At 44.8% G+C, this 72,089-nt stretch overlaps 1 protein-coding gene across 4 annotated transcripts; it reads left to right on the forward strand.

Annotated features, from left to right (window-relative positions):
* Positions 1-19,070: 19,070 nt before the first annotated feature.
* PAQR5 (progestin and adipoQ receptor family member 5) lies at positions 19,071-46,803 on the forward strand. 4 transcript variants are annotated; one of them, XM_073653479.1, is made up of 10 exons: positions 19,072-19,243; positions 19,603-19,752; positions 20,289-20,400; positions 20,752-20,879; positions 22,914-23,119; positions 24,033-24,159; positions 28,761-28,805; positions 35,134-35,230; positions 38,105-38,249; positions 44,341-46,803. In XM_073653479.1, exons 3-10 carry the CDS (start codon positions 20,350-20,352, stop codon positions 44,580-44,582), a joined length of 1,041 nt encoding a protein of 346 aa, XP_073509580.1. In that variant the 5' UTR covers positions 19,072-19,243; positions 19,603-19,752; positions 20,289-20,349; the 3' UTR covers positions 44,583-46,803. The 4 variants fall into 4 exon arrangements, with proteins under 4 accessions (XP_073509581.1, XP_073509580.1, XP_073509579.1 ...); XM_073653480.1 differs by lacking the exon at positions 19,603-19,752 and having other exon boundaries at positions 19,071-19,243; XM_073653478.1 differs by lacking the exon at positions 19,072-19,243 and having other exon boundaries at positions 19,279-19,752.
* Positions 46,804-72,089: the final 25,286 nt, after the last annotated feature.

The following is a 72,089-nucleotide window of genomic DNA, read 5'->3' on the forward strand; positions in this document are numbered from 1 at the left end:
GATACCCAGTAGGTTACAGGACAGTCTCCCTGGCGACCGCTTATCCTAGGTGCAGTTCCTTGACTGACCTGAGGCGAAGAGGGCGCTAGCGAGTTGTGCTGTGTAGTGACGTTACGGTTTAGTGACGTTGAAGGGATAACACACTACCGTGTTCCCTGCGCTGGTTGCAGCTTCCTGGCACTACTTTCTCTAGGTGCAGTACCTTGACTGACCTGAGAGGTAAGGGGGCGCCAGAGAGCTGCACCCACCGGCCGGCTTTCATCACAGAAAGCATCATACTGTGTATAGGGGAGTTGTACATGGGGGGAGATTTGGGACATTATTAAATGTTAAGTGGGTTCTTATTGTTATAAGGGATTTCAGGTTATTGTGATTGTCAAAGGGGCATACAAAGGGCATTATTACTTTCTAGGGGGCAAAATGTGGGCACTGTTTTTTAGGGCACTTGCACACGGCATTACCTTATTCTAGAGGGTTAGAGGGCACACAGCACCTCACAGCAGGTGCAGTAATAGGGACACATATGGCAGAAGCAACTCACTATTGGGGTATCAGCAGGATGAGGAGTTTATGCAGGTCGGGAATAGATGGAAACGGATTAAACACCTGAACAAGGAATGTATAAGCGGGGCCCAATTGCAAAACTAGACAACCAACAGAAGATTAGACCCCTAAAATATAACTTTTATTCGAATATGCTAAAAAGGACTCAGTAGTCACCATAACAGCAAACACAAAAACAAGACAAAATGCCAGGGAACAGGGATAAGTCACACATCAGTCAGGAAGGATTACGGGCTCTATCTGTCCCTATTTTGTCCCTAAATTCTCTCCCTTCCTGACAGCGGAGGTTGGCACCCTAATTTTTGCTCCGTGGCGCCCCCGCTCAACGTCGGTGTCCCTAATATCCCTGGTAAATCTCTATCTTTATATTTAAAAAACCACAATCGTGAATAAAAGATAGAGAAAAGTGAACGTACAGATTAAGAAGCCGACAATTCATCATAGATATGCATTTAAGGAGACCCAAGTCTATATATTGCGACAATAATAATAGCCCTGGGAATGTTTTAGAAGGTAAAATTTGTCTCAAGATAGCTGGTTTATTACATTCATACACAAGCCAGCATATACTAAATAACCAAAGCTAATACAGCAGGTTCTGTTATACAGTTATATGAAAAAGTTTGGGCACCCCTATTAATCTTCAGCTTAATGTTTTATAAAAAATTGGTGTTTTTGCAACAGCTATTTCAGTTTGATATATGTAATAACTGTTGGACACAGTAATGTTTCTGCCTTGAAATGAGGTTTATTGTACTAACAGAAAATGTGCAATCTGCATTCAAACAAAATTTGACAGGTGCATAAGTATGGGCACCCTTATCATTTTCTTGTTTTAAATACTCCTACCTACTTTTTACTGACTTACTAAAGCACTTTTTTGGTTTTGTAACCTCATTGAGCTTTGAACTTCATAGCCAGGTGTATGCAATCATGAGAAAAGCTACTTAAAGTGGCCACTTGCAAGTTGTTCTCCTGTTTGAATCTCCTCTGAAGAGTGGCATCATGGGCTCCTCAATACAACTGTCAAATGATCTGAAAACAAAGATTATTCAACATAGTTGTTCAGGGGAAGGATACAAAAAGCTGTCTCAGAGATTTAACCTGTCAGTTTCCACTGTGAGGAACATAGTAAGGAAATGGAAGAACACAGGGAGAGTTCTTGTTAAGGCCAGAAGTGGCAAGCCAAGAAAAACATCAGAAAGGCAGAGAAGAAGAATGATAAGATCAGTCAAGGACAATCCTCAGACCACCTCCAGAGAGCTGCAGCATCAAGTTGCTGCAGATGGTGTCACTGTGCATCGGTCAACTATACAACGCACTTTGCACAAGGAGAAGCTGTATGGGAGAGTGATGCGAAAGAAGCCGTTTCTGCAAGCACGCCACAAACAGAGTCGTTTCAGGTATGCAAAAGCACATTTGGAGAAGCCAATTTCTTTTTGGAAGAAGGTCCTGTGGACTGATGAAACCAAGATTGAGTTGTATGGTCATAAAAAAAGGCATTATGCATGGCGGCAAAAAAACACAGCATTCCATGAAAAACTCTTGCTACCCACAGTAAAATTTGGTGGAGGTTCCATCATGCTTTGGGGCTGTGTGGCCAATGCCGGCACCAGAAATCTTGTTAAAGTTGAGGGACGTATGGATTCCACTCAGTATCAGCAGATTCTTGACAATAATGTTGAAGAAACAGTGACAAAGTTGAAGTTACGCAGGGGATGGATCTTTCAGTAAGACAATGATCCAAAACACCGCTCCAAATCTACTCAGGCATTCATGCAGAGGAACAATTACAATATTCTGGAATGGCCATCCCAGTCCCCAGACCTGAATATCATTGAACATCTGTGGGATCATTTGAAGAGGGCTGTCCATGCTCGACGACCATCAAACTTAACTGAACTGGAATTGTTTTGTAAAGAGGAATGGTCAAAAATACCTTCATCCAGGATCCAGGAAATCATTAAAAGCTACAGGAAGCGACTAGAGGCTGTTATTTTTGCAAAAGGAGGATCTACTAAATATTAATGTCACTTTTCTGGTGAGGTGCCCATACTTATGCACCTGTCAAATTTTGCTTGAATGCAGATTGCACATTTTCTGTTAGTACAATAAACCTCATTTCAAGGCACAAACATTACTGTGCCCAACAGTTATTACATATATCAAACTGAAATAGCTGTTGCAAAAACACCAATTTTTATAAAACATTAAGGTTAAGATTAATAGGGGTGCCCAAACTTTTTCATATGACTGTATATGAGACTAATCCCCAGAAGTAATGCCCACAGACCGGTATCACATGTGCATCCTGCTCTATGTCGTTCTAAGTTGTCAGAGCCAGAATGTGATAGAGACTGTAACACATACAAGCAAAACAAATGACCAATTCTAAATGCATTATAACAATCTCAATATCATTTAGTAAGGAATAGCATTTATCATTGGTAATGCATTATGTCACATCTCATAGATATCAAAGAAATAACACAAATCATTAGTGATTCCTAATATCCTATGTCAGAAAATACAGGGATTTAGCACTTATCATAGATAGTCCCTTATATCATGTCCCAAATGCAAAGACAGTATGATATCATATAAATAGACAGGGAGCAACACTTATCATTGATGATCCCTCATATCTCGTCCCTATGACGTTTTATGGGCTATAAATCCCTTATTCAGTGAATTATTGATCTCCGAGACTTAGAGACGTTAAAGTTGAGCATGAGTGATTTTTTTTTTCTCAAAATGTGTGTAATGCCTTATACCAAGTTCTCAAGTTATCTATTGATTTCTGTTGGTCTGACCAATGAGAGCCCCACCAAACCCAATAGGCTCTGCAGATCCCCATCTGATTGGAGCAGAAGCTGTGCCTGTGCACCTATGCTCCATTAATTCTCTATAATACTGCCAGAAATAGTTGTGCTCTTTATTTGGCTATCTTCAGTAATTCCATAGAAAATTAACACAGCACAGGTACACATGTTCAACCGTTCTCAGGATCATTGGAGGTCCTGAAGGTCAGACCCTCAGCAATCAGGAATTCATCCCATATCCTGAAGCATACTTTACAGAAAATAATAATTTGTGCTTATATTTTTGTAAGATGACACTTCTATTACAAGGCCATAATTAAAGGGGTTGTCCGGTCTTTTGCTAAAAGCCTGCAGTGACTATGTTATTGCAGACTTCTGAATCCTCACTGCCTACACACCACACAGTCAGGATTCTCTGCTGCCAGCAGGGAGAGCAGGTGCCCAAAAGTATTGAATTTGCATACTGTTTTGGCAAGATTCCAACTAGACATGTTCAACCTTGCTCAACACAGGTGAGTTAAGCAAGACTGAGTATGTCTAGTCGAAATGTGGCTGGAAATATGCAAATTGCATACTTATGGTCACGTGAACATCCATTCTCGCCTCAGAAACTTGAGAATCCTGACAGAATGTGGTGTGTACACTGTGATGATTCAGAAGGAAGCAGAAGACTGCAGTCACATAGAGAGCTAAGAGAGCTACAGAGCTAAGTAAAATTTATTTTTTATTTTTTTATTTCTCGTCTCCATTGCTGAGATATTAGCTTGTAACGTTTAGATTATAATTTGTTATAGTTCAGGTGGGCTTTACTAGAGATTTGACTGGGGGTGTGTACTTCTTCCCCTGCAGGAGGTTGACCAATCATAAGCAGGCAGCATCATGAAATGGAGTAAAGAACATGCCCTCCTCTTTTCACCGATCTCTGCAGCTACTGTATAGAGATACACCAGAACTAAGTTATGTATCATTACAAACATTTCCAGATCTCCTCTCACAGTGCTGGCAGCTCTCACCCTCTCCCACACTGACTGTCATGAGATGAGATCTAGTCGGGTTTGTAATGATACATAACTCAGCTTTGCTACAGGATAGCACTCTATTAACCTCTACGTGACCCTTATTCAGTTCAGAACCCCCAGCTGCAAACAGGTAATTAAAGTGGGTTATCTGATTGATCACAGACATGAATTCCAAGTACAGATTGTAGACGAATGTGGGAGGCGACAGATTTCTGGTCATTACATCCATATGTCACAGAACTACAAACAGACTGCTGTGAGTTCCATTGTTCCCCTTCCAAATTATGAATATCAGATTTTTTGGGAATAGCAAGGGTCCTACAGTTATCGCAGGCATAATTCTGGCGTCGTGACAAAGTGGCAAACATAATGAAATTACTTACATCACTGGGCAGTCTCCTCATCAAGTCCCAAATTGAAAACTGACAGATGGGCAACAATATATATGCCATTTTTCCTATCTATGGAAAGCTAAAATCAGAACAGGAAATATGCATTAATATCTCCCTCATTGGCCCTCCAGTGGCGAAGTTATCCTGAACTTTGGAGATGTTTTAATTTGTGGGACCTTAGCCAAATCCCATGATTGGCCCCCCATATGAGCTCACCGAAGAGACGTATGTGAGCATGGTATCCCTGAAGCCATACGCTATGCGTTACAGGTGTCCAATCAGCCTGGAGAAATAAATGATGGTGGTAGGTGGTTCCTTTTGGTATTGCTGAGTTGGCATTAACCGTACCAGGGTGTGTGCGTGTATATATATATATATATATATATATATATATATATATATATATATATACATATACACAGTACAGACCAAATGTTTCGACACACCTTCTCATTTAAAGATTTTTCTGTATTTTCATGACTATGAAAATAATACATTCACACTGAAGGCATCAAAACTATGAATTAACACATGTGGAATTATATACTTAACAAAAAAGTGTGAAACAGCTGAAAATATGTCTTATATTCTAGGTTCTTCAAAGTAGCCACCTTTTGCTTTGATGACTGCTTTGCACACTCTTGGCATTCTCTTGATGAGCTTCAAGAGGTAGTTACCGGAAATGGTTTTCACTTCACAGGTGTGCCCTGTCAGGTTTAATAAGTGGGATTTCTTGCCTTATAAATGGGGTTGGGACCATCAGTTGTGTTGTGCAGAAGTCTGGTGGATACACAGCTGATAGTCCTACTGAATAGACTGTTAGAATTTGTATTATAGCAAGAAAAAAGCAGCTAAGTAAGAAAAACGAGTGGCCATCATTACTTTAAGAAATGAAGGTCAGTCAGTCCGAAAAATTGGGAAAACTTTGAAAGTGTCCTCAAGTGCAGTTGCAAAAACCATCAAGCGCTACAAAGAAACTGGCTCACATGAGGACCGCCCCAGGAAAGGAAGACCAAGAGTCACCTCTGCTTCTGAGGATAAGTTTATCTGAGTCACCAGCCTCAGAAATCGCAGGTTAACAGCAGCTCAGATTAGAGACTAGGTCAATGCCACACAGAGTTCTACCAGCAGACACATCTCTTCAACAACTGTTAAGAGGAGACTTTGTGCAGCAGGCCTTCATGGTAAAATAGCTGCTAGGAAACCACTGCTAAGGACAGGCAACAAGCAGAAGAGACTTGTTTGGGCTAAAGAACACAAGGAATGGACATTAGACCAGTGGAAATCTGTGCTTTGGTCTGATGAGTCCAAATTTGAGATCTTTGGTTCCAACCACCGTGTCTTTGTGCGACGCAGAAAAGGTGAACGGATGGACTCTACATGCCTAGTTCCCACCGTGAAGCATGGAGGAGGAGGTGTGATGGTGTGGGGGTGCTTTGCTGGTGACACTGTTGGGTATTTATTCAAAACTGAAGGCATACTGAACCAGCATGGCTACCACAGCATCTTGCAGCGGCATGCTATTCCATCCGGTTTGCGTTTAGTTGGACCATCATTTATTTTTTAACAGGACAATGACCCCAAACACACCTCCAGGCTGTGTAAGGGCTATTTGACCAAGAAGGAGAGTGATGGGGTGCTACGCCAGATGACCTGGCCTCCACAGTCACCAGACCTGAACCCAATCGAGATGGTTTGGGGTGAGCTGGACCGCAGAGTGAAGGCAAAAGGGCCAACAAGTGCTAAGCATCTCTGGGAACTTCTTCATGATTGTTGGAAGACCATTTCCGGTGACTACCTCTTGAAGCTCATCAAGAGAATGCCAATAGTGTGCAAGGCAGTCATCAAAGCAAAAGGTGGCTACTTTGAAGAACCTAGAATATAAGACATATTTTCAGTTGTTTCACACTTTTTTGTTAAGTATATAATTCCACATGTGTTAATTCATAGTTTTGATGCCTTCAGTGTGAATGTACAATTTTCATAGTCATGAAAATACAGAAAAATCTTTAAATGAGAAGGTGTGTCTAAACTTTTGGTCTGTACTGTATATATATATTTATATATATCCACAAAGAGATTGGAGGCAGCACACAAACAGATGATGAAAAATTGTCTTTTAATAGCCCATGTCATTGGAGCAGATCTGTATCCTTCCAGTCAGGGCCGTGTACCCTTAGGCTGGAATCCTGGAGAATCCAAATCTGTGTCTCTCTGGATGAAGCCATGCTACCAAACTACTGTCCTGAATAGTCTCTCTGATCTTCTGATTCTCCGATTCTTCTTCTGTAAAGTCACCCTGCTACAGAGGCATATGTCCCTTAAATAGTTCATAATTGTCCTTTGAAGCACACATCCACATGTCAAGGAGGGAAGGTGCAGGGCTCATGTCTCATTGTTTGAGCATTTAATCAATTTACATAGTTGCTGATCTGGAGCCAGGATGTGTTGCATGTATTAGGTTTCTGACCAGGAAACCCCTACTTGCTTCCAGACATGGTATTACCTCTTTTAAGGGAAGCAACACCACTGTGGCAACCAGACCCTCTGGGGTGCCACATTCCCCCCTAGTTAATCTCAGTACTCCGGGACTGAACATATTTTTGCAAAATAACAGGTAACAAATAACAATAGCAATAACAAGGTACATAGAAATATTTACAAGTATTATAGTCATTGATAGGTCACAGCATGAACTGTAACCAGGTGTCCATTCCACTGAAAAAGGTGTAATTCTTGAGGGACCCGTCTAAAACCCTCCACGGAGGCCCTGGGGTGGCTGCAGGGCATTGATGATCCGGATGCTGGACCACGTCTTCAGCCACCTCCACGAGTTTTTGTTCTGTGGTCTGGCACAAGGGGGCACTTTAACAAGTGCAACTATTTACAGGGTAAGTTCTTGGTTACTCACTGTCCATAACCTAAAAAGTCCTTGGATCCCTTTCGGGTAACTGGAAAAACATGTTAAGTGCACACATAAAACATTTAAATACGTTTATACTGTACATGTTAAATTCTCCAACGAGCAGGGATCTGACCTCTGGTAATTCTGGTAGATCTACGTAGTTCACTACTTGTCACTGCTCTACCCTGGTCCCCTGTGTCTACCCCTGGTGTGGTGGGTTCAGTGTGACTAGTATTTTGAGGTGACACTGGTAGGTTGGGCAACTTCCTAAGGATTCTTTGGCTCACCATGGGTACAACAGGTTCGCTACTAGCAGAGGGTAGATTCTCCTGGTCTGCTGATGGGGAAACTTCTGCCTCCGGGGCCAACTGTTCTTCCAACTCTTCTGGGACTTCTGCAGCTTCCTGAGGGGCTGGTTGGAGAAAGGCAAGGACTGGCACAACAATTGCATTATTCACTTGTGTCCATGACCGGGGAAATTCTCCGAGTACCGTTTTGACCATTTCTTTCACTTCCTCTGTGGGTTGAGGGCTATCCTGGTCTTCTTTACGGTGTTGCAGTTGCTCGGGACATTTCTTCAAGTGGTCTCTTGAAACTGTTGCTGATGTTTCTCCTCCATCCTTACTAATGAGGCACACCTTGGTGTTATCATGACTCGAGGGTAGGATGGTGTATGGCTCTTCCTCCCTCTGGTCATCTAGTTTGTGGAGTCGCCTCTTTCTCTTAAGGACCTGTTCTCCAGGTGACAGGGGAACAGCAGGTGCGTGTTGATTGTAAGTCTTCTCTTGTCTTTGTCTTGCTTGGGACAGACTCCTTTCAACACTCTCTTGCACTTTACGGTATTGTAGTTGCCGCTCAGTATCCCAATCTGCATCCGGTGAGGCGGTCTCTGGTGTTAGCACTCCCATGTCCAGGTCGATGGGTAGCTTACCAGGCCTTGCTCTCATTAGGTAAGCAGGTGTGCAGTTGGTAGAGTTCACTGGAATGTGGTTATAGAGGTCCACCAGATCTGGCAACTTTTCTGGCCACAGACTGCGTTCTTCCAGGGGCAACATCTTCAACAGATCTATCACCACCTGGTTCATCTTCTCACACAACCTGTTGGTCTGGGGGTGATAAGGCGTTGTCCTGATTTTCTTGCAGCTGTACAGGTTGCAGAACTCCTGGAACACCTCCGCTTCGAAGGCTGGACCTTTGTCAGTTAGCACACGTTCTGGGTAACCATGCGGGCGGCAGAAGTGCTGCTGGAAAGCTCTGGCTGCTGTCTGAGCCGTCTGGTCCTTTACTGGCACTACTACCAGGAACCGGGAGTAGTGGTCTACGATGGTGAGGGAGTAGACATAGCCTGACCTACTTGGGGCTAGCTTCACGTGGTCCAAGGCTACCAGTTGGAGTGGCTGTTTGATGATGATGGGCTGCAGGGGAGCCCTCTGGCTGTCACGGTCTTTTCTTCTCAGGTTGCATGGTCCGCATTCTCGACACCACCTCTCGACTGCTTTCCTCATGCCAGCCCAATAGAACCGTTCACGTAGCAGGACTTCCAGCTTCTTCCATCCGAAGTGTCCTGCTCCATCGTGGTACGCTTCCAAGACCATCGACGCATCCCGCCTCGGGACTGCCACCTGCCAGACCAGTTCATGTGTCTGGGAGTTGATGGCTCTTCGACACAGCTTCCCTTCATAAATGAATAGTTTGCCCTTCTCCTTCCACAACTGTTTGGTCTCCTCTGGAGCATCTGGATCAGGGTACGAGTCAGCTCGTGTCAGCAACTCCTTGACTAGGCGGACAGCCGGGTCACTATCTTGTGTTTCTGCCCATCCATGGTGGGGCAATGGATTGAATGTGGCCTCTCTGTTGGCAGAGCACCTGTTCTTCACACAGTGGGAGCACTGGGTTACCCCATGACGGTGGAAAGCGGGGATCTCGATCTCCTCCAGTTCCTCCGGGTCTTCTCTCCCATCTGGCAACTTAGGCATCCTGGACAGCGCATCAGCGTTTGCATTCTTGCGCCCAGCCCGGTACTTGATGGTGAACTCATAATTAGACAATTGGGCCATCCATCTTTGTTCCAGGGCACCAAGTTTTGCAGTGTCTAGGTGTGTCAGCGGGTTGTAGGAGGGAGGAGGAGGCGAGATAATGCTTGAAGCGCTCTGTCACAGCCCAGACTACGGCGAGGAACTCCAGCTTGAAGGAGCTGTAGTTATCAGGGTTCCTTTCTGTGGGCCGAAGCTTCCTGCTGGCATAGGCAATTACTCTTTCTCTGCCTTGCTGTATCTGGGACAGCACCGCTCCTAGCCCCACGTTGCTCGCGTCCGTATGGAGTATGAAAGGTTGTCCATAGTCAGGGTAGGCCAGGATCTCGTCTCTCATGAGAGCCATCTTCAGCCTGCTGAAGGATTCATCTTCCAGCTTATCCCATTTGAATGGAGGCCTCGGGTTTTTGGCCTTCCTGGACTGGCCCACTAGGAGGTACTGCATGGGTGCCGCCATCTTGGTGAAGCCTTGGATAAATCTTCGGTAATAGCCCACCAACCCGAGTTGGCCAGTCCTTGATTACTGTGACCTTGTCAGGGTCTGGTCACCTTCAGCGTTTACCACATGACCTAGGTACTGTACCTTGGGCTTCAACAGGTGGCATTTTGACGGCTTCACCTTTAGGCCAAAACCAGCTAGGGCTTCAAACACCTCTGCCAGGTGCTTCAGGTGATCTTCATAGGACTTGGAGTATACTATGACGTCATCCAGGTACAACAGGACTGTCTCGAAGTTCTTATGTCCTAGACAGCACTCCATCAACCGCTGCAAGGTTCCTGGGGCATTGCAGAGCCCGAATGGCATGCAGTTGAACTCGCTGAGGCCCATCGGGGTTGTGAATGCGGTCTTTTCTTTATCCGCCTCTGCCACAGGAACCTGCCAATACCCAATTCTCTATCCAAAGTAGAGAAATAATTAGCAGATTTTAATGCAGCTAGTGACTCCTCAATCCTGGGTAGTGGGTATGCATCTTTGTGTGTGATGCGGTTAATTTGCCTGTAGTCCACACACATTATCATTGTGCCATCTTTTTTCCTTATGAGAACTAATGGAGCTGCCCAGGGGCTACAACTGTCTCTTATCACCCCAGCCTCCTTCATCTCTCGTAACATCCCTTTGGCATTTTGGTAGTGTGCAGGGGGTACGGGCCGGTACCGCTCTTTAATGGGTGGATGGTCTCCCGTGGGTGTTGAACCCCTTTCACCTGCCCGAAATCGAGCGGGTGTTTGCTGAAGACCCTTTCATACTCCTGTACCACCCGGTATACTCCATGTTTTTGGTGCTGAGGGGTGGAGTCAGTGCCCACATGCAGCTGCTGACACCAGTCCTCCATCTGTCCCTTGGAGCCATTATCCTCCGCCTGTTTGGATGGAGGTAAGGGTTCCACTGTTTTTATAGAATTGTTACTGACGGTGAATAATTTGGCAAGGGTAGCATACCGGGGCAAATGGACTTCTTTCTCCCCAATATTCAGGATGCGGACTGGCACTCTCCCATGGCGAACATCAACCACCCCCCGGGCTGTCAAGATGGTGGGCCTATTGTCAGAGTAGACGGGCTCTACCAGGGCCTGGTAATCTCTACCCCTGAGACCAATTGCTGCCCGGCACCATATCAGCATTTCACTTCTTGGGGGCATGGCAATGGGGAATGGGTCACTCATCCTGACACTGCCAATTTCACCACCAGACAGTTCTACCTGTTGTGGTCTCATCAGGGCTCTGATCTCTCTCTGCAGAACCCGCTGCTGACTGGAACTGGTGGTTTCCGCAACCTGCTGTAACAAGACAATAATTTCTGAAAGACAATTTTCAATGACATTAGTGCCTAAGGTTATCATGGGATGACTTTCTCGGCGATCAATGTCAACAATTATCATTCCATGCGCCGGCAATTCCACTTTGCCAACCTTTATGGTCACTTCTTTAAACCCCACCTGAGGCACGGGCTGACCATTGCTGGCATAAATGCTTAAATGTTCATCTGGACGGCGGGTAATGTCCGAATCAGTCCAGTATCGTTTGTAAAGAATGTAGGGGATAGTGGTCACCTGGGATCCAGTGTCCAGCAACGCGCTCATTGGGATGCCATCAAGCACGACAGGTAGGACCGGCCGTTCCCCCACATACTTGTCTCGCCAATTGTGTGGGCCTGGTGATCTTATGCCTGGGGGTTGGCCCTCTGCCCCAGGTTTTGCTCATTTAAATTACAGTACCTTGCATAATGTCCTGGCTTGTGACAGCTGCGGCAGATGGGTTGTCCGTCCTGTTCCTCCCTCTGGTGGGTGGAATCCTCCTCTGTTGTCACCACGGGACGTCCTCCGGACTGGAAGCCAGTTGGCTCTTCACTTTGGGGGACACCTGCAAGGACTGCACAGTTTTGGTTAGTGCAGCTACACTTTTAGTCAGCTCTTGGACCTGAAGGTGCAGGTCTGTAGATGGGTCATTGTCCAGAGTCTGTGCATCAGCTCCTACAGGCTCTGGGGAGAAGGGTGCCACCTCCTGGTGGTAGGTTATAGCTGGGCGCCGGTGAGATATGGCGCCTCCTGGTGTTGGTTCACGCAACACCCGGATGGCTCTGTCTTTAAATTGTGCAAAGTCCAGATCAGGGTTTTGCAGAGCCATTATGCGCAGCTGTGTCCGGTGAGCGCTGGACAGTAGACCCTCAATAAACTGCTCAGTTAACAGTCTGTTCTCATCATGCACACTGTCGGGGTCTACCAGTTTGATGGCCCTCAGCGCCTCCTGCAGGTTTAAAGCATAGTCCTGTACACTGTCCTGCGCCCATTGTTTGCACCCGTAAAACTTCATTTTTATCTCAGCTGTAGTGCGGGTGTCAAAGGTGTCCTTTAGGCGGGCCAGTATTTCTTTCACAGTCCCTTTGTCTCTGGCTGATCAGGACTTCACTTCTCTCTGGGCTGCACCAATCAACTGGCTTATGAGGATGCTCACTTTCTGCTCCTCGGACAGGGGATACACTTTAAATAAGCTGCTCAGTCTTTCTTTAAAGTCACTCAGGGTGTGTGAGTCTCCTGAGTACTGGGGCAACCACGCCGCCCCCGGTATATATGGCATGGAGAATGGCATTACCGTGGCAGCGGCCGCGCCTGCGGCTGAAGTTCCCTCCATATTGGGCGTCTTCTTCCCCCCTAGTGAACCGTGGCCTACCTTCTTTCACTTTTCTTCCGTAGGCCACAGTTCCGCAGGTGATGGTCTCCTTGTAGGACCTGGCGTCGCACGCGTCTGACGTCAGCGCTCGCTGGGGCTCCTTCCAGGACCTGGAGCTGCGTCAGTGCGTGAGGCGGGGCTTGAGCTACTCACGCTTCCAGCGGTTACGCCCCTCTTCCCGCGCGGCGACCCAAAAATGGCGGACAATGGCGGGAAACAGCGGCAATTGGCGGGAAAACTTCACCACGGTATGCGAAACACAGTTCGTGAAGGCGCACAGTACCCGGTGGCAACGGGCACGAAATCCTGCCGACTACGCCAAAGTTGACGCGCCCCCTGGGCCGTGGGGTACCCGGAGCCGGGCCGGTAGATGCTGGGGGTTGTAGTCACAGTGGCTGCGACCCGGTCCGTGACCCAGGTGGTCAATCCAAGGGTAGTATTTGTGTATAAGTGTTAATGTCTGACTACGCCACCTGTGGAGTGCGGCTAATGAGGCCGCCGCTGCAGAATAGTCCTCTGAAGCTGGTGGTTTGGCAGCAAGGGTGGTATAACTCCCCACAGGAAGAGTGTAGCTTCAGGGCAGCGTGTGTAGATGATGGTAGTTATGGTGCAGGTAGTCAGTAATCACACAGAGTCAACGTGGTAAAGTCCCAGGGTCTTTACTGATGGCACTTCAAACAAGCCTGGACTGGAGTACTGACTAGTAATAAGGGTCCGGTCGGTCTGGGAGCAAGCATAAAGTCCCTCTGGCCAGGTGGAGTTGTAGGCCTGCCGTTCTTACTATGCTCTTTGGCTATCCTGCTTATAGCTGTGTTGTAGCCCACGTCCCTGAGTGTAACGTGCTGTGCTCACCCGTATGGCTGGCAACTCGGGCCTTGTGGATTCCTCGCTCCTGCTTGGCGGTACTGGTCACATTGTGCTGCTGAGCCCCCGGGCTTAAGATGGGGCCAGGAGACCTGCAATCTCCTGCCCTGCGGTATCTGCTGCTGGGTTTGCAATCCCCACAGCCTCGGACTCCGGTGTCCCATCCTCTGTGTATACTGGCCAGGATGAGCTATCTCCAGCTCCAGTCCCTGGCTCCTTACTCCTTCGTGTCCACAACTCGACTCCTGACACTGAACTGCCCTAACCCCGCCTCCAGATCCAGTTATCAAGGGCAGGATCGTCCCCTTGCTGATCTGGAGCCAGGATGTGTTGCATGTATTAGGTTCCTGACCAGGAAACCCCTACTTGCTTCCAGACTTGGTATTACCTCTTTTAAGGGAAGCAACACCACTGTGGCAACCAGACCCTCTGGGGTGTCACACAATTAGCATAGTAACAAACATTATTGTTTCCAGACCAAGAGAAGTCAGCATTTAGGTTTATACAAATACTAGTATATCCGTCTTGACCCACCAAAGAAAAACACATACATTCAAAAGTCAACACAAACACAATCATGTATTTCTCTTGGCCTAACAAATCTAGATGTCTGGCTAATTAAGATTAGAAGCTGTGTTGTCACACGGCCATTCAGTGTATGGAAGCAAGGCCGCGCCAACTGTCCAGGAGTGTGCATAACGCATAGATACCCTCCGGTCCCGGGTCTGAAACCGGTGAATCCCTACAGCGCACTGTGTGGGTGCTGGGGGGGATTCATAAGTCTGCAGTCACATAAAGTCACATAAAGTGACCAGACAAACCCTTTAAGGTCTGTATAAAAGAGCAAGCAGAAATTTATAAATGTAAAAAAAATAAAACTTTGGACTCTGATACTTGGGTAGTCCTATATTAGGTTGGATGTCTCTTATTTCCTCAAGTGCTTTGACATTTTACAGGTATGCAATCATGTGTCAAAATAGAGATCCATTTTACTTTCAGCAGGGTTTTTTTGTATTTAAAAAAAAGGTTATAAATGTTTCCTTTATACTTTCTCACAGTTTTCATTATCTCCGTTTGCTAGCATTCAAAAGCGACCTTCATTGTTCGCTTCCAGAGGATAAATAAAGATCTGTTCTGTGCTGGTCATGTGATGGACACACGCTGGTGAAGCGCTCGGCACAGTACAGAGTTTTGTTGCACCCTTTAAGTCTTGGTGCATGTTGGAACCTGAAAAATCCATAAGATGACACCCATTTAAATACAATGAGTTAATTCTGTGAAAAAAAAAACTGTAAGAAATCTGCGATAGATATGGCATGATAAAGAGAAAAACCATGCGAACATCCAAAACAAATACACCACATGTAAATGTGACCGTTTGGGTGGGAATCAGCATGCCACGCCAGCAATCATGCGTTTATTCTTAATAAGATAGTAAAATATTTGGTAGAATTAGTGTTGCCAGGTAACTCGTCCACTACACAGTATTATGTCTGCTACAGATTCCTGCCTCGACATGTGCAGGACGTTTTCTAAGTCTTTTAAAGTGTTAATAAAAGTGTATTGTTCCCGTGAGCATGTTGGCTCACAATACTCGTATACATGAAACGCATTTTCTCAGTAAATACAGAATGGATGTTCCCCATGGTGGGTTGGAATGGGGGACAGGAGGTTCCTCAGGATGGGAAAAAGTATTTTTCTGGTTGCATCATAGTAAATAGGTTGTAGATCACTTGTATAACTTATAGTGGTAGACATGCAGGCTGCATCCATTGTGCTTGCTTATATAACAGGACGAATTAGTAGAAAGAAGATTAGCCTATGTTCACATGTGACATTTTTGTAGCGTTTTTTTTTGGGGGGGTGCATTTTTTTTTTGCAAAAACAATGCGTTTTACACTACCAGCAAAGTGAATGAGACTTCAAAAATCTCATGAACTCGCTGCGTTTTTGAGCTGCTCTGCGTTTTTTCTTTCTTTTTACTCCTTCTTAACATGTGAATTCTTTCAGCATTTTTGCATAATTTTTCACCCATTCAAATAAATGGATATAAAAATGCTGCAAAAATGCACCTATTATATGCAGCATTTTACCTTTTACCTGTCACCCCTTTTGTTTTTTGGGGGCAAAAAAATGCTGCAAAACCTCAACGTGTGAACATGCCCTTATTGTAGGATGTTTCCAGCTGTGGCAAACAATTACAGAAAAATATACCAATAACAATGCTTCTTGCAACAAATGCTAAAGATCTATATTCAGGATAACCAGGGATGAAAGAACTGGATCTTGAGAGGAAGCAGAGAATCTAATTGTCAGACAAAGGAAAAAGACCCCACCCATCCTAGGAATGAAGAGGCTGCAGTGCTAATATATGACTCTCATCTTCTGCTAAGGCGAGGGTCATAGGACCGTAAATTCTCTCATCCAAGAGAATTGAGTCGATTATGCTAATGGCACTCAGATCCAGCTCTGATCAGAATGTCAGGATAGTGTGATCCAATTCTCTCAGATGAGAGAATCAGAGCACATTGTGAGGAGAAGATGGAGAACAAAATTTCTCCATCTTCTACATTGTGTGAGTCTGCAGAAATCGGATGTCATCCGAGTGCAGTCCAATGATTTCCACACACCCATAGATTAGAATGGGCAAATTCTTGTCCGATTTACGCATCAAATCACAGCATACTGCGATTTTTTTCTCATGCCAAATCGGTACGTAACATTGGTACAAGTGCTATCCAATAAAAAATTGGATAGCACTCGTCTGATTAATACAATGGCGTAAGTGAGCTCTAATAGTGACATCAGGATATACACTATATGGAGTAGAGTAAAATATTGGGACACACTTCTTTTCATTCAGTCCATTTGACAGCTCAAAGAACGGCTGAATCTCACTATGGAGGGCGACAAAATGCAGCCACCGGGGAGACACCTCGGAACTCCGCATCAGGCGGCCCGATGTCATCCGCCTGGTGGCTGTTCACTGGGGAAAATGGTCCCCACCTATTCCCCTTACTCCCAGTGAATCTTACTGCTTCAGAATACCAAAAACATTTTTGGACATTTGTAGCTTCCAACTTTGTGGGAACAGTATTGGGAAATCCTTTTTCTGCTTCAGTATGGCTGTTCCTGGTTGGGGAAGTTTAGTGGGGAAGTATGTGACTGGCTGCACAAAGACCTGACCTCAACCCCAGCCAACACCTTTGCAATGAACTAGAATGAAGATTACGATCCAAGCCCTCTCCTACATCGGTGTCTGACCTCACTAATGCTTTTCTGGATGAAATGGCAATAATTCCCTCAGACACCAGTAAAATCTTGTTGAAAACCTTCCCAGAGGAGTAGATGCTGTTATAACTGCAAAGTGACAGACTCCCTATTAATGCAAATGGATATAGATTGGGATGTCATATAAGCTCCCATGGGTGTAATGTGTAGGGGTCCCAATCCTCTTGCTCATTTACACCGCGTGCAGAATTATTAGGCAAATGAGTATTTTGATCACATGATACTTTTTATACATGTTGTCCTACTCCAAGCTGCATAAGCTTGAGAGCCAACTACCAATTAAGTAAATCTGGTGATGTGCATCTCTGTAATGAGGAGGGGTGTTGACTAATGACATCAACACCCTATATAAGGTGTGCTTAATTATTAGGCAACTTCCTTTCCTTTGGCAAAATGGGTCAGAAGAGAGATTTTACGGGCTCTGAAAAGTCCAAAATTGTGAGATGTCTTGCAGAGGGAGGCAGCAGTCTTGAAATTTCCAAACTTTTGAAGCGCGATCACCGAACAATCAAGTGCTTCATGGCAAATAGCCAACAGGGTCGCAAGAAGCGTGTTGGCCAAAAAAGGCGCAAAATAACTGCCTATGAATTGAGGAAAATCAAGCGTGAAGCTGCCAAGATGCCATTCGCCACCATTTTTGCCATATTTCAGAGCTGCAACGTTACTGGAGTATCAAAAACCACAAGGTGTGCGATACTCAGGGACATGGCCAAGGTAAGGAAGGCTGAAAAACGACCACCTTTGAACAAGAAAGATAAGATAAAACATCAAGAATGGGACAAGAAATATCTTAAGACTGATTTTTCAAAGGTTTTATGGACTGATGAAATGAGAGTGACTCTTGATGGGCCAGATGGATGGGCCAGAGGCTGGATTAGTAAAGGGCAAAGAGCTCCACTTCGACTCAGACGCCAGCAAGGTGGAGGTGGGGTATTGTTTTGGGCTGGTATCATCAAAGATGAACTTGTGGGACCTTTTCGGGTTGAGGATGGAGTGAAGCTCAACTCCCAGACCTACTGCCAGTTTCTAGAAGACATCTTCTTCAAGCAGTGGTACAGGAAGAAGTCGGTATCGTTCAAGAAAAACATGATTTTCATGCAGGACAATGCTCCATCACATGCCTCCAACTACTCCACAGCGTGGCTGGCCAGTGAAGGTCTAAAAGAAGAAAAAATAATGACATGGCCCCCTTGTTCACCTGATCTGAACCCGATAGAGAACCTGTGGTCCATCATAAAATGTGAGATCTACAGGGAGCGAAAACAGTACACCTCTGGGAGCAGTGTCTAGGAGGCTGTGGTGGCTGCTGCACGCAATGTTGATCGAAAACAGATCAAGCAACTGACAGAATCTATGGATGGAAGGCTGTTGAGTGTTATCATAAAGAAAGGTGGCTATATTGATCACTAATTTTTTTTGTTTTTGTTTTTGCATGTCAGAAATGTTTATTTCTAAATTTTGTGCACTGATATTGGTTTACCTGGTGAAAATAAACAAGTGAGATGGGATTATATTTGGTTTTTATTAAGTTGCCTAATAATTCTACACAGTAATGGTTACCTGCACAAACAGATATCCTCCTAAGATAGCCAAATCTAAAAAAAACCCACTCCAACTTCCAAAAATATTAAGCTTGGATATTTATGAGTCTTTTGGGTTGATTGAGAACATAGTTGTTGATCAATAATAAAAAATAATCCTCTAAAATACAACTTGCCTAATAATTCTGCACACAGTGTAGTGTAGAGCTCTCTCCTAGTAGACTGAAATCAGGGCCCAGAGCCCCTGATATCACTTTTGATGGTGACTTTCCCCTCTTTGTATAATCATTGATCTACGTCTGATAAGTCTGTGCAGAAATGTTAGAAACCTTCACCTTCTTTTAGTATATAGAAGTAATGAGTTACTTTACTCTGCTCGGAGTGTCACTTTGTCACACGTCCCTGATGTCACCTTAGGCTCTGAGGCAGGTTTGGTAGCTGTCTCCCCACAAACCAGTCAGACAAGTCCTAAGTGAAGTGTTTGGGGCAACAAACAGAATCCAAAGCATTTGAGGAGGAGTGAGAATGCCAGAAGAGGAGGGAAAAGGCAAAGACACTGACAGAACTCCTGACAAAGGGAGTGAGTAATAGTAAATTGCAGAGTCAGAAGATGAAAAAGACTATGTCCTCCTTGTGCGCCCAGGGTGAGTATGTGCTTAGACGCTGTACAACCTAGTCTTTGTGAGCATGCACACACTTTGCGGGATTGCTATTATCTGCTACTTGCTGTTTTCATTGCATTATTGTTCACATGAATATTGCAAAGGCCTACTCCTCCATTCTGCATGGTGAAATCTTAGTTTTTTGGGGCAGAGGCTGTCTGCAAGCAAAGAATACAGCAGGTATGTGCTGGTACATATGGGTCTAGTTTGGGATCTGCTCTCCAGATTACACGTTAACTAGCCCATCCCCTCTCCGTCAGTTACTTATTAACCCATGAAATGTTCCTCTTGATTTACATCCTCTAAGGACATGACTTTGAATTACAAACAATGCCTCCTAGGCACACATTAATGTGACGGGGATGAAGGAACACCTAGATCTGTAGCAATAAAACCTTCAGGAGCGCTGAGCACTCTCCATTCATAAAGTCAGCAGGCGCCTGGCACTGAGTGCCGAGAGAGATTACAGAAGCATTAGGGCGGTATGCAAGGTAAGGCGCTGTAAGCGTGTGTTCATTTTCTAAGGAAAACTATTTATTAAACCCCGCTTAAAAGGGGGGAAAAAAACCTTAGCTTCTTGGCAACGGAGTGTGAATTTATGCTGAATTTCTATTCTAGTTGTTTAATAGCTTTACGTAGCAAGTGCCCCCTGGCATGCCCGAAGCGGTTATGTCTTACAGCATCTAATGTACAGAAGAATAAACATGATTCATATCTGAGTGCACAATGTCAGGATGTCTCCGGGCTGCACTTCACACAAGCCTTCACTGCTAAACCTACACATCCTTGTAGGGTGAAAATACTGATCATCTAAACTTTGCCGCCATTCAGTTACCTACAGCAACCTGACATCAGCCGTAGCTGTCAGTTTATCCTATTCCAGGGTCACAAGACTCTCACTTTGATAACTGCGCAAACAGATAGGGTATATAGTGTTGGGTGTGATAAAGGGTGTAGCGACCAGGAGACTACTGGAGTACAGTAAGAAGAGAGATCTATAACATTTTTGTCATTACTGTGTTACCAGGGAACTAGAAGAACTGGAAAAACACCAAAAACAAGGAAAGGATAATTGCAGAGCTCCCACCATGCTGACCTGGAAGCTACCCAGACTACTAAATGTTCACCAGGTGCCCAAGGTAAGTTCTGATAAAATTGGCACTTATTTATTTTACTCACTTATATAGTGCCATTAATTCCACAGCACTTTACAGGCATTATCATCACTGTCCCCATTGGGGCTCACAATCTAAATTCCCTATCAGTATGTCTTTGGAATGTGGGAGGAAACCGGAGAACCTGGAGGAAACCCACGTGAACACGGGGAGAACATACAAACTCCTTTCAGATGTTGTCCTTGGTGGGACTTGAACCCAGGACCCCAGCGTTGCAAGGCTGCAGTGCTAACCACTGAGCCACCGTGCTGCCCACTTGAGAACATATACCTTTTATGTGATCATTGCAAAACCTATTCTATGTTTTGACCTCAGGTATTTCATGAAGATGGTATTATTTGTGGATATCGCTCCCCACCAAACTCCGCCACTGCTTGTGTCCTAAGTCTCTTCCAAATGACCAATGAGACCCTAAATATTTGGACACATTTTATACCTACCTGGTAAGTTCGTACATTTCATCCACAGTTACAGAAGATGATTTTTCTTTTGTTAATACCATAATGTTCTTCAAACCATTATAACTTCTTAAACTTTCCTGAATGCCCCTAACTATCCTCCATCACTCTTTTTCAGATCCTTCACCTTTCTTCTATGCTCAGTTCTGCTCTTTTTTGGATATTTATATCTGCCCAATCAAACACTGGAGATCACTTTCTGTACTGACAATTCTTCTTTTTTCTTTGTAAGTGATGACTAATGATTAGTATTGGAGATTGTTTAGCTATAGATCAACGAGGACATAAATTAGATAAGATTTCTACCATTAATATTATGGCCAAAGCCACTAAAATCTGGAAATGTTTATGATTTGAGGATTAAGGGTCAGTTTACATGGACCAATAGCCAGGGAGACCAAAGTAGACGATAAAGCACTTTATGATCTGTAATAGATCGCTCAGTGTGTATAAGCTGCCATAGTTCTCGGCAGCGCAAGTCCTGTCTATATAGAATGGTGCACCGCCAAGAACGATGATGTTTTGTGCTGCACTAAAGATCATTTCATCCCATGAACGAGCGTTTTGCTTGTTCGTTGGGTGATCGGTAGTCTATTTTCTCTAAAAAATGATTGTGAAACAAGCATATTGAAGAACGCTCCTTCACAATTATCTTTCAGTGAAAATGCACCATAAGGTTTTGGAATATCAATGTGTCCTATTAGTATAGATACATCCTATAATATAGGGTGATTTTTATTTTTTTAATTGGGACCTGAAAAGCCAACCAAGGGCCACTATTGGCTTATGGTCTGCAAGGTTTGCTATCAGTTAGGCTGGTTTCACACATCTGTGAAACATGGACCATGCTCAGATCAGAAGACTTGGCCCGACTGTCTGGTCTCCTGTCCTGAGCTAACTGCTTCACAGTTATATGAGGCAGTTAGCACACGTCAGGAGACCTGGTGGTTGGGCCAAGTCACTAGATCCGTGTTTCATGAACTTGTGAAACCAGCTTCTTGCAAACATAAATACTTGGCCTCACCATAAAAGGGTAATAGAGATCTCTGTAATCTATTATGCAGGATACTTTTTAAAGGGAACTTTTCCAATCAAACTAGAACAAAAAAGTTGCATGTTTGTGTGAAACTGAGGCTACAAGTGCACGAAGGGTGGGCTGACTCCCGGCTAGTACACCTATCCTCCATAAAATTCCCAGCGAGTGCACTGATCCTACGCAATATTCCCTTCCTAATGCCTTTCTGTAGTCTTGATTAACATATGCTGAGTATTGGCTCCCCCATTATCTACATATTCAAATTAGATTTTGAGAATCCATTTTCAAGCAGAAAAGTGTGCTGGAACTTTATTACCCCACTCAGCAATTTAACTAGGTTGGTGACACTAGAGTTGCTGATGGGTTCCCTTTAAGATTGGCTCAATACTAATGCTGGTAACGGACGTGTACAGCGGCATAACTTTAAACTACTGGGCCCAAAGAATAAAAAACAGTTTTATGGCCCAGAAACTTTTGTGTCATTTGTAGCAATGGTCTCTTCATATTGGGCAAATGGACCATTTGGTACACAACACTCTCCAGTCCGCAGAACTGATGGCAACCTCTGCAACCGTTTTGGAAATCACCTTATTTCTTGTCCTATTTGCTTTGATTAACATTCCTTAATTGAATCCTTTTTACATCTCAAATTAACCATATACTTACCCAGCTTTGGGTCTCCTTGCTTCTTGAAGTCTCTTTTCTACTAGATTTTAGCAGCCACAATCTTTTCATGTAGCCACATACATCTAAGGTAAAGAATAGACTGCCAAAGTGCTCCAATGTTGGAATGAGCAGGTTTTATGCTTTGTTTGCAGGTATGCAATTTATCTATTAAAAATATTAATAAAGACACTAAAATTAGTAGAGGAATCACAATATTTCCACAGACCACAGGTTTACCAAGAGCATAGTGCATACTATATAGCTGTCATTGATCCCTGGCTTACAGAAGGCTAAGAAGAGTGTTTTTGTCCCGACAGGTACTTCCTATGGCGAACGCTGGCACTTCTTCTCTCTCCTGGTTTCTTACATGATCCATTTTTGTGGCCATTGTGTCTCTACCTCCTGTCCTGTTGCATCTACCCACTGATGTCCACCTGTGCTCATACATTCAGTGTCATGTCCACACAAGCTCGACACATTTGCTTTTTCCTGGACTATGGAGCATTAAGCTTGTACAGCCTTGGTACGAAAATAGTTCACATATTTCATATTCTATAGAAGAAGTGGCTATAATATGCACTTCGGTTACCACCTTTCCTATGAAAACTGCTGAAAAGTTCCAGGAGCCACCAACATTTAGTCGCAGAGGTGTGCCGGAGCAGCTTCAGTCACCACTCAGTACATGGTGAGCGGCGGCTGTACGGGCGTCCCGGCACTTTAATTGACAGCCTGCTCTGCAGCTCATCTGTGCAGAGCGACCTGTCAATCAAAGTTGCGGGGCGTGCTTACAACAGGGGCGTGCTTCCCAGTATTGTAAGCTGTAACTTCAGTTATACAGTATCTTGGTCTGTGTAATTGTTGCCAAGTTGCATTAATTTAATACTTAATGAGCCCCACTTACCAAAACTGTGTCTTAATATATTACTACCTTGTCTACAATTGAGATTTCTGCAAAAATCTGTTCTCTTATTGGTGAATGTGGGCAAAATTACCTTTTCTGTGAGCCAAGTTTGCTTTAGATTGATTTTTTGCCTTTATCTGGCCACTTAGGTCTTAATTTGTTATTAAGACCCAATGCACATTGTTGAAAAGTCATCTGAACCTTTTGTTTTTAGCTGGATCGGGCAACCATTCGATGTGTATGGGGGCCTTTTGACTCTTCCTGATGGCAAGCGGAAAAGAGAGATTGGGCTTGGTTAATTTCAGTGTCCGATCCATCTGTTTTCCTGGAAGTTCAGCTGCTACCAAAGATATCTAAGAGACAATGAGGTCTTCCTGTTTACTGGAGATGGCAAAAATGAAGTGTATGGGCACTTTAACTTGTAAAAAACAGTATTTCTATTCCATTACTTGTTGTCAATTTCTTTATTGGATTACTGCTCTAGGGCTCTAAGTTCAATTCTCTTTGTGTGCTGAGTTTTGGTTTTTAATTTCAGGGTCAGCCATTGCCTACTCTGCATATATCTTCCCAGATCGATGGGTGAACAGCACCTTCCACCTGTGGTTTGTATCATGGGCTGTTCTCAACACTGTCATCAGCACTACAATGTCCTGCTATTCTAGGTATGTCTACACCAAGGATAAAGTATATATGCTGAGCCTACTGTATAGAAGAGCAGAAAAGTCCACTCTGGACTGGATGTAGACCAGCTTATAAGCATGACTGTAAAGCCTTCATGCACCAAAAAGTGCCTCTTTGGTATACTGTCGAATGCAAATTATATTTCAGATATTCAGACCCACGTTTGGTACCAATTCTACAGTGTAAATTCTTTGGTAGCTTGTGATTTATGCAGCTCATGTTATATAGCATATATGGCTATGCGGGTTATTCATTAAGTGCTGAAAGGGTGGTGGTTTCCTGGAGATTTGTGCAATGATCCTTCCCTCTTTTATGGAGTCAAAGGGCATGTTCACACCACGTTTTATTTTCCTCCCGTTTTCTCATCGGGTCTGCTCTGATATAATGCCAAAAAGGCGCTCAAAAAAACTGAAGAGAATTTTAATAATCATATTTATGGAAAAACAACTTGCGGTTCATATGTTCAGGCTTTTGAGTTTCTTTTAAACCCCTAACAACCGCTGATACGCCTTTTCACGACGGCAGTTAAGGGTACTTATTCCTCAGGGCTGCTGTTTAATGGCGCTGAGGAATAACAGTGTAGCCCCCCCAGTGTCAGAATATCTCCCCCGGTAGCTGAGACCCTAGAGAACATGATCAGGGCTGTTTTTCACGGTCCCCTATCACACAAGAAAAAAAGTCAGATTTAAAATTAATTTCTCTTTCATCTGATATGATGTAACATATCAAAGAAGAGAAAAATGAGGTCTCTGAGCCCCCCACAGTACCTTAGGTACCGGATCAGTGATCCCCCCGGCCCTCCCCCTTCTGCTGAAAGAAAATAGTGTGCGCATGCGCAGTTCACACACCAAGATCTGCCTCCCTGCACCCAGCAACAGCAGTGATTTTTCTCATTGGCTGATGGCTTTTGATTTTGATAGACCCTATCACAGTGATCAAAAGCCCCCAATAATAGTTTCAGTAAATCTCCTAAACCTCATTGATCTACACCCCCCCCCCACCTTCTGTGTCTTCCGCCTTGTCAAATTACTTTTTTTTTTATTTACAATTTTTATTTTTTTTCATTTTTTGCAGTTAGGGTTATTAGGATTAGGGTTTCTAGGGTTAGGGGGTTAGGGTTATGAGGGTTACATATAAAAAAAATAGATTATGTTTAGGTCTAGTAGTGTTAGATTAGGTTTAGGCTTTTTTGTTAGGCTTTGTTAGTTTGTATAGAAAATACCAATGGCCTGCAGAACATTCAGCGCAGAGCAGGCGTACACCCTGCTTTGCTCCTTTCGCTCCAAGCTCTGTCGTTTGTTCAAACAGAACTTTTTGACTACATGTGGGGTATTGCCGTGCTCGTAAGAAAGTGGGTAACAAATTGTGTGTTCCACTTTTCAGTGTTTCCTCTGGCAAAAGTGGCTAAAGCAAGATTTGTAAAAAAAAAAAAAAAAAAATGAACTTTTTCAATATGACGACCTAATGTTATCAAATTTTGTGCTGTACCTGTGGGTTCAAAATGCTCACTATAATCCTGGATAAAATCCTTGAGGGGTGTAATTTCCAAAATGGGGTCACTTGTTGGGGGTTTACACTGTTTAGGCACATCAGGGGCTTTCCAAACCCGACATGGCGTCTGCTTTTGATTCCAGACAATTTTGCATTCAAAAAGTCAAATGGTGCTCCTTCCCTTCCGACCCCTGCTGTGGTCCAAACAGTGGTTTTCCCCAACATATGGGGCACCGGCGTGCTCAGGAGAAATTGCACAACACATTTTGTGGTCCATTTTCTCTTGTTATCCTTGTGAAAATAAAAAAATTGGGGTCTGAAGTAAACATTTTGTGAAAAAAGTTAAATGTTTATTTTTTCGATCCACGTTGCTTCAGTTCTTGTGAAGCACGTGAAGGGTTAATAAACTTTTTGAATGTGGTTTTGAGCACCTTGAGGGGTGCAGTTTTTAGAATGGTGTCACTTTTGGCATTTTCTGTCATATAGACCCCTCAAAGTCCCTTAAAATGTGATGTGGACCCTAAAAAAATGGTTTTGTAATTTTTGTTGGAAAAATTAGAAATCGCTGGTCAACTTTTAACCCTTCTAACTTCCTAACAAAAAAAATTATGTTTCAACAATTGTACTGATGTAAAGCAGACATGTGGGAAATGTTATTTATTAACTATTTTGTGCGATACAACTCTATGATTTAAGGGCATAAGAATTCCAAGTTTGAAATTTGCAACATTTTAAAAAAATTTCACCAAATTTCAGTTTTTTTCACAAATAAATGCAAGTCATATTGAAGAAATTTTAACACTATCATGAAGTACAATATGTCACAAAAAAACATTCTCAGAATCAGTGGGATCCGTTGAAGCGTTCCAGAGTTATTACATCATAGAGTGACACTGGTCAGAATTGTAAAACTTGGCTTGGGCATTAAGGACATAATTTGATCTATCAATAAGGGGTTAGATCAGACTTTGAAAACCACCGAGCATTTAAAAGAATGGACATATCCAGTCTAAAGTATTTTTAAAGAAAAATTGACTGTTTTGACTACTGGAAGAAAATTCAGTGTCAGCACACCCAAAGGTTTTATACTCTGATGGTCATTAGTTGACCCTTGTCCCGTGCATGCTGTTGATGCCACCCATTTTCTGCGATCATTCTGGGTTTATGAACATCCAGACTACAAAAACACAATAAATAAATGTAGTTTTTACAAAAAAAATGTAAGTAAGCATAACAATAAATGTAAGTCAGCAGCGTAGTAGGAAATGATACTGCAAGACGTCTCAGAAGATGTGCTCCACAAGTTTATTCAATATCCCAAGAATAAATTTAGCAATCTAAAAAGACAATCCAAGCTTAATTAACCAAACTGCCCTACAAAAAAAACATTGTGCAAATGAAGTGGTCAGTGGGGCGCTAGAAACTGGATAAGGCGCTGGAAAAGGATAAAACAAACCTCTTTATTGAAGTTCTAATGCCCACAACGCGTTTCTGCAGCAGTCTGCTGCCTTCATCAGGTGGAGTGACCCCACCCGGAATCACATGATTGGAAGCTCCATCTGCTAATCCAGAGGAGACACTGAAGACATCGTGGCAGCGCTATCAGCGACAGTAGCTGTTTAACCTGGGTTGTGCGGTCTGCACAACCCACTCAGATGAGCAGACCACTGTATCTGCACGTATATTCCACTTCCATACAGGTTCACACAAGCACTGCGCTTTTCCACCCCACCCCCTTTTTTGTCTACAAAAAAACATAGCATAGATGAATGAATCTTATCCATCATTGTACTGAGTATTGTCTGTAATCTATTACTTTGGATATTGAATAAGACTCTAGCCATTAGCTGGTGGGACTCATGTCTGAGGATCTAGGTGCGATGGTGGCACAAGCAAGGTGCCCTTTCTTGTCCAGAGTATATTAAAATGGGAAGACAACAGCAAACTAAGAAGGAAAGCCTTAAATCCTGGAAGTAGAAAATGGAGGTAATTTAAAACTGTCCAGAATTTTGTAGAATTTGTGCCAAAAAACTAGGGTAGGTGCCACAGTTATTAACTGTTTTAGGTCTAGGCATCAAGATGGTATGACTTAGAGTGAAAAAGACATGGCTTAGTTGGAAGGGTCATGGCTTAAACTTGTGACACCATGCACCAATTAAATTTGGCCCATTTTTCCAGCTTGGGTCAAACGGCCGTAGATTTTCTCATCCAAGAGAATTTGCCCTATTATGCAAATGACACTCAGATCAGAGTATCAGCATAGTGTGATCCGATTCACTCGCATGAGAGAATTGAAGCACACTGTAGGGAGAAGATGGAGAACGTAATTTCTCCATCTTCTCCATTGCGTCTGCGCGGAAATCGTATTGCACTCAGATGTCACCCCAGTGCAGTCCGATGATTTCCACACACTCATTGACTTGCATGCCGAGTGGGATCCGATAGTCAGATCAAACTTGGGCATACTGTGTTTTTTTTTTCCTTTGACCGGATTGGTCTAAGGAAAAAAATCGGATATGTGCGTGGCCCCATAGAACAACATTGGTTTGAGTGCGATCCAATATTTTGTTGGATTGCATTTGGATTTAAATTACAGCGGTGTGAGCAAGCCCCTAGACTGTCTAGTTAAGTGTATACTGGCTACAAATGAGACTGGATTAGTAAATTTACCCCAATGTTTTCAGAGGGTCCATATTTTCCAATATCTGACTATACTACTAACTTACTGTCATCATTTATGACGTTGTAGTCTGAGGTCAGGAGTGTCAGGGTGTGACTCTTCTATTATATCTCCGAACCAGCTTGGCCCTGAGCAGCTAGCGTTGTCTGCTAGAAACCGGCTCTGGATACAATGACTAATGACTCTGAATTGTAGTTGTCAGGCAGCATGTCCCTAGCAGCAAGCCTGTCTCACATCACTCAGGGCTTCTGACAAATTGAAAAAAAAGAAGGTAAACCTGTGGATGGTGAAGATAAGCTCTGACCGCTGACAGGTTACCGTTGGGTGTGTATTATTTGCTGTCGTTTACCATGTCCAATCCCTGAATTCCTGCAAGGCTTTGGAGACTTACTATTCACCTGTCACCAACAGGCTGGGTTTTCCTTTTCTGCATTATAACCTGCACCTGATAGAAAGGTAAATATGGGACCTGTGGGGTTATCTCCACACCCCGACCATCTATGTGTAATGTCTGAGGATACCAATCTGGGGCAAATCTATCGAGGTGCAGTGTTTCCAGCCAATGACGAGTCCAGCACTACCACACTTCATATTGTCCATTATATGGAATAGGCACGTATTAAAGTGCACCTGTCATATGTGCATGGATTTCTGGTTTACATGTAAAGAAATCCTTCCCAAAGCAGGTATCATTAATCCAATATTTACTGAGTAAATCTGAAGCCACTGACAGACCCATCTACAGTTTTAGGCCCAAAGATTTAAATCATATATTCTAATTGGCCCTGTTACAGACAATATTTACATATTGTATTTTTTAGACTATAAGACGCACTTTTTAGAAAGAACTTTTTTTACTAAAATGTGTGTCTTATAGTCCAGAGACAGCTTCCTCTGATCGAGGAGATCGCTGAGACTGCGTCTTTCCCGATCACTGAGAGAACTGCTCTCTCTCCTACTGCTCAACACAGTTCAATTTGATCATTGCAGGGTGGAGAGAAAGCTACTAGGACCCTCACATGCACCTGTGTGTGTATGTAGCAAAGCTGTGTGTATGTAGCAAAGCTGTGTGTATGTAGCAGAGCTGTGTGTGTGTATGTAGGAGAGCGTTGTGTGTGTAGGAGAGCATTGTGTGTGTGTGAGTGTGAAGCAGAGGTCTGTGTGTGTGTGTATAGCAGAGCTCTGACTGTGTGTGTAGCAGGGCTCTGTCTGTGTGTGTAGCAGAGCTTTGTGTGTGCATGTAGTAAAGCTCTTATTGTAGCAAATCTCTGTGTGTGTTTGTGGCAAAGCTGTATGCATACGTGCGGCAGATGTATGGCAGAGCTGTGTGCATATATATGGCAAAGTTATGTGCATATCAATGGCAGAGCTGTGTGTGTGTGTATGTATGGCAGTGCTGTGTGCATATGTATGGCAGAGCTGTGTGCATATGGATGTCACAGCTGTGTGCGTATGGACGGCAGAGCTGTGTGCATATGGACTGCAGAGCTGTGTGCATATGGACGGAAGAGCTGTGTGCATATGGATGGCAGAGCTGTGTACGTACATACAACAGAGCTGTGTATGCATGCTGCAGAGCTCTGTGTATGCATGTGGCAGAGCTCTTTGTATGCATGCGGCAGAGCTGCATGTGTATTTACAGCAGAACTGTGTGTATGCATGGAGCAGACCTCTATATGTGTGTATACACAGTGCTCAGCATAAAGTAGTATAGCCCAACAGATTTGTCAGAAAACCTTTAGTTTCCTGTCAGAATCCATATTTTCTATGGGATACCATACTACAAAATACTCCCACAAATGTGGGCCATTGATTACAAACAAGATTTGTTATTTTGCAACCCAAAAAAAAGTAATTTTCCTAACAAATTAATTCAAGACCATGTTACAAAAATGAGTACACACCAATGAAAGTCTTAGGACCAAAGCTAAACAGGAGCGTCTTTCTGATGAGAACGATTTAAGAAAATAGACAAGTATGTTCACTACAGTTATCAAAAGAAGCAGAAAGCCGAACCGGGATGAATGTTTCCCATGACACATGGCATGCATGGATGTCTTCCATGAAGGAAGCCTCACCCAAAGCCATGCACAAAAAAACGCCACCAGCATTCATTTAGAAAAATAAATTTAGAAAAATGCATGGTGCCTACAGTGAAACATGTTGGTAGATGTACATTTTTCCAACATGACAATGATCCAAAGCGCACATCTGTTGCATGTCTGAAGAAGAAAGGGTGAAAGTGATTCAGTGGCCAAGTGTCTCCTGATCTGAACCCAATCAAACACCTATGGGGAATTCTGAAGAGGCAAGTTGAACATCACTCTCCATCCAGTACCAGGCTCTAAAAGAGGTAGAAGAATGGAAAAAAGATAGATATTGAAATATGTCACCAACTTGTTCATTCCATGCCTAGAAGACTTGGCGTTGTCCTTAAAAATCATGGTGGTCATACAAAATACTAGATGTAGTAGTTTTTCATGTGGGGTGTGCTCATTTTTACATAAACTAATTAGAGTAAAACTGATGATTTTGAAAAGAAAGTTATAATATTAACCTTCAAGTTATGGGTTAAAAAAAATGTTCTATGAAACTCTGTCTTGTCAAATATTTGGAAATTGTTCTTGAGTACTCATTTATGTATGCTAAGCACTGTGTACATGTGTGTATGTCTGTGTATATATATATATATATATATATATATATATATACATATATATATATACAGTACAGACCAAAAGTTTGGACACACCTTCTCGTTTAAAGATTTTTCTGTATTTTCATGACTATGAAAATTGTACATTCACACTGAAGGCATCAAAACTATGAATTAACACATGTGGAATTATATACTTTACAAAAAAGTGTGAAACAACTGAAAATATGTCTTATATTCTAGGTTCTTCAAAGTAGCCACCTTTTGCTTTGATGACTGCTTTGCACACTCTTGGCATTCTCTTGATGAGCTTCAAGAGGTAGTCACCAGAAATGGTTTTCACTTCACAGGTGTGCCCTGTCAGGTTTAATAAGTGGCACACACTGCTGCTGACACACTCCAGCCACATGAGGTCTTGCATTGTCCTGCATTAGGAGGAACCCAGGGCCAACCGCACCAGCATATGGTCTCACAAGAGGTCTGAGGATCTCATCTCGGTACCTAATGGCAGTCAGGCTACCTCTGGCGAACACATGGAGGGCTTTGCGACCCTCCAAAGAAATGCCACCCCACACCATTACTGACCCACTGCCAAACCGGTCATGCTGAAGGATGTTGCAGGCAGCAGATCACTCTCCACAGCGTCTCCAGACTCTGTCACATCTGTCACATGTGCTCAGTGTGAACCTGCTTTTATCTGTGAAGAGCACAGGGCGCCAGTGGCGACTTTGCCAATCCTGGTGTTCTGTGGCAAATGCTAAGCATCCTGAACCGTGTTGGGCTGTGAGCACAACCCCCATCTGTGGACATCGGGCCCTCATACCACCCTCATGAAGTCAGTTTCTAACCGTTTGTGCAGACACATGCACATTTGTGGCCTGCTGGAAGTCGTTTTGAAGGGCTCTGGCAGTGCTCCTCCTGTTCCTCCTTGCACAAAGGCAGAGGTAGCAGTCCTGCTGCTGGGTTGTTGCCCTCCTACAGCCCCCTCCACGTCTCCTGGTGTACTGCCCTGTCTCCTGGTAGCGCCTCCAGCCTCTGGACACTATGCCGACAGACACAGCAAACCTTTTTGCCACAGCTCGCATTGATGTGCCATCCAGGATGAGCTGCACTACCTGAGCAACTTCTGTGGTTGGAGAGTCTGTCTCATACTACCACGAGTGTGAAAGCACAACCAACATTCAAAAGTGACCAAAACATCAGCCAGAAAGCATTGGTACTGAGATGTGGTCAGTGGTCCCCACCTGCAGAACCACTCCTTTATTGAGGATGTCTTGATAATTGCCAATAATATCCATCTATTGTCTATTGCATTTGTACAACAGCATGTGATATTGATTGTCGAGTATAAGCCGACCCGAGTATAATCCGAGGTACCTAATTTTACCACAAAAAAACTGTGAAAACTTATTGACTCAAGTATAAGCCTAGGGTGGGAAATGCATCAGCTACTAGTAAATTTCCCCATCCTGGTACGCATTGCTCCCTCATCCCCAATCCTGGTATGTATGGCCCCCTCATCCCCAATCCTGGTATGCATGGCCCCCTCATCCCCAATCCTGGTATGTATGGCACCTTTATCTCTAATCCTGGTATGTATGGCACCCTCATCTCCAATCCTGGTATGTATGGCCCCCTCATCTCCAATCCTGGTATGTATGGCACCCTCATCTCTAATCCTGGTATGTATGGCACCCTCATCTCCAATCCTGGTATGCATGGCCTCCTCATCCCCAATCCTGGTATGCATGGCCTCCTCATTCCCAATCCTGGTATGCATTGCCTCCTCATCCCCCAATCCTGGTATGCATGGCCTCCTCATCCCCCAATCCTGGTATGTATGGCCCCATCACTGCACACATAAAAAATAAACACTTATACTCACCTTCCTTCCTCACCTCTGCTCCAGCGCTGCGTCCTGTTCTGCTGCATCAGCTCATGTCAGACGCTGATGTGAGCTTCCGGCATATTCACTCCTCTCCACGCCGGGACTATGTGCGTGGAGAAGAGTGAATATGTATTCTCTTTAGTAGTGGGCACTGTCGGCAGGAGCTGCAGCTCAGCGCTCCTCTGTGCCTGCTACTAAAGAGAATGAATATTCATTCTTCTCCACGCCCATGCGAGTGGAGGAGTGGGAATATTCATTTCCCTTTAGCAGTGGGCACACGTGGTAGCTGCTGCAGATGGTTACTGCCTGTGCCCCGCTCCTTCGCCGCCGCAACCTCCTCCCCCAACTAACCACCAACGGAATTTCTATATACTCGACTATATACCCGAGTATAAGCCGATAGGGGCTTTTTCAGCACAAAAAATGTGCTGAAAAACTCGGCTTATACTCGAGTATATACGGTATATATACATACATACACAATGAAATGGTTCCAGAAAATGAAGTATTTCTCCCAGAAAATTATTGCAATTACACACGTTTTGTTATACACATGTTTATTTCCTTTGTGTGTATTAGAGCAACACAAAACAGAGAAAAAAAGGCAAATTGGACATAATTTCACACAAAACCCCAAAAATGGGCAGGACAAAATTGTTGTCACCCTCAACTTAATATTTGGTTGCACATCCTTTGGAATAAATAACTGCAATCAATCGCATCCTATAACCATCAACAATCTTCTTACACCTCTCAGATGGAATTTTGGACCACTCGTCTTTTGCAGACTGCTCCAGATCTCTCATATGTGAAGGCTTCTTCATCCAACATCAATTTTAAGATCTCTCCTCAAGTGTTCAATGGGATTTAGATCCGGACTCATTACTGGCCACTTCAGAACTCTCCAACACTTTATTTCCATCCATTTCTGGGGCTTCTTGAAGTATACATTGTCCTGCTGGAAGACCCATTACCTAGGACGCAAACGCAGCTAACTGACACTGTGCACTACATTGCGACCCAAAATCCTTTGGTAATCTTCAAATTCCATGATGTCTTGCTTCAGATTCCATGAGTTTGAACGAGCATCACATGCTTGAAACAAAGTTGTTTACCCACCATTTTGGAAAGGTGCCAACAATTCTGTCCAACCCTTTTTTTTTTTGTAAAATGATGTCCAATTTGTCTTTTTTCCTCTTTTTTTGCATTGTTCCAATACATGCCAAGGAAATAAACGTGTGTATAACAAAACATGTGTAATTGCAATAATTTTCAGAGAGAAATACTTCATTTTCTGGAACAATTTCAAGGGTGCCAACACTTTCGGCCATGACTGTATATATATAAGAGCTAAGTGTGCAAGTTCTGTGCATGCAGCAATGTTATGTATATGTGTGCGCTGCAGGAAGTGAAAATATGTGTGCTGTAGAACTATATGGGTGTGCGTTTTTGTCGTGATTTTTCTGCACAGTTTTGTCACAAAACCTGAAGAATTTCCTAGTACCAGCAAAGTGAATGTGATTCCTGAAGTCTCATGCACACATTACTTATTTGTAACTTGCCGCAAATTTCAATCTGCAGTTTGTCAATGTTTTCAACTCTTTTGCTGCAGATTTCAGCCATACTAATGAATGGGGAAAACGCATCAAAAACACATGTATTTCATGCTGCGTTTTACCTGCGAACACATCGGTGTTTGCAGCAGATGTTTTAGCTGTAAACGCTGGAACGGCTGCACAAAGCCTATATGTGTATAATACACGCTGCAGAGAAACAATAACATTATAATTACTGATATTGACCCCTCCACCTTTTACACCACCAGTGAAGTTTTAAATAGTAGAAAATATGTTTTTCCTGTTTTCTACTATATAAACCCTGGGGTGCCTCCTATAGTCCGAAAAGCATGGTATTTATAGAGTTTACAAAAGCAGGACAAACAAGGTCCGAGGATAATGAGGACCAATCCCTTTACTATATCTCACCGTCATCTAGACAAATAGTCTTCTTCATATCTCATTGACAGGTGGACTTTAAGGTGATAAACCTCACAATGTGGTGCATGTCCAGTAATTGGAGTAAATTCTATAAATGAAATTATTAACAACTTAATTCCGTTCCTCACTAATATGAAAATCAGCCGTGTAGCCCAACATTCTGCGAGATGATGGGGGTGTAAGTTTGCACATATTTCATGTATGGCACAAGGTTAACTGTCCAATAATTCTATTTGTCTGCAGGTTTCCAGAGGAGGCTCGCCCGCGGCTCAGCAAGGTGCTGCGGGTAACGGCCTTTGCATACCCGTACCTGTTTGACAGCATTCCATTGTATTATCGGGTGAGACTTAGATCGTGGGAGCATATTGGGAGGGGAAGTTATGATGCTCATGTCAGTTCATAGGTAGCAAATATTCCCAAAGAGCAAGTGACATATATATATATAAATACACGCTACATCACTATGTGGACAAAAGTATTGGGACACACAACTTAATCATTGAATCCAAGTTTTTTATCCAGTCCCATTACCACATGTGTATAAGATGCAGACCGTCGCCATGCCGTGTGCCTCTAACATGCCTGACAGAATGGCTGGCGGTACAGAGCTCTTTAATACCAGAGTGGTCCTGTAATAGGATGTCACCAGTGTAACAAGTCCATTCATGAAATGTCATCCATTCTAAATATTCCACGATCACCTGTGAGTGTCATTGTTGACAAGTGGAAGGAAGTGCAGCATTCAGCCACGAAGTGGAGACCCTGTAAACTTACAAGGAGGAATCACGAGTGCTGAGGAGCATAGTGCATAAGTCGCCAACACTCTGCTGACTCAATAACTGCGGATCTCCAAACCTCCTCTCGCATTAACATCAGCACAAAACTGCACCATTGATGGGACCTTCATGGCATGTGTTTTTATGGTTGAGCAGTTGCATGCAAGCCTTACATCACCAAGCACAATGCCAAGCGTCGGATAGAGTGGTGTAAAACCACTGGATTATGGAGGAGTGGGAACATGTTCTCTGACATGATAAATCATCACGCTCTATCTGGCATCTGATGAATGCATCTGGGTCCGGTGGATGTCAGGAGAACGTTAACTGCCTGACAGCACTGTGCCAACTGTGAAGTTTGGTGGAGAGAGGATAAATACTATGGCTTGTTTTTTAGAGTCTGGCCTATATCCCTTAGTTCCAGTAAAGGGGAATCTTAATGCTTCAGCGTACAACACATTCTTGCCAATTGAATGCCTCCAACTTTGTGGGAAATATAAAGCAAGTTCCATAATCGTATGCTTGGCCAATTTTGGTGTAAGAACTGGACTGCCTGCAAACAGCCTTGATCTTGACACCATCCAACACTTTGGGGTGATACAGAATGAAGATTATGAGCCAGGCTCAGTCATGAAACATCTGTGTCTGACCTCACAAATAATCGTCTGGATCAATAGGCAAAAATTCCCACAGACTCCTCCAACATCTTGTAGAAACTCTTCCCAAAAGAGTGGAAGTTGTTATAGGTGCAAAGAAGAAAACCAACTCGATCTTAATGACTTTGGATTTAGAATGGGAGGTCCTAAAAGCCCCTGTGGGTATAATGTGTATGTGTCTCAATACTTTTTTCGATAGTATTACATCTATTAAAGGAAGGAGGGAAATGGAGCTTCTAGTCCCTGCTGATTCACTTCATTTTTTGGTTCAAAATGGATTCAGATGAAGGAAAAAGCCACAACGATAAGAAGACTTTACACTTCAGATAGTTGTCTGCCACATTAGTGGTCTCTCCCGACTCCCAAATAACATGTTAATAAGAGCCTCTATATCTATTTCAGTGGACAGAGGAAAAGGAAGGATTAGGTATCTTAAATTTCTAAAATGTTTGAGGCTATGTTCAAATGTTAGAGTAAAATCCACTGTGTATTTACATAACAGAGATCCAAGGCTGTACCCTCAGTTCTTCAGCAGATTCACACAAGGAACAGCCCATTGTTATTCCATGGAGTCACAGTAATCATCAGCATCTCTGATATGTGTGACAACCCATTTATTTTTGATGATGATGATTTTTTTTCTTAAGCATCCAATGATATGAGTGGAAACTATGTCTCATGTGAATGAGGTTACTGAAACCATTTTCATGTGCTTGTGGATTCCATGCAGTTTAGCCATTGAATTAATGCCAAAATCTGCATAGAGTCCAACACATAATTGGGGACCTAATAATTCTTTCTCTGACATTTGTTGCCGGTACACTGTGGAGGACCCCACACATATCGGATTGTTCACCAGGCCAGTCCTGCCAGCTTCGATCTAATATGCATAGTTTTATCTTGTGTGCACAATTATTATGCAATTTCTTTTTGATGATTAATTTTATTATTGAACAACTACAGAGCGGTCAGTAAATCCAAAATATTAATAAACCTGAATATAAAAGAAAGTAAAAGTGAGGTTTTGTCTTTCTTAGGAGAATATCTCTGTGTGCAGAATTATAAAGCAACTAAATGAAAGACATGCATTTTCCCATTTCAGTTGTTTTTCATCTGTTACAGTGAGAATAATAACCAAACCATTCAATGTACAAAATAGATTTCTGACATTTAAAAAAAATATATCAGTGACCAAGATAGCCGCTCTTCTTTTCACTAACAGTCATAAGCTCCATCCATGGAGTCTGTCAATTTCTTCATCAACTTTTTGGGCTCCACAGCCTCCCACACACTGCTCAGAGAGGTGACTGTTTTCCTTTGCCGTAAATCTCCCTTGTAAAAAGGGCTTATAAATTCTGAATATGGTTTAGGTCTGGTGAGGAAGGGGCCATGTCATTATTCTTACATGTTTAAGGCCTTTACTGGCAGCCGATCAGTGGAGACTTCGATGCTGTGATGGAGCATTGTCCTGCATAAAAATTGTGTTTTTCTTGAAAGATGCAGATGTTTTCCTGTACCACTGTTGAAGAAAGCGTCTTCTAAAGACTGGCAGGTTTGAGAGTTGATGTTGAGTCCATCCTCAACCCGAAAAGGTCCAACTAGTTCATCTTTACTACCAGCCCATAGCAGTACTTGAAGTTGGAAAGTCTGTACAAAAATGATGATATTGTCAAAATACTCACTTACCAAATAATTGTGCACACAGTGTATTACATTCTTACACAACCTTATGAAAACAGTTATGTTTATTTTCACTAATGTCTCTTGTCTGTTTGCATGCAGTTATTCTTGTGCTCGGGTCATGACTGCACGCACAATGCCGCGCTCACCATGCACATCTGGCACTCCTTCCTTGCCTTGCTCACCGGTTTTCTGTTTGCTACACATCTCCCGGAGAGGCTTGCCCCCGGACGATTTGACTATGTGGGTAAGTTATCTCCACATTGCTGTGTGGACAGGCGCACTCTGCTATTAGTGACCAGATCATGGACTCTCCTACATACACAAGCTTGCAATCATCCACATGTTATAGGATTGTTCTCTCTTTGTCTGTGAAATGGCAACGTTATGTGAGGTTAGGTCCCTCCTGGGTCTACTTACAGCCACCATAATGGAAAACTGGCCATTCCCTTTATATACAGCTGCTTCTCACAAAATTAGAATATTGTTAGAATAATTTAAAAAAAAACACCTGCAAAGGCTTCCGAAGCGTTTAAAAAGGTCCCTTAGTCTGTTTCAGTGGGCTCCACAATCATGGGAAGACTGCTGACTTGACAGATGTCCAGAAGGCAGTCATTGACACACTCCACAAGGTCCCAGAGTTCCAATTTTCATTTGGAAATCAAGGTCCCAGAGTCTGGAGGAAGAGTGGACAGGCCACAATCCAAGCTGCTTGAGGTCTAGTGTGAAGTTTCCACAATCAGTGATGGTTTGGGGAGCCATGTCATCTGCTGGTGTAGGTCCACTGTGTTTTATCAAGACCAAAGTCAGTGCTGCCGTCTACCAGGACATTTTAGAGCACTTCATGCTTCCCTCTGCCGACAAGCTTTTTGGAGATGAAAATTTCATTCTCCAGCAGGACTTGGCCCCTGTCCACACTGCCAAAAGTACCAATACCTGGTTTAAAAACAACAGTATCACTGTGCTTGATTGGCCAGCAAACTCGCCTGACCTTAACCCTATAGAGAATTCTAATATTGTGAGAAGCACCTGTAGTTGTTAGTTGATGCCTCATTCATCCCTTAGCTATTTTTCCTGACTACATCATGAACATGCATACTCTGCCAAGAAAAAGCATGCATTTTTCAATTTCACGCCTTAGTTTTTCTCTCCTCTTGTTCCAAGAGATATAACATCAACATAGCCGTATGAGGCTTGTTTTTTTTGAGGACGAGTTGTATTTTGCAGACTTTATCAAAAATATATTGAAAAGTCTTAAAAAAAATCTCAAAGTTGGATGAAATGGTGAAAAGAAGACAATTTCGTCATTGTTTTTTGGGATTTGCTTTTGCGGTGCTCATTGACCTGGTAACATGGTTCTTAAGCTCAGTATAATTATGCAGATACCGAACATATCATCTTTTTAAGATTTTACTAGTTTTAAAAAACCAAAGTACAGAACATTTGTAGAAAGAAAACGTTGGTTTGTCTCACTATTTTGTATTTTTTTAAAAACCCGTTTCCTATCCTAGGATCACGATCACCTAGATGGTGGCCTTAGAAAGTTTTCTTGCTGCCATAATAACGTGCACATGTAGCAGTCATTTAAATGCTGCTGTCAGGAATTGACAACAGCATCTAAATGGTTAAACAGCGGCAATCAGCGCTAGTTTTGGTCGCTGTTGTTGAAGCAGCTGCCAGTTGAATAGTACGGTTGACACATGCTCTGTTTGGATCGGGTTCAGATCCTGAGCCTGCTTCATACACCAACACCCGATATATGACGTTCACTTATTCCACATGTTGGGAAGGAGTTAAAAGTGTGAATAACATACAGCTAACAGATGTCATTAGTGTGCTGCCTTTTTTTTTCTTTCTTTTTACTAATTCATTTACTTGAATGGGCAAGTTTTGGCTGCACAAAAGACATGTCTCTATTTTTTTTTTATATACAGTTGAAACCAGAAGTTTACATACACTATTTAAAAAGACACATATGTATGTTTTTCTCAATATCTGACATGAAATCAGAATAAATCTTTCCCGTTTTAAGTCAATTAGGATTACCATAATTTTTAATATTTGCCAAATGCCAAAATAATGAGAGAGAGAGAATGTTTTAAGGCATTTTTATTACTTACTGCAAAGTCAAAAGTTTACATACACTAAGATTACACTGCCTTTAAACAATTCTGGACTGCCCATATGAAGATGTCATGTGTTTAGAAGCTTTTTTTTTGGCAATATCTGAGTTAATGAGAGACATACCTGTGGATTATTTTAATGCACACCTGAAACGCACTGCTTCTTTGTGTAGCATCATGGGAAAGTCAAAAAAATCAGCCAAGATATCAGGAAGAGAATTCTGGACTTGCACAAGTCTGACTGATCCTTGGATACAATTTCAAGATCCCTAAAGGTGCCTTGTTCATCTGTACAAACAATTATACGCAAGAACAAACAAGATGGGAATGTCCCGCCATCATACCGCTCAGGAAGGAGTCGGGTTCTTTGTCCCAGAGATGAACGCGCTTTGGTCCGACATGTGCATATCAACCCAAGCACAAAAGCAAAAGACCTTGTGAAGATGATGGAAAAAGATGGTAAGATTGTGTCAATAACCACAGTGAAACGAGTACTCTTCAACATGGCCTGAAAGGCTACTCTGCCAGGAAGAAGCCATTACTCCAAAATAAACATAAAAAAGCCAGATTAATGTTTGCAAATGCACATAGGAACAAAGACCTTAATTTTTGGAGACACGTCCTGTGGTCTGATGAAACTAAAATTGAACTTTTTGGGCATAATGACCATTGTTACATTTGGAGGAAAAAGGGAGAAGCTTGGAAGCCTAAGAACACCATCCCAACTGTGAAACACGGGGGTGGCAGCATCATGTTATGGGGTTGTTTTGCTGCAGGAGGGACTGGTGCACTTCACAAAATAGATCATGAGAAAAGAAGATTATGTGGCAATACTGAAGCAACATCTCAAGACATCAGCCAGCAAGTTAAAGCTTGGACGTAAATGGGTCTTCCAAATGGATAGTGACCCGAAGCATACTGCCAAAATGGTAACAAACTGGCTAAGGATAACAAAGTCAATGTTTTGGAGTGGCCATCACAAAGCCCTGATCTCAATCCTATTGAAAATTTATGGGCAAAGCTGAAAAGGCAGGTGCGAGCAAGGCGACCTACAAACCTGGATCAGTTACACCAGTTTTGTCAGGAGGAATGGGCCCAAATTCCGACCAGCTATTGTGAGAAGCTTGTGGAAGGATATCCCAAACGTTTGACCCAAGTTATTCAGTTTAAGGGCTATGGTACCAAATACTAATGAAATGTATGTAAACTTCTGACTTTGCAGTAAGTAATAAAAATGCCTTAAAACATTTTCTCTCTCTCATTATTCTGTTATTTGGCAAATATTAAAAATTATGGTAATCCTAATTGACCTAAAACGGGAAAGGTTTATTCTGATTTCATGTCAGATATTGAGAAAAACATGTATATGTGTGTTTTTATATAGTGTATGTAAACTTCTGGTTTCAGCTGCATATGCAGCTGGGGAGGAGCCTGGGTGAAGTCTCAAAGGGGCCCGAAAATGTTGCCAGTATGTAGCCCTCAAATTCCTGGTGGCAGTCCTGGCTCCTTTGAGACTTCACCCAGGCTCCTCCCCAGCTCTGCCTACACTCCTTGAACCTTCCACAGTCCCACCGCCAACTCTTGGAAAAACTCCACTTCTGCACCACATCCTCACTAATCACACATTAACAGTTCCCATCGAACACCATATCACATACGGTACATAGCCAGCAGCTTTTGTTTTGGCCAATAAAAAATTCAGCCTGCCACCACAACAAGGTAGACTCTTCTGTCAGGGCTCTACTCTACTCTAACCTATTAAACATTTCTTAAAATATCCAATACTCTTTTTAGGTATATATTTTTTATTTATTTATTTTACTCACTTATATAGCGCCATTAATTCCACAGCGCTTTACAGACATTATGGGCATTGTCCCCATTGGGGCTCACAATCTATATTCCCTATCAGTATGTCTTTGGAGTGTGGGAGGAAACCAGAGAACCTGGAGGAAACCCACACAAACACGGGGAGAACATGCACACTTCTTGCAGATGTTGTCCTTGGTGGGATTTGAACCCAGGACCCCAGTGCTGCAAGGCTGCAGTGCTAACCACTGAGTCACCGTGCTGCCCATATATATTATATTTTATTTATTTTTAAGGGAATGTGTCACATACATTTTTAAAAATGATCAATAATACCACAAACAAGGAACAAATACCTCCACACCATGGCTAGACCACATGTTGCCACCACATAGTGACCAAAAAATATCACATACAAGGGACAAATACAGCCACACCATAACCAGACTACATGTTACCACCACATAGTATCCAAATAATACCACATACAAAGAAAAAATATCACCACACCATGACCAGACCACATATTACCACCACATATTGACCAAATATTACAATACTGATCATTAATAAAAGAATACAATACTAATATTACCTTAAGTGCCATTGTACACAGGAGCTCTGTACATAGTATAAACTGTATAATGTCAGTGTATAGGTAATACAGAGACTCTCCAGTGCCATTATACACAGGACCTCTGTACATATTGTATAGGTAATACAGTGATCACCACTGATATTATACACAGGAGCTTTGTATATACTGTATAGTGTACAGTTAATACAGTGATCACCAGTGACATTATACACAGGAGCTCTGTATCTAGTGTCAGTGTACAGGTAATCCAGTGATCACCAGTGACATTATACACAGGAGTGTACAGGTAATACAGTGATCACCTGTGACATTATACACAAGCTCTGTATATATTGTACAGATAATACAGTGATCACTGGTGGCATTATACACTGGAGCTCTGTATATAGTGTATAGTGTACAGGTAATACAGTGATCACCAGTGACATTATACACAGGAGCTCTGTATATAGTATATAGTGTACAAGTAATACAGTGATCACTAGTGACATTATGCACAAGAGCTCTGTATATAGTATATAGTGTACAAGTAATACAGTGATCACTAGTGACATTATACACAGGAGCTCTGTACATAGTATACAGTGTATAATGTCAGTGTACAGGTAACACAATGACTCACAGTGGCGTCTGGTATAGTGTATAGTGTGTGTCTACATGTGATACAGTGACATCTCTAGGTGAAGTCCTTCATCTTCTCTTTTCTTTTTCATCACTTCTTCCAGCCAGGACTCGTCTCTGCAAAAAATAACAGTTATTTAGAGCACCGCTTCCAGAGCACATTCCCCAACTTCTACACTACATCAGATGAAGAAAAAAGCGACAGTGTCTCCCTGCACAGTAACAGGAACCCCCTCAATTCATCATTTTCTCTCCCCCATCCTGAATTCATCATCATTTGCTGTACCCCATCCCCCAGTCTCAATTCATCATCATTTGCTTTACCCCATCCCCAGTCTTAATTCATCATCATTTGCTGTACCCCATCCCCCAGTCTCAATTCAGCATTATTTGCTTTACCCCATCCCCCAGTCTCAATTTATCATCATTTGCTGTACCCTACCCACCAGTCTCATTTCATAATAATTTTCTATACCCCATCCACCAATCTCAATTCATATTAATTTACTCTCCCCATCCCTCACACTCAAAACATAATCCTTTACTCTCCCCCATCCTCAATTCATCATCATTTACTCTCCCCACCTTCAATTGATTATTTGCGCTCCCCCCACCACACCCCCAATACAGCATTATTTACTGTCACCTCTCCCCCACCCTTAATACAGCATCATTTGAACTGCGTCCGCGTCCCACCCCTCTTTGCTTCTGCTCACTGGACCCCATACACCAGTAAGGGCAGTAATGCCCTGATGGCGGCCCTGCAGACCACTGGTCATCAAGTGAATAGAATATAATATGTGAATGAAAAAGCTGATGGCGCATGGCAGACAAACAATGAAGTGTGAATAAGACCTTATAGTACTGAAAAACATGACCCGAATGCCCACTGATCTGGTCTGTAAGCCTTTGCTGCATGGAATCTATCCATGAGGATTCATGCACATATTCCATCCAATTTATAGCCTTAAAGAAAACAAAATCACTGCCCCTTATGTCCAGGGTCTTCAAGCAGTCTATATGAGAGAATATGTAGCACATTATTTTTTCTTTCCTGTTGAACCCCTTTAAAGAAAATTCTTGGTTGGCCGTAGCTATACAATGTTAATGCAGTAACACATCACAAGATCAGGCTTTCAATTAACTCTCAAAGCCCTTCCTGAAACTGCTCTGTTCTTCAATCCCAGGTCACAGTCACCAGCTCTTTCACGTATTTGGCATAATGGGAACGTATTTTCAGATGGAAGCGTTGATTATGGATATGAATCTAAGGAAGAAATGGCTCCTGGACCATAGCTTTATGCCATCGCCGTCTGGCACTCTGGGAGCCTGGGGCTCGGCCATGCTCATTTCTCTGCTGCTTATTGCTGTTTATTCGTGGGCTCTGTATTGGAAGCCGAAGGAACAGGAAAAAAGAAAAAACAATTGAGGTGCTTTGAATACACTATCTGATCTGAGTCCGACATGATGGAAGGTGCAATAGTTGAATTTGGAAAGAGTTTTTGGTGGCAAAGTTTGTCTTGATGGTCCAGGATATTGCATGCTTTATATATCTATATATCTATATATATATATATATATATATATATATATATATATATATAGATATATAGATATATATATATATATATATATATATAGATATATAAAGACTAAACACTTCACTCAGTTGAAGTCAATCAATGTCCTATGCATTTGGTGTGCCATTGAGTACCAAAGAGTACACTACCTTTACCCTGGCACCATTTTTATCCCTTGCACTCCATGGACAATACAGTTCTGCAGAGCACTGAAAGGACTATACAAAGGGTCATTACTACATTATTTCCTGGCATATTGTCAGGGTGAAGGACTGGATGTGAATTCTACTTTTCTTATCTATGAAAATCCATATTCAAATATTTATTTCTATGAGCACTCGGTGCCTTACAAACCAACTGCAGAGATGGTGAATGGAAAGATGTCAGATGATAATTGTGCCATCAAGGCATTATGGATATTAGTGAAGATCTACTAAATGTGGGTAGCAGTTTCTTAGGTAGAACAGTAAGTAGCTGAAGTCTCCCTAGTCAGACTTCCTTACAAGTATCCTTGGCTATCTTCTGGCATGCTATAAGGTGCCCTTGCACTACTAGGTCAATGGGTTCCTCTCCCTATTTCCCAATCCTGTGCATACAGGGTTCAGATAACATGCATTTTCAATTAGAACAATGGATGGATTAAGCTGCTGCCTGATGTCTGTGATAACTGCTTATCTCCCATGGGCCCAAAAATGATGTATCTTCTGTATCAATGTATTATCACATACATATATGTGCCTGCATGTAACATAGGGACAACTCGGAAAATAACATTGAAATGCTTGGTAAAGCAGCAATCTGAGATCTAATGGTATACCACTGAAATGAATGATGAATGCTGCAAAGACCAAGACCAAAGAAATTCAAGGGGGTGTCCTATTATCGATATGACACTCCCACCTCTAAGACCTGCACTTATTTTGAGAAAGGTACACCGTTCTACGCTGCTGGGAATGGAGAGGTAGTCATGCAAATACAACTCTCCTTTCACTTCTGTTGGAGTTCCAAGAATAGCTGAGCACGCTTGCTGAGTAATTTTTGGAAGCCAAATAGGTGGAGTCCACATATATGGATTGTTTATGGCATATGATGTAGATATTCCATAAATGTCCAATGTAGGAATACCCTTTAAACCGATCTGTCACCAGATTTTACAATACAAACGGCATACATTAATGAATCTTAGATATGATAAAGCTGTTGTGTTTACTGTCAAAATCTGTATGATCCCTTTGAAAAGTTTAAAAGGGACTCTGTCAGCACAGAATGACTGTTCAAACCAGGCAGGTGCTCGGTCCACCATGGCATGGCCAAACATTTAGGTACACCTTCCCACCTGCTCGTTTTCCCTCTAACTATGCCTTTCTCTGGCTCTATACAGTCAGAGCTGCCAATCAAAGAATGGGGGTGGAGACAGAGGGGAAAAAAGTAGGTGGGAAGGTGCACTAAAATGTTTGGCCACACCAAGGGTGCACCGAGCTCCTGAACTGGGTTTGTCATTCTGTGCTAACAGAATCCCTTTAAACTTCACCGGCCTAGCTAAATTGACAGCTCCTCAGTGTCCATCCTCTCTGTTGCTGCATTCACATTGCTCAGTACAAGCTGCAGCTGTTAATCAGGTCAGTATACCAGTTACATCAGGTCTTAGAGGTCCATTAGCTAATGTTTGCTGTTTGTATTGTAAAATCTGGTGACAAATCTTCTTTAAGTTCCTTTACTGTCTTCTTACTCCCTGTAAGTGATGATGTCTCTATTAACTGATAATTGTAGGAAGACTGTACACATTTACTTACACCCATGGCACTGTGGTCCGGTGACACTGAATGTCTTCAGATTTGTTGATTCCAGATATAGTATGACATGTAAATGAAGGAAATCTACATCTGTTTTATATTAAAGATGCTTAATATATTAACATAATATATTTATTACTTGGAAAACCATGGATTTATTTTATCGTTGTCAAAAATAACCCTTTGTGTTTCTTCTTGGTAGAGAGATACGATTTATGTGCAATGATTGTAGCTTATTTCAAGGAGAATTCAAAATAAAAAATTGTCTCTTATTTTATACTATATGGAGAATTGTATTTTAATTATTTAGATGCAAATTTTGGAGAACGTATCCAGTTTTGCTTCATTACTTGGTATCATTTGGCAAAAGAAAAATAAAATTATGGAATAATCTTTAGATTGAGGTGATAATAACTGGAGTGAGACATCGAACCAGCGAGATGCATGCTGGCTCCGACATTAAACAATGCTGAATTGTATTACTTTGTTTCTTCTCCCTTTTCCCTTTCCAAAGTGCCTTATTGTTCTGAAGCACAATGGCCATTCCTATGTTTAATTGCAATGTATTATGCATAATGTACAATGTACTGGTGTAATATACAGCCCTATAGAACAAGGCAGAAGCAACACTCAGATCCTGACGCTATAGGGGCCCAACAGCAGTTCTGTCAAATAGGAGGAATTGGTATTACTGAAATGGTCAATGGGTGGTCCTGTTACAGGTAATGCATTGGGGCTCAGATCAGTATAAAGAGTATTCAGTTTTAGATAAATTATTACCTATGCACTGGATAGATAATTGTTATTAGGTCGGTGTTGGGACCACCGCCTGCTGCCAGAAGGGGGTAACATTATCCACCATTCCTCCCGAAATGCAAGGCTGCGGCTAAGAGGAATTGAATGGATGGGCTGGCGTCAAATGCAGTTTACTCCTCCATTCACTGTCTGTGGCACTGAAGAAGGTAACGGAGCACCATGTACAGGATAGGTAATAAATGTGTAGGAACCCCACTGTTGGGACTCTTAACCACTTCGCGCCAGAGCCTGTTTTCGCCTTCGTGACCAGGCCAATTTTTTCAATTCTGACCACTGTCACTTTATGAGGTAATTACTCTGGAACGCTTCAACGGATCCCCCTGATTCTGAGATTGTTTTTTTCATGACATATTGTACTTCATGATAGTGGTAAAATTTCTTCGATATCACTTGCGTTTATTTGTGAAAAAATTGGAAATTTGGCAAAAATTTGGAAAATTTTGCACTTTTCAAGCTTTGAATTTTCATGCCCTTAAATCAGAGAGATACAGTACAGACCAAAAGTTTGGACACACCTTCTCATTTAAAGATTTTTCTGTATTTTCATGACAATGAAAATTGTACATTCACACTGAAGGCATCAAAACTATGAATTAACACATGTGGAATTATATACTTAACAAAAAAGTGTGAAACAACTGAAAATATATCTTATATTCTAGGTTCTTCAAAGTAGCCACCTTTTGCTTTGATGACTGCTTTGCACACTCTTGGCATTCTCTTGATGAGCTTCAAGAGGTAGTCACCGGAAATGGTTTTCACTTCACAGGTGTGCCCTGCAGGTTTAATAAGAGGGATTTCTTGCCTTATAAATGGGCTTGGGACCATCAGTTGTGTTGTGCAGAAGTCAGGTGGATACACAGCTGATAGTCCTACTGAATAGACTGTTAGAATTTGTATTATGGCAAGAAAAAAGCAGCTAAGTAAAGAAAAACGAGTGGCCATCATTACTTTAAGAAATGAAGGTCAGTCAGTGCGAAAAATTGGGAAAACTTTGAAAGTGTCCTCAAGTGCAGTTGTAAAAACCGTCAAGCGCTACAAAGAAATTGGCTCACATGAGGACTGCCCCAGGAAAGGAAGACCAAGAGTCACCTCTGCTTCTGAGGATAAGTTTATCCGAGTCACCAGCCTCAGAAATCGCAGGTTAACAGCAGCTCAGATTAGAGACCAGGTCAATGCCACACAGAGTTCTAGCAGCAGACACATCTCTACAACAACTGTTAAGAGGAGACTTTGTGCAGCAGGCCTTCATGGTAAAATAGCTGCTAGGAAACCACTGCTAAGGACAGGCAACAAGCAGAAGAGACTTGTTTGGGCTAAAGAACACAAGGAATGGACATTAGACCAGTGGAATTCTTTGGTTCCAACCACCGTGTCTTTGTGCGACGCAGAAAAGGTGAACGGATGGACTCTACATGCCTGGTTCCCACCGTGAAGCATGGAGGAGGAAGTGTGATGGTGTGGAGTGCTTTGCTGGTGACACTGTTGGGGATTTATTCAAAATTGAAGGTATACTGAACCAGCATGGCTACCACAGCATCTTGCAGCGGCATGCTATTCCATCCGGTTTGCGTTTAGTTGGACCATCATTTATTTTTCAACAGGACAATGACCCCAAACACACCTCCAGGCTGTGTAAGGGCTATTTGACCAAGAAGGAGAGTGATGGGGTGCTACGCCAGATGACCTGGCCTCCACAGTAACCAGACCTGAACCCAATCGAGATGGTTTTGGGGTGAGCTGGACCGCAGAGTGAAGGCAAAGGGGCCAACAAGTGCTAAGCATCTCTGGGAACTCCTTCAAGATTGTTGGAAGACCATTTCCGGTGACTACCTCTTTAAGCTCATCAAGAGAATGCCAAGAGTGTGCAAAGCAGTCATCAAAGCAAAAGGTGGCTACTTTGAAGAACCTAGAATATAAGACATATTTTCAGTTGTTTCACACTTTTTTTGTTAAGTATATAATTCCACATGTGTTAATTCATAGTTTTGATGCCTTCAGTGTGAATGTACAATTTTCATAGTCATGAAAATACAGAAAAATCTTTCAATGAGAAGGTATGTCCAAACTTTTGGTCTGTACTGTATATCTCACAAAATAGTTAATAAATAACATTTCCCACATGTCTACTTTACATCAGCACAATTTTGGAACCAACATATTTTTTTGTTAGGAAGTTCTAAGGGTTAAAAGTTGACCAACGATTTCTAATTTTTTCAACAAAATTTACAAAAACATTTTTTTAGGGACCACATCATATTTGAAGTGACTTTGAGGGGCCTTTATGACAGAAAATACCCAAAAGTGACACCATTCTAAAAACTGCACCCCTCAAGGTGCTCAAAACCACATTCAAGAAGTTTATTAACCCTTAAGGTGCTTCATGGGAATTTTTGGAATGTGGAAGAAAAATATGAACATTTATTTTTTTTTCACAAAAATGTTACTTTAGACTTAATTTTTTTATTTTCACAAGTGTAACTGGAAAAAATGGACCCCAAAATTTGTAGTGCAATTTCTCCTGAGCACGCTGATACCCCATATGTGAGGGAAAACCACTGTTTGGGCGCACTGCAGGGTTCGGAAGGGAAGGAGCGCCATTTGACTTTTTGAATGTAAAATTTGTTTGAATAATTAGTGGACGCCATGTCGCATTTGGGGAGCCCCTGATGTGCCTAATCAGTGGAAACCAAAACAAGTGACACCATTTTGGAAACTAGACCCCTTAGGGAACTTATCTAGATGTGTGGTGAGCACCTTGCACCCCCAGGTGCTTCACAGAAGTTTATAATATTGAGCCGTAAAAATAAAATTTTCACATTTTTCCCACAAAAAATGTTTTTCATCCCCTAATTTTGCATTATCATAAGGATAACAGGAGAAATTGCACCATGAAATTTGTTGTGCAATTTCTCCTGAGTACGTTGATGCCCCATATGTGGGGGAAAACCACTGCTTTGGTGTACGGCAGGGTTCGGAAGAGAAAGGAGCGCTATGTTGGCTGGGATAGGTTGCAGACACCATGTCACATTTGAAGAGTCGCTGACATGCCGAAACAGCAGAAACCCCCACAAGTGACCCCATTTTGTAAACTACAAGGAATTCATCTAGGGAAGTAGTGAGTATTTTTTACTGCGATCTTTGGGAGACATAATGAACAAATCAGTAGCAGGTGAAGAATTAGTTTTATTTATTTTTTACGCCGTTCCTCGTGTGATATAACTGATTAGATTACTTTATTCTTCGGGTCGGTGCGATTACAGAGATACCAGATTTATATCGGGTTTTTATGACTGACAGCTGTCACACACTAAAAGATGCTTTTTTTTTGCAAAATCTAGTTTTTGCATCGCCATATTTTGAGAGCTATAATTTTTCCATATTTCGGTCGACAGAGTCATGTGAGGGCTTGTTTTTTGCGGGACGAGTTGACATTTTTATTGGTACCATATTTGGGTGAGTGACATTTTTTGATCGCTTTCTATTCCGTTTTTTGGGAGGTAAAATGAACAAAAACCAACAATTCAGGAATTGTTTTTTGAGGTTTTTTTTATGCCGTTCTGCTTGTGGTAAAAGTGATAAGGCAGCATTATTCTTCTGGTCAGTACATTTACAGCGATACTACACTTACCGTATATTTTTTTAAAAAGTTTTGGCACTTTTACACAAAACAATTTTATAGGAAAAATATTTTTTTTACATCGCTTTATTCTGAGAGCTATAACTTTTTTATTTTTCGGCTGATGGAGCTGTATGGTGGCTTTTTTTTGCAGAACAAGATGACGTTTTCAGCAGTACCATTTTTATTTCCATTTTGCTTTTTGATCGCATTTTATTCCACTTTTTGTTTGGCGATATGATGAAAAAGCATAGTTTTTTGCTCCGTTTTTTTTTTTTTTACGGTGTGCACAGAAGGAGTTAATTAGTGTAACAGTTTTATAGATCGGGTTGTTTTGGACGCGGCGATACCAAATATGTGTACTTTTTTTTTTTTGCATAAATATACGGATTTATTGGTTTAATATTTTATTTATTTATTTTTATTTATTTTGTGATTTTTTTTTAACAGTTTGAAAACATTTTTTAGACTTTTTTTTTACATTTTTACTTAGTCCCTGTATTGGACATTAATTTTTATTTTTCTAATCACTGTTCTCATGCAGTTTCTCTGCTGACCGTTTTACACTGTCAGTGTCTCCTGCTAGACTTCAGCTGCAGGCTGAGTCTAGCAGGACACCGTACATGGCAGACCCGGAGGCGGTCATGTGACTTCCGGCTGCCATGACAACGGCAGGTCCTCTCAGACATCAGGGGGCCGTCGGAGAGGTAAGTGGACGACCTCTCTCCTCTCACTATCTTCTAAATGCCGCGATCACTATAGATCGCGTCATCTAGAAGATAGCAAAGGGTTAACATCATTGGGACCTGATCCAATCAGGTCCCGATGATGTCCCCTGTCAGAGCTGTCGCTCTGCACTGCACCCACAGCGCTTACAGGACCCTGGGGGTCCTGAGCGCTGCGGGACCACCGACCGTTTATAAACGTCGGCGCTGCACAGAGCCCAGGCAGTGCCGACGTTTATGTACAGTGGGCGGTCGGGAATCGGTTAACGAGCACTAGAACAGCAGCCTTGGTCCTCATCTTCTCCTCAGTGTGGCCAAGACTGAATAAATCAGCAAGGTTGCACATTGCGCACTACTGCACCATTCAGCAGCACACGTTTCCCTGCCTCCTGTACTCCTGTTTACCTGATGCTCCTGATTGATTCACAGTTTGGACAAGAAGCATTGTGGTCATGTCCCATGATTTTGGAATCATACAGACAGTATTGTATTATCATTGTGCTGTTATATTGTGCCATGCAGTAAGGTTTGCCCTCTTTAGAAGTTTGTCCTTCCTCTCTCCCTGATGTAGCTCTGATGTCAGTAACCCCTCCCTTCTTCCCCATTCTTCTTCCTTATTTACTGTCTATCAGCCATCTTAGAAGCCCATGTATTTGTAGCTCTGGTCAGAAAAGTCTTTTTTACCTACTGTCTGTGTGCATATCTACAAGAATTCAGCTAGAAAATAAACCTTCTTCTGAATCTTCATATGTGCCTCCTACAGTCGAGTTGAAGCTATCTGAGGGCATCACTCTGTGTGAGTAACAGTTGAAGGAAATAACCTAGAAATCTCAAGTGCCTTAAACTTGCAGCTTAGTTATGGAGAATAATTGTGGTGCCACTGACTCAAACTGCTCACTCTCAGATGCTCCAGACACAGCAAGGACACTGAAGCTGGCCGTATCCTGTGAGCCCGGCCACCATTGATCTAGGAGACCAGCCACCATTGATAGATTGCAGAAATAGCTGGTTAGGGGAAAAAATAAAGGGAACACTTAAACAACAGAATATAACTCCAAGTAATTCAAAATTCTGTGAAATCAAACTCTCCACTTAGGAAGCAACACTGATTGACAATCATTTTCACATGCTGTTGTACAAATGGAATAGACAATAGATGGTAATTATTGGCAATTATCAAGACACCCTCGATAAAGGAGTGGTTCTGCAGGTGGGGACCACAGACCACATCTCAGTACCAATGCTTTCTGGCTGATGTTTTGGTCACTTTTGAATGTTGGTTGTGCTTTCACACTCGAGGTAGCATGAGACGGACTCTACAACCCACAGAAGTTGCTCAGGTAGTGCAGCTCATCCAGGATGGCACATCAATGCGAGTTGTGGCAAGAAGGTTTTCTGTGTCTGCCGGCATAGTGTCCAGAGGCTGGAGGCGCTACCAGGAGACAGGGCAGTACACCAGGAGACGTGGAGGGGGCTGTAGGAGGGCAACAACCCAGCAGCAGGACCGCTACCTCCGCCTTTGTGCAAGGAGGAACACGAGGAGCACTGCCAGAGCCCTGCAAAATGACCTCCAGCAGGCCACAAATGTGCATGTGTCTGCACAAACGGTTAGAAACCGACTCCATGAGGGTGGTATGAGGGCCCGACGTCCACAGATGGGGGTTGTGCTCACAGCCCAACACCATGCAGGACGCTTGGCATTTGCCACAGAACACCAGGATTGGCAAAGTCTCCACTGGCGCCCTGTGCTCTTCACAGATGAAAGCAGGTTCACACTGAGCACATGTGACAGACGTGACAGAGTCTGGAGATGCCATGGAGGACGATCTGCTGCCTGCCACATCCTTCAGCATGACCGGTTTGGCAGTGGATCAGTAATGGTGTGGGGTGGCATTTCTTTGGAGGGCCGCACAGCCCTCCATGTGCTCGCCAGAGGTAGCCTGACTGCCATTAGATACCGAGATGAGATCCTCAGACCCCTTGTGAGACCATATGCTGGTGCAGTTGGCTCTGGGTTCCTCCTAATGCAGGACAATGCCAGACCTCATGTGGCTGGAGTGTGTCAGCAGTTCCTGCAAGATGAAGGCATTGAAGTTATGGACTGGCCTGCCCGTTCCCCAGACCTGAATCCAATTGAGCACATCTTGGACGTCATGTCTCGCTCCATCCACCAATGTCATGTTGCACCACAGACTGTCCAGGAGTTGGCGGATGCTTTAGTTCAGGTCTGGGAGGAGATCCCACAGGAAACCATCCACAACCTCATCAGGAGCATGCCCAGGCATTGTAGGGAGGTCAAACAGGCACGTGGAGGCCACACACAATACTGAGCCTCATTTTGACTTGTTTTAAGGACATTACAGCAAAGTTGGATCAGCCTGTAGTGTGTTTTTCCACTTTAATTTTTGGGGTGACTCCAAATGCATGCCTCCATTGGTTAATAAATTTGATTTCCATTGATGATTTTTGTGTGATTTTGTTGTCAGCACATTCAACTTTGTACAGAACAAAGTATTCAATGAAAATATTTCATTCATTCATATCTAGGATGTGTTATTTGAGTGTTCCCTTTATTTTTTTGAGCAGTGTATATGTGTGTGTGAGGTTTTTTTGTTAGGGAGATATAAGGGTTAAAATTTGACCAGCGATTTTTCATTTTTACAACAAAATTTACAAAACCATTTTTTTAGGGATCACATCACATTTGAAGTGACTTTGAGGGGCCTTTATTACAGAAAATACCCCAAAGTGACACCAATCTAAAAACTGCACCCCTAAAGGTGCTCAAAACCACAGTCAAGACGTTTATTAACCCTTCAGGTTGCATTTGGGGAGCCCCTGATGTGCCTAAACAATGGAAACCCCCCACAAGTGACACCATTTTGGAAACTAGACCCCTCAGGGAACTTATGTAGACGTGTGGTGAGCACCCTGAATCCCCAGGATCTTCACAGAAGTTTATAACATGGCGCCGCGAAAATAAAAAAATCAAACTTTTTCCATAAAAATTATGTTTTAGCCCCAAATTTTTTTATTTTCACAAAGGTAATAGGAGAAAATGGACCTCAAAAACTTTTGTGCAATTTTTCCTGAGTACGCCGATACCCCATATGTGGGGAAAATACACTGTTTGGGCTCACGGCAGGGTTCAGAAGGGAAGGAGCACTATGTAACTTTTTGAACGCAAAATTGACGTTTGGAGAGCCCCTGACGCGCCTAAGCAGTGGAAACCCCCCAGAAGTGACTCCATTTTGGAAACTAGACCCCTCAAGGATTTTATCAAGGGGTATAATGAACATTTTGTTTGACAGAATTAACATTAGGTCATCATATTGAATAAGTTGTCATTAGTCTTGAGCGCAAGTGCTCGCTACTTGAGTTTGCTTGGGTATGCACCATGTATCGCGGGTGCTCAAATGACATGCTCAAGTGACATGCTCGAGTCCCCGCCCCACATGTTTCACGGTTATTAGACTGTATAACAGCTGCAAAACATATGGGACGGAGACTCGAGCACCAGTGATACTCGGTGCATACCCAAGCACCCGATGCAAAAGCGAGCACTTTTTGTAAAAATCACAACCCCAACACAACCCTAACCCCAATCCTAATACAACCCCAACCCTAGCACAACCCTAACCCTAGCCCAACCCTAACCCTAGCCCAACTCTAACCCAACCCTAACCCTAGCACAACCCTAACCCTAGCCCAACCCTAGCCCAACCCTAGATCTAACCCTAGTCCTAACCCTAGCCCAACCCTAACCCTAGCCCAACCCTAACCCTAGCACAACCCTAGCCCTAAAGTTTATTATTTACGCCGTTCCTCATGCGGTATAAGTGATTAGACGACTTTATTCTTCGGTTTGGTGCGATTACAGCAATGCCAGATTCATATCCGGTTTTTAGGACTGACAGCTGTCACACACTAAAAGACGCTTTTTTTTGCAAAGACTAGTTTTTGCATCACCATATTTTGAGAGCTATACTTTTTCCATATTTTGGCCGACAGAGTCATGCATGTGTTTGCTTGTTTTTTTTGCGGGACAAGTTGCCGTTTTTATTGGTACCATTTTCGGCCATGTGACATTTTTTGATCGCTTTCTATTCCGATTTTTGAGAGGCAGAATAAACAAAAACCAACAATTCCGGAATTTTTTTTTTTTTATGCCTTTCCGCCTGTGGTAAAATTGATAAGGCAGCTTTATTCTTTGGGTCAGTACGTTTACAGCGGTACCACATTTATATTGTTTTTTTATGTTTTGGCACTTTTACACAATAAAAACTTTTATAGAAAAAAGAATTGTTTTTTCATTTCTTTATTCTGTGAGCTATAACTTTTTTATTATTCGGTCTTTGGAGCTGTATGGCGGCTTGTTTTTTGCGGGACAAGATGACGTTTTCAGTGGTACCATTTTTATTTGCATTCGTCTTTTTGATCGCGTTTTATTCCATTTTTTATTTGGTGGTATGATGATAAAGCATTGTTTTTAGCTTCGTTTTTTTTTTCTTTTTTACCGTGTTCACTAGAGGGGTTAACTAGTGGGACAGTTTTATAGGTCAGGTCGTTCCGGACGCAGCAGTACCAAATATGTGTACTTTTATTGTTTTTTTTTCATAATAAATAAATATTATGGGTACAATATATTTTTATTTTTTGGCGATTATTTTATCTTTTTATTATATATATATATATATATATATATATATATATATATATATATATATATATAATATACAATTTTTTTTTTTTCACTCTCTGGCACTTTTTTTTGCTTTTACACTTTGTCCTACTATGGGACTTTCACTTTTTGCAGCCTGATCGCACTTTGCAATTTTACCCACTTAGAATGATGAGAATAATGTTTTCATTTTCGATGGCACCACATAGTCCTCCATACAGTATTATGGGCCCCATATATTGCTCCATGCAGAATAATGGACCCCATATAACGCTCCATGCAGAATACTGGTCCCCATATAACGCTCCATACAGGATACTGGTCCCCATATAATGCTCCATACAGGATACTGATCCCCATATAATGCTCCATACAGGATACTGATCCTCATATAATGCTCCATACAGGATACTGGCCCCCATATAATGCTCCATACAGGATACTGGTCCCCATATAACGCTCCATAGAAGATACTGGCCCCCATATAACGCTCCGTAGAGGATACTGGTCCCCATATAACGCTCCATACAGAATACTGGCCCCCATATAATGCCCCATGCAGGATGTCACCACTTCCCCCCCATATAATGCCTCATGCAGGATGTCACTTCCCCCCTCATATAATACCCCATGCAGGATGTCACCTCCCCCCCATATAATGCCCCATGCAGGATATCACTTGTTCTCCCCCCTATTATAATGCCCCAAGCAGTATGTCACCCCCCCATATAATCCCCCATGCAGGATGTCACTTGTTCCCCCCCCATATAATGCCCCATGCAGGATGTCACTTGTTCCCCATATAATGCCCCATGCAGGATGTCACTTGTTTCCCCCCCCCCCTCCATATAATGCCCCATGCCTCCATACATACATACATATAAAAAAAAAATCAAATACTTACCTCACTTCTCCTCACCTGCTGCCACTGCTCCGGACTCCTCACTCGCGCCGGCGTCTTCCCGCTCTGTGCTGCACTGTGACGGCTCAGGAGAGCGCGCGGTGTAAAGACGTCACTGTGGCCCCTGCGGAGGCATGGGGAGAGGTAAGTATTATGCCGCCGGCTGCCGGGGCCCTGAGCAAGCGGGGGGCGCTGGCACCGCACCGTTCACGGTTCCCATAGCACGCCGGGATGCCCGACGGCGAGTGGGCCCCCCCGCCTGCTCAGGGCCCCGGCACTTGCCCGGGTGCTGACGCCGGCCCTGAGTATGAGCACCCTCAATATACTGTATCTAAATAATTTGTTACAATGTCTAATTATCATTTTAGGAGGAGAACTTCTAAGAGAAGGTAATGACTAGTACTAAACAATGCTAGGTCAGATCTATGTTGTTGAACCATCATTCAGTATTGATATTGGGGCTGGATGCCATGCTATCTACCGAAAACTAATGTAATTAGCTTGAGAATTTACTGCTTTTCCCACCAGGGTTTGAAGGGAATCTGTCTTTTTGTCATAACAGAATAGAAAAAGACAAAATTGACGAGATGTAGATGGACAGAGTGGGAAAGAATCAGGGTTTCTGTTGGGCCCAAAAGTAGTCAAAGTTGTCCCAAGGCTCTTAAAAAATGTTAATCTACCGGATTGCTAATAGTGGCCTCTAGATGTTCAGGTCATCACAGGAGCGAATATAAAAAGTGTCCAAGAGTGGTAGCCGCAACCGAGCTGCTGACCGGTTGAGCTCTGGCACTTTACAGACAAGGGAGAATATCATAATCTCAGTTTGTTGTAAGGTGTGGGATGCATCACACTGACTTGTAGGCCGTGGGCCTCCGGTGCCTCCAGGTTTGTATCCTCAGGAGCCGCCGCACACAATGTATGGGACTCCAAGTTCTTTGTAACAGTCAAACTTTTACTAAACAGTCCAAGTTCATCAGGTGGGCACAAGTGGGATAGGGCACAGCAATTCGCTCTTTCTTCCTTCTTAGTACAACTACTCTTCTGTCTTGCCACTCGTTCGTTCTGGACTACCCCCAAGCCTGCTGTCTCCATCAGCCTCAGGAAATTGTTGTCCATTCCGGCAGTGCACCCGGGACCGACTTCCTGCCCTACATATAATTCCACATCCATCGACCTTGTGATGTCAGAAGACCAGCTCGGCTATGTGGTACCTGGCCCAAGCCCCAGACGCTGTTGGAATGTCCATCAGGGAACTCCATTTGGCCTCCCACTGCCTCAAAGGTTTGGCCCATGCTGCCCCTAGCAACTCACTCCACCTGAACTTGAACTCCACTATACACTTCACTGGTTGACACTGAACTCCCTCTAACCAGTAAGTGTCCCCCTTTTATCAACACTAGTGCCCACTCACTGGGCTAATCCTATTCTTAACAATTTCCTATTTTTCATGCTAAGCGTATTATCCCTATTCTATATCTTATGCTATCTTAAGCTATACTCACATTATGCATTAACACCTTATATACTGTACATCACCATAATACATTACATTACACACACATTATTTTTACATATAAAACCGCACAACGGTATTCACATAGCGCGTCTGTTGTCTTCAGGGGCAGGAACAGGGTAAGAAAGTCCACATTCCTACATTTCTCCCCTCTTTAAACATGGTCATCCTCGACCATTCTAGGACCTGGAAGACAACACACAGCATACAACAATCACATAAAACATTTAAACCGTTAGTCTCCTTTCTTCTGGGGTATAGAGTGTCCATCGCTGGTGAGTGCACTGACCCTGAAATCAAAAGAGCTCAAGTTCCTGGGCCCATAGGCCAACATAACAATCGCCTAACAGTCCTTGGGCGCATACCGTGTCCTTCTCCTGCACGAGACTTTAAGTGGGCTGTCCTCTTGGTTAGAACAGCAGATCAGTGTCCATCCGAGTCCATGTTCCAGAAAAACAATGGCTATGAGGCCCACGCATTAACAGTTGCTACATAGGGCATAGTCCAGTTCCTTCATGAGTCCACATGAACCCGGTCTCACCAGTATGGAGACCCTGACACTGCGTGTCGATGTTCCTTTTAATCACAGGTCCATTGCCCAACAAAGCAACAGCTCCAGTAGCTCTAGAGCACAGTCCATACAGTTCCTTATCCGTCTTTTAAGACAAGGGTGCAATTAACACAGTCCTGATCCATCTCGATCCTCAGGTCGTCCTATTCCTCCCCTCCCCCTTTTGTGAACAACAGTCCCTTTAAAGAAGTTGTCCACTACTTGGACAACCCCTTCTCATACCCCACACTTGGCCCCGATAAAATAAAAAAGCTTATACTCACCTCCTGTGTCGGCGCCATTCCCGCAGTTTCGGCACTCGCTCTCCCTGGGGCACCCGTGCTGTTGTTGTGATATGTGACCCTGGCACCCAATCAGCGCTGGTGTCACTGTCCCTGCCTTCTGTCAAATTGAACATGAAGAGGAAGTCAGAGATCAGCTGCAACTTCCTCTTCATGTTCGATTTGTCAGAAGGCGAGGACAGTAATGCCAGCGCTGATTGGGTGGCGGTCATGTGTCACAACAACCGCACGAAAGCCCCATGACCTTGAGGGCTGACACCGCTGGAACAGCACCGGCAAGGGAGGTGAGTATAGGTTTTTTTATTTTATTGGGGGCAAACATTTAGATCAAGAAGGGATTATCCAAGTAGTGGACAACCCCTTTGTAGCATACCTGGTGGCGTTCTTGCGTGGTGCACCATCCCCCACTATGCAAGATCGCAAACTTGATCATCGGTCCAGTCTGCTAGCCTGGCTTCCCTCCATTCTGTCTGTTTGCCTCTGTTCTGGCTGCTTAGCGCGGCGGCTCGATTACTTCCTGCTTCTTGTAGCTGCTGCGGGCACACCCCTAATGCATCCTCAGCCTATTGCTGTCCGTCACTGGATATTTAAACCAGCTCCACTCTGGAGCTGATGCCTGAGCATCTCTATCATTCAGTGTGCTCCTTGACTCTGAATGTGCCAGGTCCTTTCTGCTAGCATGTTGTCTGTCCGTCTTCCTGGAGGCCGTATTTCCTAGCCTGTTCGTCCCGCCTTCTAGGGGCCGCATACCTAGATCTGTTATCTGTGTTTTCTTGCCTGTCTGTCCGCCTTCCTGGAGGCTGTATTTCCAGGCCAGTCTGAACACGCTCCTAGCCTGTTCGTCCCGCCTTCTAGGGGCCGCATACCTAGACCCGCTCCTATATCTCGCTGCAGTGTCAGTTCTTGTCTGAATCCTCTCCTAGCATTTTACCTGTTTTGTGTCTATGTCCGTCCCTTCCCTTTTTCTGCATTGTCTGAACCTGCACCTAACTCCTACTCGCTGTCTCTGTACTTCTGTTTGTGAGTTTTGAGTCCACTAGCTACTTCATAGCAGGTACCTTGTGTGTATCTAGTTCTGCTTGTCCCTTTTCCCTTCCTCCATATCTTCCTGTATTTTCCAGTCTGTTCCATGTGAACAGAGCCCTGTCCTCTCTGCCTTGTCCACCGCACTTGCGGTTTCTCTCTGCTCTGACTTGCCCACCGCTCCGGTGGTTTCTCTCTGCTGACTTGTCCACCACTCCAGGCGGTCTCGCTCTGCTCTGCCTTTGCTCACCGCTCCAGGTGGTCTCGCTCTGCTCTGCCTTTGCTCACCGCTCCAGGCGGTCTCGCTCTGCTCTGCCTTTGCTCACCGCTCCAGGTGGTCTCGCTCTGCTCTGCCTTTGCTCACCGCTCCAGGCGGTCTCGCTCTGCTCTGCCTTTGCTCACCGCTCCAGGCGGTCTCGCTCTGCTCTGCCTTTGCTCACTGCTCCAGGCGGTCTCGCTCTGCTCTGCACTTGCTCACCGCTCCAGGCGGTCTCACTCTGCTCTGCCTTTGCTCACCGCTCCAGGCGGTCTCGCCCTGCTCTGCTCTTGCTCACCGCTCCAGGCGGTCTCGCCCTGCTTTGCTCTTGCTCACCGCTTCGGCGGTCTCGCCCTGCTTTGCTCTTGCTCACCGCTCCGGCGGCCTCGCTCTGCTCTGCTTGTCTACCGCATCTGCGGTTCTGTTTCTGAGTCCCAGTCTGTATTGGACCTTATCCCGTCTGTGCTCCAACCTGCTAGTGCCTCCCTGTCTGCACTCCAGCCGTGCTTGCCAGTACCCCCTGCCTGCATACCAGTCGTGCTTACCAGTACCCGCCTGCCTGCATACCAGTCGTGCCTGCCTATACCCACCAGTCAGTGTGCCAGCTGAACCTGCCTGTTCCTGTGTTCCCCGGTGTGGGTCAACAGCCGTGTCCGGGGTCTGACCTGGAGTAGCACCTGGTCCCTCTGCTCGGTTCCTCCCTGGTGCACAGGCGTCGTTAGCCATCGTGCGACCTTGGTCGGAGCGGGCAGATACTTAGTTACGCCCCTCCAGGCACTCTCCGGTTCATGGTCCAGTGGGATCACTAAACATGCACACGCCAGTCAGTCCGGGCGTGTGCATAACAGTATGCTCAGGCCATGGTTCCCGTTGAGCCCCACGGCCTTTCGCCCTCAGAGACCTTTTTGAATCCGGGTCCGGCAAATACGTGCATCAAGAAAAATAAATTTTCTCTAGCCAAGGTCCAGGCGAATTACGCACCCGTCCAGATGGAGCTTTCTGCACCCGTTCCCGCGGATCCGCCACAGTACTATGGGGATCCAAAACAAAGCCGTGCGTTTGTATGGCAATACATGCTGCAGTTCCAGTTCTATGCTCCCGATTTTCCTACCGATCGGATTAAAGTGGGATTTATGATGTCCTACCTAGCGGGTGATGCCTTGAAATGGATCACCCCCCTATGGGAAGCACAGGATCCCATCGTCCTTGACCTGCAGGCCTTCCTGGTGGCCTTTCTAATGGTCTTCGATGACCCTAATACTGGGGCCTCTGCTGAAGCTTCCCTTCCCAGTGTCCCGGAGCAGCCCCGATGGGTGATGTGTGTGGGTAGCTCACCAGTTCTCCTGCCCGAAGAGACTGCTGTCCACCCAGAAACCAGACTGAAGATGGTCCCAAAGCAGGGACTCTCCATCTTTAATGAATCTGGCGATACGTCCATCGAGGCGGAGGATACTTCCAAGTCTCTGCACCCCTCTGAACAGGCGGAGGACCACCAGTTGCCTCCTGAATCCTCCGGGATACCACCTGATGGCAAATGGAGAGAGACTTTCCTAAACCCGGTACCCGATACTTCGCCCGCTCCATCCAGTGAGCTTGACAAAGGGTGCTTCAAAGCAGTGTTTACCCCTGAGTCCCTGCACCCCTCCAACCTGTCGGAGGACCCCCTGTTGTCTCCTGAATCCTCCGGGGTACCACCTGATGGCAAATGGAGAGAGACTTTCCTACACACGGTACCCGATACTTCTCCCGCTCCGTCCAGTGAGCTTGGCAAGGGGTACTTCAAAGCAGTGGTTACCCCCGAGTCCCTGCACCCCTCCAACCTGGCGGAGGACCTCCTGTTGTCTCCTGAATCCTCCGGGGTACCACCTGATGGCAAATGGAGAGAGACTTTCCTACACCCGGTACCCGATACTTCGCCCGCTCCGTCCAGTGAGCTTCTCAATGGGTACCTCAAAGCAGTGGTTACCCCCGAGTCTCTGCACCCCTCCAACCAGGCGGAGGACCTCCAGTTGTCTCCTGAACCCTCCGGGATGCTACCTGATAGCAAATGGACAAAGACTTTCTTACACCCTGTACCTGGTGCTTCGCCCACTTCATCCAGTGAGCTGGACCAAGTGCTGTCCGAAGCAATGGTTACCCCTGAGTCTCTGCACCCCTCCAACCAGCCGGAGGACCTCCAGTTGTCTCCTGAATCCACCGGGGTGCTATCTGATAATAAATGGAGAGAGACTTTTCTGTGTGCTGTTCCCGGTACTTCACCCATTTCATCTGTTGCTGAGGATGGCTTGATGGGAGGAAGCATCCTGGTTACCAAGATAATGAGACCAGGTTCGTTTTCTCTGGTGGACAGAAGAGGTAGTCCTCTTGAAGAGAAGGATTGGCCTCCAAATTCTCTGCAGAACACCCTTTCAGGCTTGAAGAAGAGGGGGCGTAAAGGGGGGGTACTGTAGCATACCTGGTGGCGTTCTTGCGTGGTGCACCATCCCCCACTATGCAAGATCGCAAACTTGATCATCGGTCCAGTCTGCTAGCCTGGCTTCCCTCCATGCTGTCTGTTTGCCTCTGTTCTGGCTGCTTAGGGCGGCGGCCCGATTACTTCCTGCTTCTTGTAGCTGCTGCGGGCACACCCCTAATGCGTCCTCAGCCTATTGCTGTCCGTAACTGGATATTTAAACCAGCTCCACTCTGGAGCTGATGCCTGAGCATCTCTATCATTCAGTGTGCTCCTTGACTCTGAATGTGCCAGGTCCTGTCTGAACTTTCTGCTAGCCTGTTGTCTATCCGCCTTCCTGGAGGCTGTATTTCCAGGCCAGTCTGAACACGCTTCTAGCCTGTTCGTCCCACCTTCTAGGGGCCGCATACCTGGATCTGTTATCTGTGTTTTCTTGCCTGCCTGTCCGCCTTCCTGGAGGCAGTATTTCCAGGCCAGTCTGAACACGCTCCTAGCCTGTTCGTCCCGCCTTCTAGGGGCTGCATACCTAGACCCGCTCCTGTATCTCGCTGCAGTGTCAGTTCTTGTCTGAATCCTCTCCTAGCCTTTTACCTGTTTTGTCTCTATGTCCGTCCCTTCCCTTTTCCTGCATTGTCTGAACCTGCACCTAACTCCTACTCGCTGTCTCTGTACTTCTGTTTGTGAGTTTTGTGTCCACTCGCTACTTCATAGCAAGTACCTTGTGTGTATCTGGTTTTGCTTGTCACTTTTCCCTTCCTCCGTATCTTCCTGTATTTTCCAGTCTGTTCCATGTGAACAGAGCCCTGTCCTCTCTGCCTTGTCCACCGCACTTGCGGTTTCTCTCTGCTCTGACTTGCCCACCGCTCCGGTGGTTTCTCTCTGCTGACTTGTCCACTGCTCCAGGCGGTCTCGCTCTGCTCTGCCTTTGCTCACCGCTCCAGGCGGTCTCGCTCTGCTCTACCTTTGCTCACCGCTCCAGGCGGTCTCGCTCTGCTCTGCCTTTGCTCACTGCTCCAGGCGGTCTCGCTCTGCTCTGCCTTTGCTCACCGCTCCAGGCGGTCTCGCTCTGCTCTGCCTTTGCTCACCGCTCCAGGCGGTCTCGCTCTGCTCTGCCTTTGCTCACCGCTCCAGGCGGTCTCGCTCTGCTCTGCCTTTGCTCACCGCTCCAGGCGGTCTCACTCTGCCTTTGCTCACTGCTCCAGGCGGTCTCACTCTGCTCTTGAGCACCGCTCCAGTGGTCTCGCTCTGCTCTGCCTTTGCTCACCACTCCAGGCGGTCTCGCCCTGCTTTGCTCACCGCTTCGGCGGTCTCGCCCTGCTTTGCTCTTGCTCACCGCTCCGGCGGCCTCGCTCTGCTCTGCTTGTCTACCGCGGTTCTGTTCCTGAGTCCCAGTCTGTATTGGACCTTATCCTGTCTGTGCTCCAACCTGCTAGTGCCTCCCTGTCTGCACTCCAGCCGTGCTTGCCAGTACCCCCTGCCAGCATACCAGTCGTGCTTACCAGTACCCGCCTGCCTGCATACCAGTCGTGCCTGCCTATACCCACCAGTCAGTGTGCCAGCCGATCCTGCCTGTTCCTGTGTTTCCAGGTGTGTGTCAACAGCCGTGTGCGACCTTGGTCGGATCGGGCAGATACTTAGTTACGCCCCTCCAGGCACTCTCCGGTTCATTGTCCAGTGGGATCACTAAACACGCACACGCCAGTCTGTCCGGGCGTGTGCATAACACCCTTTAAGTTACACAGTACATAAGGCTGAAAAGGTTTGAGACTCTTAGTGGTTCACAGTCCCGCAATCCAGTAGGGGGGTACGCAATGTAAGTAAAACAAGCTGGGAGGGGCGGGACACACAAAAACTCTTCGGCTGTCCTGGCCAACATCAGGGGGTTCCCGGTTACTACCCTTTGGAACGCGGAGCAGTACCTTTTATGGTTCCTTCTCAGTGCAACAGGCACAACTAGACCTTCTGGGCCGCCTTTTCACTTACGGTCGCCATTTTGAATGCTGTACTTCACCATCAGGCTGCAGGCCTGTAACTCTCCTGACCCTGGCATCACTTTGGACAGGAACAGGTACCTCTCGGGATGACTCCTTCTCACACGGCATCCACATCCCGCCGGACAAGGAAGCGACCAATCCCTCCATGAAGTCGTCCTTCAGCCCCTGTCTCACAAGGGCCATCAACTTCCACAGCTGACCACGGCCTATTTCCCCATCGGGACTGTCCAACTGGGCCCTGTGACCCTCGCAATCAACTTCGCCCTTGTGGTAAGACGTGCACGTCGAATTTGGGCTGATCTCCGGCATCTGGGACTGCTGGGCCTCCAGTCGCGACAGAGCTGCTGTCCGGTTGCGCTCTGGCCAGTAGCGCATCACCGATGGCTGCAGGCCACATCACTGCTAGGGGGCCCATGAGCCGGGGGACCCGGTGTCAGCACCCGCCCAAGGCCCCCCCTCTGCCTGTCAGCACCCGCCCAGCACCGCCCGCATAGACTGTTGGGGGTGGAAGCGTCTGCTGACGCTCCATCCTCCATCATTGCTTGCGCTGACGGCCGGAGGGGGGGCCTGGTTTTAGCGTTCGCACCATGCCCCTTGTCCGGTCGTCAGCGCAAGCAATGATGATGGAAGAGGGAGCATCAGCAGATGCTTCCACCCCCGTCATGCTGCCTCGGCGTCTGACGTGTCAGAGCAGAGGGCTAAATGACATCATTACAGCGTGCCCACTGTTCTGATATGGCGCTTCACACCACAGGCTCAGCAGAACGGAGCATCTGGTAGAACCAGGAAGGGTGAGTATTGTATATCTTTTTTTAAATCAGTGACTAGCGGCCATTATAGTGTATGGAGGACCATGGGGGGCACATTTTATTGTATGGAGGATCATGGGGTGCGCATTATATTCTATAGAGGACCATGGGGGTGCATTATATTGTATGGAGGTCCATGGGGGGTGCATTTTAGTGTATGGAGGACCATGAGGGGTACATTATAATGTATGGAGAACCATGGGGGGTGGATTATAATGTATGGAGGACCATGGGGTGTGCATTATACTATATGGAGGAGCATGGGGAGTGCATTAGATTGTATGGAGGATCATGGAGCGTGCATTATACTATATGGAGGAGCATGGGGGAGTGTGTTATATTGTATAGAGGACCATGGGGGGTGCATTATATTGTATAGAGGACCATGGGGGTGTATTATATTGTATGGAGAACCATGGGAAGTGCATTATATTGTATGGAGGACCATGGGGAGTGCATTATATTATATAGAGGACCATGGGGGTGCATTATATTGTATAGAGGACCATGGGGAGTGCATTATATTGTATGGGAGACCATGGGGCGTGCATTATATTGTCTAGAGGACCATGCGGAGTGCATCATATTGAATGGAAGAGCATGGGGAGTGCATTATATTCTATGGAGGATCATGGGGAGTGCATTATATTCTATGGAGGATTATGAGGGACATATTATACTATATGGAGAACTATATGGGGCCCATTATTCTATATGGAAGGCTATGTGGGGCCATTATAATATTTACAGGGCTATGGGGGGGCCATTATACTGTATACATGTGACGCACCCCTGGGCCTGTGTCGCGCAGCGTTGCGCACGCGGGAGCTTACCCGGAGCCGGATCTGTTGAGGGTTGTAGTCTCGTGGCGGTGACCCGGTCCGTGCCCAGGGAGTCAGACTAAGTGGCGCTGTATTAGTGGTAGATGTTGTACGACTACGCCACCCGTTGAATGCAGCGAAGGAGCTGCCGCTGCAGGGCAGGCCGCTGAGGCCAGTGGTAGGATTGTGCAGCGTGATAGTATCACCCCCAACGGGAGGGGTATGGCCTCAAGGCAGCCGACGTGGATGATGGGGGTAGCAGGAACCACTCGGAGACGGTACGGTGTAGTTCAGGGTCTTTACTGGTGACAAAGATAGACCCTCCCGGAGTACTGGCTAGCGATTGGGGCCTGGTCAGTCCTTGAGCAGATGGGATCTCCCCTGGCCAGGCGGAGTTGTAGGCCTCCCAAACTAACTGTACTCTTCTGGCTACCTTGCTAGAGGCGGGTATAAGTAGCCCACGTCCCTGAGTGTACCGTGTGGTGCTCACCCGTATGGCCGGTGACTCGGGGCCTTCTAGTAGCTTCCGCTCCACGACGGCGGTGCTGGTCCCACGCGTGTGACCGTGCCTTCGGGTTTCTTGGCCAGAGGACCTGAAATCCCCTGCCGGTCGGTTTCTGCTGCTGGATAGGAGTTAGTCCCCACAGCCTCGGGCTCCGGGTCCGGTGATAGCTTCTCAGTCAGGGCGAGCTCTGCAGCTGCCAGCCCCTGACTCTTTGTAGTACTGCTCCCACAGAGCTCCTGTTGTTTCTCCCTATGCTGCTTCTCTTCTCTGTCTCTACTTCTTCTCTACTCACTAACCCTGCCTCAGCCCTAGGTTTATATAGGGGAAGTTCTTCCCCTCCCAGGACTGGGCAGGAGGTGTGGCATGCACAGGATCCCTGACCAAGAGACCTCCCACCTGCTCTCAGACATAACATTGCCGTTACTGTGGAAACCAGACCCCTGGGGTGCCACATTCCCCCCTAGTGAAATTTAGTACTCCGGGACTAAACATATTTTTAGAAAAACATAACAAGGTATAAACAATAATAATACAATAAGAAAAACACATAAAGATGGTTACGGCGTGTCCGCAACCGGGTGCAGTCTTTGAAGAAAAGCAAGGTGTCCATTTCACCAAAACAGGGAGACGTAACCAGGTAGGGGTCTGTCCTGCCCCGAGTCCTTAACAGTCTTTAGTGCATTCCTAGGTTACGCTCCAACCATGTACAAGGATTCCCGGTAAATCCACCAAGGACCCCTATAAATAACTAGAAACACATAATTATACACAAGCAACAAGAAAAACAGGTAACCACAAATAAAACAATTTATACACTTCAAATCCTCCAACGTGCGGGTAACTGGCCTCTAGTGGCCCTAGTGGACCTACGGAGCTGACTGTCTAGCCCTGAACTACAGGGTGTAGGAGCTGTCAAGGGTAAACTGGGCAGCTGTCTACCGGCTCTTTGGCTCACTAGGGGTACGGCAGGCTCACTATAAGCAGAGGGTTGATCCTCCTGTTCTGCATGTGTGGAGTCTTCTGCCTCCTGGACCGGCTGCTCTTCCAGCTCTACCTGTTGCTCCGTAGGCACTTGGGATGCTGGTTGGAGGAACGTGAGGACGGGTACCACAACTGCACCATTGACTTGAGTCCAGGACCGAGGGAAGTCTCCGAGCACAGTACTAACCATATCCTCCCTTTCCTCTACGGGTCGATGGTCTTCTTGTTCCTCTTCAGGGTTCCGTAGCTGTTCAGGACACTTCTTCAGGTGATCCCGGGATACAATGGCTATGGTCTCCCCTCCGTCTTTACTGATGGTACAGACTTTCGGGTTCTCGTGGCTTGAGGGCAGTACGGTGTACGGGTCCTTCTCCCACTGGTCGTCCAACTTGTGGAGCCGTCTTTTCCTCTTCAAGACCTGCTCTCCGGGTACCAGGGGAACAGCGGGAGCATACTGGTTGTAAGTTTTCTCATGTCTTTCCCTAGCCTGACAGAGACTTCGCTCCACGCTCTCCGGTACTTTCCGGTACTGCTGCTGCCTCTCTGTGTCCCAGTCTGCTTCTGGGGAAGTGTCCTCGGGTGTCAGGACTCCCATTTCCAGGTCAACAGGTAACTTACCAGGTCTCGCCCTCATTAGGTAAGCCGGGGTACAGTTGGTGGAACCTACCGGGATGTGGTTGTATAGGTCCACCAGATCGGGCAGCTTCTCAGGCCACAGACTGCGTTCTTCCAGGGGCAACGTTTTCAGGAGATCCATTACCACCTGGTTCATTTTCTCACAAAGTCCATTAGTTTGCGGATGATAGAGTGTCGTCCTTATCTTCCGGCAGCCATACAGATTGCAGAATTCCTGGAAGACCTCCGCTTCAAAGGCAGGTCCCTGGTCCGTCAGCACTTGGTCCGGGTACCCGTGTGGACGGCAGAAGTGCTGCTGGAAGGCTCTAGCTGCTGTTTGAGCCGTTAAGTCCTTAACGGGGACGACAACCAAGAACCGGGAGTAATGATCCACAATGGTTAACGCGTAGACGTAGCCACTTCTGCTTGGGGTCAGTTTTACATGATCCAAGGCTACCAGTTCCAACGGCTGCCGGGTGACGATGGACTGCAGGGGAGTCTTCTGGCTGGCACGGTCCTTCCTTCTTAGGTTGCACGGGCCACAGTCTCTGCACCACCTCTCGATGGTTCCCCTCATGCCTACCCAGTGGAACCGCCCACGCAGCAGGAACTCCAGCTTCTTCCATCCGAAGTGTCCAGCCCCGTCGTGGTATGCCTCCATCACCATGGCTGCGTCTCTCCGTGGCACCACTACTTGCCAGATTAGTTCATGCGTCCGGGAGTTAACCATTCTGCGGCACAACTTCCCCTTGTAAAGGAACAGTCGACTCTTCTCAGCCCACAGTTGCTTGGCTTCCTCCGGAGCGTCTGGGTCAAGGCGAGCCTCTGGCCGAGTCAGCATCTCCTTTACCAGCCGGACGGCAGGGTCACTGTCTTGCGTTTCCTCCCAGTTGTAGTGAGGCAAGGGGTTAAACGTAGCGGCTTGCTTACTCCTTACCCGATGGGAATACTGGATAGTCCCATGACGGTGGAACGCGGGGAGTTCGACTTCTTCAAGTCCCTCTGGATCTTCTCCTTCGTCCGGTAGGTTTGGCATCCTGGACAGGGCGTCCGCGTTGGTATTGGAGCGTCCTGCCCGGTATTTGATTGTGAACTCGTAGTTGGACAGACGGGCCATCCATCTCTGCTCTAGGGCACCGAGTCTTGCCGTGTCCAGGTGTGTCAACGGGTTGTTATCCATGTACACGGTGAACCGGGAAGAAGCGAGGTAGTGCTTAAAGCGTTCGGTGACTGCCCACACCACTGCCAGGAACTCTAGCTTAAATGAGCTGTAATTCTCAGGGTTTCTTTCGGTGGGTCGCAGTTTTCGGCTAGCGTAAGCGATTACTCGTTCTTTCCCCTGCTGGATCTGGGACAGTACGGCTCCTAGCCCGATGTTACTTGCGTCGGTGTAGAGGATAAAGGGCTGGCTGTAATCAGGGTACGCCAGGATTTCATCCCCCGTGAGGGCCATCTTCAGCTGGCGGAAGGACTCTTCTTCTAACTTCTCCCATTTGAAGGGCGGCTTCTGGTTCTTGGCCTTCCGGGACTGGCCTATCAGGAGGTCCTGCATAGGAGCTGCCTTTTTGGTGAAACCGGGGATGAATCTGCGGTAATAGCCTACCAACCCGAGGAACTGCCGCACTTCCTTTACACTGGAGGGACTTGGCCATTCCTTAATTGCGGTGATCTTATCAGGGTCGGGAGCCACTCCGTCAGCGCTCACCACGTGTCCCAGGTACTGCACCTTTGGTTTCAAGAGGTGACACTTGGAGGGTTTTACCTTTAAGCCGTAGCTTGCCAGAGCTTCGAACACTTCCGCCAGGTGTTTCAGGTGGTCCTCATAAGTCTTGGAATATACGATGACATCGTCCAGGTACAACAGGACCGTCTCGAAGTTTCTGTGGCCCAGACAGCACTCCATTAATCGTTGGAAGGTTCCCGGTGCGTTGCAGAGTCCGAACGGCATGCAGGTAAACTCGCTAAGTCCCATCGGGGTGGTGAATGCGGTCTTCTCCCGGTCCGCCTCTGCTACAGGAACCTGCCAGTACCCGCTAGTGAGATCCAAGGTAGAGAAGAAGTTAGCAGATCTTAAAGCAGCCAAAGACTCCTCTATCCTTGGTAAGGGGTACGCATCCTTGTGTGTGATACGGTTAATTTTCCGGTAATCTACACACATCCTCATGGTGTTGTCTTTCTTTTTGACTAAGACTAGTGGAGCTGCCCAGGGGCTACAGCTATCCCTGATCACCCCAGCCTCCTTCATGTCCCTAAGCATCCCCTTGGCGTGTTGGTAGTGTGCAGGGGGTACGGGTCGATACCTCTCTTTTATGGGAAGATGGTCTCCCGTGGGGATGTGGTGTTCTACCCCTTTGACTCGCCCGAAGTCTAACGGGTGTTTACTAAACACTCTCTCGTACTCTTGAACCACCCGATAGACTCCCTGTTTCTGGTGTGAGGGAGTGGAGTCAGTACCCAAATGTAGTTGCTGACACCAGTCCTCCATTGTTTCCTTAGAGCCGTTACCTTCCTCCGGGGAAGATGGAGGCAAGGGCTCCACGGACTGTATGGAATTTTGATTGATGGTATACAATTTGGCTAGCGTGGCATACCGGGGCAGGTACACTTCCCTCTTCCCGATATTTATTATGCGAACGGGCACCCTCCCATGGCGTACATTGACCACCCCCCGTGCTGTCAAAATGGTGGGCCTACTGTCTGAGTAAACTGGTTCTACCATTGCCTGGTAATCTCTACCTCTCAGACCAATAGCTGTCCGGCACCAAATCATCATTTCACTTTTTGGGGGCATGGCAATAGGGAAAGGGTCACACATTCTTACGCTACCAATCTCACCACCGGAGAGTTCTATCTGTTGCCGTCGCATCAGTGCCCGGATCTCTTTCTGGAGCACTTGCTGCTGGCCGGAGCTGGCGTTCTTGGCAACCTGTTGTAAAAGGAAAATCACCTCTGCAAGACAATTTTCAATTACATTAGTTCCTAGAGTTATCTTTGGGTGAC

The sequence above is a fragment of the Phyllobates terribilis genome, unplaced genomic scaffold (assembly GCF_046119375.1).
Source record: "Phyllobates terribilis strain yellow unplaced genomic scaffold, ASM4611937v1 Scaffold_11__3_contigs__length_659146591, whole genome shotgun sequence".
In the NCBI taxonomy this organism is placed as follows: domain Eukaryota; kingdom Metazoa; phylum Chordata; class Amphibia; order Anura; family Dendrobatidae; genus Phyllobates; species Phyllobates terribilis.

What these genes read in the sequence shown, in the direction of transcription:
- PAQR5 (XM_073653480.1), top strand. Translation starts at nt 20,350, where the DNA reads ATGCTGACCTGGAAGCTACCCAGACTACTAAATGTTCACCAGGTGCCC. An exon ending in ATGTTCACCAGGTGCCCAAG is followed by an intron (nt 20,401 to 20,751) that starts GTAAGTTCTGAT and finishes TTTTGACCTCAG; the next exon opens with GTATTTCATGAAGATGGTAT. An exon ending in GCATTCCATTGTATTATCGG is followed by an intron (nt 35,231 to 38,104) that starts GTGAGACTTAGA and finishes GTTTGCATGCAG; the next exon opens with TTATTCTTGTGCTCGGGTCA.